This window comes from Apium graveolens, chromosome 2 (assembly GCF_009905375.1).
Source record: "Apium graveolens cultivar Ventura chromosome 2, ASM990537v1, whole genome shotgun sequence".
Taxonomy (NCBI): domain Eukaryota; kingdom Viridiplantae; phylum Streptophyta; class Magnoliopsida; order Apiales; family Apiaceae; genus Apium; species Apium graveolens.
In genome coordinates this window covers 246,055,066-246,127,154 of record NC_133648.1, presented here as the reverse complement: position 1 = coordinate 246,127,154, position 72,089 = coordinate 246,055,066, and the positions used below count along the sequence as shown (strand labels likewise).

The 72,089-nt window shown below is 35.1% G+C and overlaps 2 protein-coding genes, 1 long non-coding RNA gene and 1 other non-coding gene across 20 annotated transcripts; all 4 read left to right on the top strand.

The window, feature by feature from the left end:
* The first annotated feature begins 9,249 nt into the window (after positions 1-9,249).
* Positions 9,250-9,356, top strand: LOC141709563 (small nucleolar RNA R71). The gene has a single exon (XR_012570132.1). It is a non-coding gene; the product is annotated as a small nucleolar RNA R71 (small nucleolar RNA).
* Positions 9,357-33,590: 24,234 nt separating this feature from the next.
* On the top strand, positions 33,591-42,791 carry LOC141708280 (protein DEFECTIVE IN MERISTEM SILENCING 3-like). Of its 16 annotated transcripts, none has more exons than XM_074511818.1 (10): positions 33,591-33,965; positions 34,131-34,189; positions 36,310-36,360; positions 37,797-37,921; positions 38,105-38,219; positions 38,843-39,062; positions 39,525-39,716; positions 39,802-40,122; positions 41,764-41,992; positions 42,495-42,791. In XM_074511818.1, exons 4-10 carry the CDS (start codon positions 37,871-37,873, stop codon positions 42,540-42,542), a joined length of 1,176 nt encoding a protein of 391 aa, XP_074367919.1. In that variant the 5' UTR covers positions 33,591-33,965; positions 34,131-34,189; positions 36,310-36,360; positions 37,797-37,870; the 3' UTR covers positions 42,543-42,791. The 16 variants fall into 16 exon arrangements, with proteins under 16 accessions (XP_074367919.1, XP_074367922.1, XP_074367918.1 ...); XM_074511821.1 differs by having other exon boundaries at positions 37,785-37,921; XM_074511817.1 differs by having other exon boundaries at positions 36,206-36,360.
* Positions 42,792-47,425: 4,634 nt separating this feature from the next.
* Positions 47,426-67,026, top strand: LOC141708279 (uncharacterized). 2 transcript variants are annotated; one of them, XR_012569428.1, is made up of 5 exons: positions 47,426-47,602; positions 49,194-49,267; positions 50,757-50,813; positions 66,510-66,653; positions 66,741-67,026. It is a non-coding gene; the product is annotated as an uncharacterized LOC141708279 (long non-coding RNA). The 2 variants fall into 2 exon arrangements; XR_012569427.1 differs by lacking the exon at positions 50,757-50,813.
* On the top strand, positions 59,556-63,989 carry LOC141708278 (uncharacterized). The gene is made up of 4 exons (XM_074511812.1): positions 59,556-60,644; positions 61,362-63,204; positions 63,282-63,400; positions 63,496-63,989. The coding sequence occupies exons 2-4, from the start codon at positions 61,368-61,370 to the stop codon at positions 63,940-63,942; spliced, it is 2,403 nt and encodes an 800-aa protein (XP_074367913.1). The 5' UTR covers positions 59,556-60,644; positions 61,362-61,367; the 3' UTR covers positions 63,943-63,989.
* Positions 67,027-72,089: the final 5,063 nt, after the last annotated feature.

The following is a 72,089-nucleotide window of genomic DNA, read 5'->3' as shown; positions in this document are numbered from 1 at the left end:
TCCAGTTTTATCTTTTGCTTCCTTTCCAGTAACTACTCTTGCTTCAAAACCACTTGCAGTAGTCTTCAAAGGTTGAGTCTGTTTTGCTTTAGTGAATCCTGGTAGGAGTGTCTTTGGTCTATCTTCTGATATCAAGTTAACTTGAGCTGTGTCAGAGGTTACTTGCTTTTTCGAAATATCAGAACTTACTGTCTCTTGACTCTGAACAACTTGAGCCATGTCAGAGGTTGTTTTAAGAACTTTTCTTGTAGTCAGAGCAAGATCATCCTTATCATCAGTGATTTCTTCATTCTCAGGAGGCATGTTAGGGCGAAAACATGCGCTAATATTCACGCAAGTATACGCGTTCGCAAGTAATATAGAATATTTTCTAGTTCGTTCCCTCAGAGATTCAGACTAAATTATTGTCTAATTAAACTCACTCACCAATGTATGATTACTTCTCAATGTTAAGACACTAACACTTAAAATTGTTGATTAAATATTAACTATAATTAACTACTTAATTAATCACTTAACTAACACTTCAATTTATCAATAATAAACACTCATGAGATCACAACTTCATTATTACTTCCTTCTATAGCCATTGTTATTACCTTTAGCATGTGACATTGATGATATTAATCGAATAACACGAAACTGATAAAAGCCAACTTTCATTGTACTAATACCATTCTACCAAGTATCCACGATTAAGATAGAAGTTGAATATTCATCAATTATGTTGAGTTCCTATATGTCTACAGAAATTGACAACACAACGATTTAAGCACAAATTATTCCTTTTGATTACATAGGGCAAATAAAACTGTTAGAGTTACCCACTAATCATGCACAACGTACATGAACCTATACTAGCATGGCAAGTTCTAAATCTCAAGATCCACCGTCGCTTCACAAGAGATTAACACCCTATCTTATATGTTCGCGACGCACATAAGACGAATACGCACAACCAATACTAGATATCATGCAATCATCACACACTAAAGTATTAAACGATTAACTAAAGAATTCCATAATAAATCCGTTGCAACCCCATGATCACGATTAGCCCATAATAGAACTTATTGTCATCATGGGTTCATATGAAATCATGATAAACAAACACAAGAAAATAATAACTAAACTAATTATATTAAAACAGAGTACGTCACAAGAGTAAATAAGTTCAAAGCAAGAAAACTAGCATCCAACGTTACAACGAAACAAGAATCACAAGAAGATATGCTTCCTCTTCGTTACGGTGTGCTAAATCGGTCTTCTTCCTTATCTCCTTCGCTTCTTGCGTAAAAACACAATCTTCTTTTTTAATCCACACTTGTGAAAACGTCTCAAATCTACTTATATAATAGTCCCATAAAACTCAGATTACATAGAAGTGGAAACCAAACAGAAGTAGAAGTCCTAAAATAATTTGTCTTTTTTCCCGACCCTGCGCGGCCGCTCAGCATAGCTGAGCGGGCGCTCAGCTTGCTTCGCGGCCGCTCAGCAATGCTGAGCGGGCGCTCAGACCTCTACTGGAAAAAATCTGATTTTGCTCCGTTTCTTCGCCGTAATCTGCCCGTTTCTTTCCTCTCGCAATGGTGAACACATGCCAAGGCTTATTCTTGATGATTCCTCCCCCGAAATGCAACTAAAACCCTGAAATGCATAAACACTAGAAAAACGCATCTAATACACAAAATACTTGATTTCAAGACACCAATTTAAGCCATTTTAAGACGTTCTAAGTGGTATAAAATGCCACTTATCACACCCCCAAACTTAAATCGATGCTTGCCCTCAAGCGTCACAGACTCAAAAACAAATAAAAACATGCATGAATGCAATCTATATGAAAATGCAGCGATCCCCCTTACTACAATTAACCAACCCAATTGTCACATCTCAACGAATGCAGTTAGACAACTAAAGATCAATAAACTCATGCAAACAGACATACAGCCAGAAACGTGGTGTGCGCAAATGCTTAACAGATATGCTTCGGAACTAGACCAATTACTATGACTAGACTATCCTCAAGGCAATCCTACGATTATACAAAGAATAAAAAATTCTAGGCACAAAGTGATATACAACACTACAAGAACTCTGGAGCTTATTACGGAATCGTGCTTTTTATTTCCAACTCAAATGCTTATTTGACCGTGCAATGAGTGAGGTCCACAAAAGACTTATACAATGGTATCCATGTAACGAACGTTAGGTTAGCGGATCCCAGACTCTAAAAGCCTTAGGTCACTAGGTACAAAGTCCCCTAAGAACTTAATAACTCGAATACCAAAGAGCACACTCTTGATCAATTATGCATGAACTAAATTTTTTTTTTAATAACTTCTGAGCAAGTGCGTTTCGCTCCATCTTGCTCAACCCTAGACTACTCGCACCATATGCGAGCCGGCTACTAGCCATTTGACGCCTAGCCACAACTAGCAACAACTTCCATATTTTTTCTCCAATTTTTTTTTTCTTTTTCATGCCTTTATCACTAAGAACCTATAATCGAATTCTAAGCATAATAAGTAGATTGACCTTGAAAACAACCAATCATAACAACAATCTAGCCCTTACGCATTCTCTAAGACTTAGTGGACTTACAATTGCTTCTAGCATGCATATCAACCTACACGACTTAATATCACTTTAATGCTATCACTACACTCGCATCAATATCACAATTCAGTCGATAAATCATTACAAAAGGGATCATGGTAAATGTATGAGCTACATGACATTCATAACAAAAAAAACTATATGGCATAAATTATGCAACTATATGAACTAAACTATCATGAATATGCAACTATATGACACACACACAATATTCCTTAACTACCACCCCCAAACTAAAAATCTTCACTGTCCTCAGTGAAAGTAGTAGAAAGGAACACAGGGTATACCTACTCGGAGTCATCATCATCATCACCCTCAGTGGGTGGAGTATCAGGCGGCGGGTATGCAGAGTCCTCACTAAAAACTGGCCACTGGATATCAGCTCCAAGGCCTCGAAAAGCAGTCCCTAACGCAAGGGTGAGCTCCTGAGCAAACCTGCTCTGCGTCTCATACATGGCATCCATCCGCCGTGAAAGCCTCCTATACTGGGCATCAACCATCTCAGCACCCTCCTGAGCTCTCGAAGAACCAGCCTCATCACGCCCTGGCCTAGCCATAGTAGCACCTCGTGCTGGACGCCCTCCTGGAAGACGATAACCCAGCCCATGCTCCTCAGGCTCACCACCGGTCCACTCCTGCATCCCATTCAGAGTGCCAGAATCAATCGGAGCTGCTGGCAACTGCAACTGCTCATGAGCCGGCCAGTTCACTCCCACTGCTCGGCATAGCTTCGTAACCGTAGATGCATAAGGGATGTTCATATGCTTCGCTCCCCTCAAAAACTTCAGAATTCCTTGGTAGATAAACTCACCAAGGTCCATATAGTATTCCTCATTCAGAATTCCCCACAACAACTGTGCTCTCTCAACTGTGACCTCGTGTGCATGCGAAGAAGGCAAAATATTAGCACAAATAAATACATTCCATGCACGGGCATACCTGTTCATGACGATCGCCGGAAAGTGACGATACTCATTAGTGCCGGTCCTGCAGGTCCAAACTGTGCCCGGTCGACAGAGAGTCGCACAAATCAAATCCAAGTCAAAATCCTCAGCAGTCTTTTCATTCCAGTTCTCCTCCTCGGGCTTCCTCTCTCGCTGTCTAATCACACGGCGAATCGCCGCAGGATGATAATCAACCGTCAGCCCACGGACCACAGAAAACCCATTCTTTTCGGCCTTCGCGTTCGCGTAGAACTCGCGAACAACGCTCATCGGTACCGCTTCGGGTGACTCACAAAAAGCTATCCACCCCTTCTCTGCAATCATGGGCAATAACTCACCATCCCTCCCTGATGGTAAAAACCCCCTCTCCTTCAGAATCGGCTTCCCCAACAGCCTAGTGTACTACTCCTCCGCGGCTCTGTCAGTTAACTGAGGCCTTGCAGCAGTACCATTCGATGAATCAGCAGTAGGAACTGTGCTGCTGCTGTCAATAGTGCGTGCTCTCTTGGGTGCCATTGATTCGTGAATAAAAGTGTGTAAGAACTGATTTTTGATGTTTGTGAGAGGGTTTAAGTGTAGGAAGTTTTGTGGGAGATATGTAGGATAGGTGTATGTATATATAGGGTGTGGATTAGATTAGGGTTTGGGAATTAAGGGGTAAAATGATGGGGTAGTGGGAACAAATCGTGGGTTTATGGGCTTAAACTGTTTTTGTGTTTTTTTTTCTGAACTGTAAAAAAAATTATGGTACTCGACCCCTGAGCGGTCGCTCAGCAAAGCTGAGCGGGCGCTCAAGGGGTCACTGGAAAAAAAAATTTCAGCCCCTGTTTTCTGATTTTTTTGTGTTTTTGGATAGGTTATTAACTTCTAAGGGTTCCTGTAACAACAATTCATGGGTTGCCTCCCACGCAGCGCTTCTTTTTCGTCATTAGCTTGACGTTTCGTACCCTTCTCAAGTAGTCAACAAAATGGCACTAACCACTTCTCAGTTTGCCATGTCCCCATAGTAGTGCTTCAACCGCTGACCGTTAACCTTGAATGCTTGGTCCGGATCATTCTCAAAAATTTCCACCGCTCCATGTGGAAACACAGTTTTGACAATAAAAGGTCCAGACCACCTTGATTTCAACTTCCCAGGAAAAAGTCTGAGCCGAGAGTTGAATAAAAGAACTTGTTGCCCTGGCACAAATAACTTAGGATGTAGCTTCCTATCGTGCCACCTCTTCACCTTTTCCTTATACATTTTGTTATTCTCGTACGCTTGAAGTCGAAATTCATCAAGTTCATTAAGCTGAAGCATTCTTTTCTTACCAGCTGCATCTAAATCCAGGTTCAACTTCTTCAATGTCCAGTAGGCCTTATGCTCAAGCTCCGCAGGTAGATGACATCCCTTACCGTACACCAACTGAAACGGTGACATCCCAAGTGGAGTTTTGTATGCTGTTCTGTAAGCCCAAACAGCTTCATCGAGCTTTAAAGACCAATCCTTCCTTGACGGACAAACAACCTTCTCTAGAATGCGCTTTATCTCTCTGTTAGACACTTCCGCTTGACCATTTGTTTGCAGATGATAGGCAGTAGCTACTCGATGATTCACTTTATAACGCCGTATCATAGAAGTGAACTTACGGTTACAAAAATGCGATCCTTCATCACTTATGATTACCCGAGGTGTTCCAAACCTTGTGAAAATTTGCTTATGAAGAAAATTTAGCACTGCCTTTGCATCATTTGTCGGTAAAGCTTTAACTTCGACCCATTTTGAGACATAATCGACTGCCAGCAAGATGTACTGATTATTGCAAGACGAGATAAAAGGCCCCATGAAATCGATTCCCCACACATCAAAGACCTCGACTTCAAGCATCACATTTAATGGCATCTCATCCTTCCTTGATAAATTTCCCACTCTTTGGCAACGATCACACCTTAAAACAAACTGATGAGCATCCTTGAACAAAGTAGGCTAGAAAAAACCTGCTTGCAGAATACGAGCTGCCGTCTTCTCACCACCATAGTGTCCACCATAAACCATGGAATGGCAGTCTCGTAATATCCCCTCCGTCTCACAGAACGGGATACATCTCCTGATGATCTGGTCAGCTCCTTGTCTAAACAAATATGGTTCATCCCACATATACCACTTCACCTCATGCAGAAACTTCTTCTTTTGAGTGGATGTCAAATTAGGAGGCATTATATTGCTGACGAGATAGTTTACAATATCTGCAAACCATGGTTCTTCCTCCTGAATTGCAAACAACTGCTCATCCGGAAAAGATTCATTGATTAACGTCCTATCCTGTGAAGTAGAATCGGGATTCTCCAATCTAGAGAGATGGTCAGCTACTTGATTCTCAGTACCTTTTCTATCTTTGATCTCTAACTCAAATTCCTGAAGTAAAAGCACCCAACGAATGAGTCTCGGCTTCGAATCCTTCTTGGAAACTAGATAGCGAATAGCTGCATGATCAGTGAATACTGTTACTTTCGTACCAAGTAGATACGATCGAAATTTCTCAAAACCAAAGACTATAGCCAAAAGCTCCTTCTCAGTAGTGGTGTAGTTCAATTGGGCACCATTTAAAGTCTTACTCGCATAGTAGACCACATGGAAGAGGTTTTTCTTGCGCTGTCCCAGAACTGTACCTACCGCATAATCACTCACATCACACATCATCTCAAACGGTTCTGTCCAATCTGGTGCTGTAATAACTGGTGCAGTGATCAAACTCTTCTTGAGAGTCTCGAATGCTGCCAAACATTCATCATCAAATTTGAAAGGCATATCTTTCTCAAGCAAATTGCACAACGGCTTAGATATCTTTGAAAAGTCCTTGATGAATCGCCGATAAAAACCCGCATGACCAAGAAAACTACGGATTCCTTTCACAGAATTAGGTGGGGGAAGATTTTCAATGACTCCCACCTTGGCCTTGTCCACCTCCAGACCCTTGCTAGAGACCTTATGCCCAAGGATAATGCCTTCACGCACCATAAAATGACATTTCTCCCAATTGAGCACCAAATTAGTTTCCACGCATCTTTTGAGTACGGCGCGCAGATTATTCAAACATTCATCATATGAGTGTCCAAAGACGGAGAAGTCATCCATGAACACTTCGACGTTATTTCCAATCATGTTAGAGAATATAGCCATCATACATCTCTGAAAAGTGGCCGGGGCGCCACATAACCCAAACAAAACTCTGCGAAAAGCAAACGTGCCAAATGGACAAGTGAAGGTAGTCTTTTCCTGATCCTCTGGTGCAATACAAATCTGATTATACCCGAAATAACCATCCAGAAGACAAAAATACTCATGACCCGCCAATCTGTCAGCATCTGATCAATAAATGGAAGAGGGAAGTGATCCTTCCTTGTGGCTTTGTTCAATTTTCTATAATCCATGCATACTCTCCATCCTGTAACTGTTCGAGTAGGGATGAGCTCATTCTTTTCATTTACAACCACAGTGATACCTCCTTTCTTAGGTACACATTGTACGGGGCTCACCCACGAGCTGTCAGAAATAGGATAAATGATGCCTGCATCCAGCCATTTCAGAATTTCTTTCTTCACCACTTCCTTCATGATGGGATTCAGTCTTCGCTGCTGTTCCACAGTTGGCTTACTACCTTCCTCTAGCAGAATTTTATGCATACAATATGAAGGACTTATCCCCTTGATGTCTGCTATGGTCCATCCTATAGCCGATTTAAATCCTCTCAAAATCCTTAAGAGCTTGTCTTCCTCACTACCTGAAAGGTCAGATGAAATAATAACAGGTAACGTAGATGAATCACCTAAAAAAGCATACCTCAAGTGTTCAGGTAATGGCTTGAGCTCCAAGGTAGGTGCTTCCTCTATTGATGGTTTGAGCTTCCCTTTAGCATTCTTAAGGTCAGAAGTACCAAGAGATTCAAATGGTATGTCCAGCTTTCGCTTCCAGGGAGAAGCGTTCAGATATTGTAATTGCTCGTTGCCATCTTCATCATCACTGTCAAAATCCCCCACTAAGGCCTTTTCCAATGCATCAGACATTAGCATGCGATCGAGTTCCGAAGTAACCGCAGAATCAATCACATCCAATTTTAAGCACTCCTCATCTTCTGTAGGGAATTTCATTGCCTTGAATACGTTGAAGGTCACATCCTGATCTTGGACCCGCATAGTAAGTTCACCTTTTTGCACATCTATCAAGGTACGACCAGTAGCCAAGAAAGGCCTTCCCAAGATTATGGGAATCTTCTTATCTTCCTCAAAATCCAGAATAACAAAATCTGCAGGAAAGAAGAGCTTATCCACCTTGACGAGCACATCCTCAACTATGCCCCTTGGGTAAGTAATGGAACGGTCAGCCAATTGTAGCGACATGTATGTGGGTTTTGGATCAGGCAGGTCCAGCTTTTTAAAGATCGACAACGGCATCAGATTAATGCTTGCTCCCAAATCACAAAGGCACTTGTCAAAAGTCAGATTGCCAATGGTGCAAGGAATGGTGAAGCTTCCTGGATCTTTCAGTTTTGGTGGTAACTTTTGCTGCAAAACAGCGCTGCATTCTTCCGTGAGAGCAACGGTTTCAAGGTCATCCAGTTTCACCTTCCTTGAAAGAATAGTCTTCATAAACTTCGCATAAATAGGCATTTGTTCCAGAGCCTCAGCGAAAGGTATATTGATGTGAAGTTTCTTGAACACCTCCAGAAACTTCCCGAACTGTCTATCCAGCTTTTGTTGCTGCAATCTCTTAGGAAAAGGTGGTGGAGGATAGAGCTGTTTCTCCCCTGTATTAGCCTCAGGTAGAGTGTGTTCAACAGTAGTCTTCCTTGGTTCCGCCGCTTTCTCCTTTTGCTTAGATTCTTCATCTCTAATTTCAGCTTCTACTTCTTTGGCCTTTTCAGCATTAGCCACTTTTCCAGACCTTAAGGTAATAGCCTTGACTTGCTCTTTAGCTTCCTTCCTTCCTGGTACTTCCGTGTCACTGGGAAGAGTGACAGGTTGACGATTGAGCACTGCATTGGCTAATTGACCGATTTGATTTTCCAAGGTCTTAATAGAAACCGCCTAACTCTTGCACAATAGCTTAAGTTCCTCAAAATCAGCACTAGTAGGTGCAGATGTACTTCCCTGTTGAGGATATGATTGCCTTGTAGCATACTGCTGTGGTTGCTGGAATCCAGGTGGGTTAAACTGTTTACTCACTCCTTGCTGATATGGTGGCTGAATAGCATTCTGATTATTCCCCCAGCTGAAATTTGGATGATTTCTGTTGTTAGGATGATAGGTCGCTGGCACAGGCTGCTGTTGTCGCTGATAATTATTCACATACTGAACAGATTCGTTGACAAGAGAACACTGATCCGTAGCATGAGAACCTGCACAAAGCTCACAAACCATAGCTAATTGATTAACTCCATATATAGCCAGAGAATCAACCTTCATTGATAGCGCTTGGAGCTGGGCTGCAATAGCGGTGGCTGCATCAACTTCCAGAATACCTGCTACCTTGTCTGACGTCATCCTCTGAGTTGGGTTTTGATGCTCATTTGCAGCCATCGTCTCTATAAGATTATACGCCTCAGTATAGCTTTTAGCCCATAAGGCGCCTCCAGCTGCTGCATCGAGCATGGGCCGAGATTGGGCCCCCAAACCATTATAGAAACCAGTGATCACCATCCAATCCGGCATTCCATGATGTGGACATTTTCTCAACATTTCCTTGTAGCGTTCCCAAGCCTCGCACATAGATTCTGTAGGTTGCTGCGCAAACTGAGTAAGAGCACTCCTCATAGCAGCAGTCTTTGCCATCGGATAAAACTTCACCAGAAACTTTTGCGCAAGATCTTGCCACGTAGTGATGGACCCAGCTGGTTCAGAATGTAACCAGTCTTTAGCCTTGTCCCTCAGTGAGAATGGGAAAAGCCTCAACTTGATAGCCTCATCAGTCACGCCATTATACTTAAAAGTGCTGCAGATCTCGACAAAATTCCTTATGTGCATGTTGGGGTCTTCAGTTGGCACTCCTCCAAAAGAAACGGAATTCTGCACCATCTGAATAGTGCCCGGCTTGATTTCAAAGGTGTTAGCTTGAATAGCCGGATGAAGGATGCTTGACTGAATGTCATCAATTTTAGGCCGAGAAAAATCCATAAGAGCTGGATCAGCTTGAACAATACGATCTCCCATGTTTACTGGTTCTTTCTGCTCAGTTCCTGAATCCGAATCCTCAAAATCTAACTTCTCCGGAATATCAAGAACTTCGTCTGTCTCCTCAGCTGTATCTAAAGTCCTCTTGCGAGCACGAGAACGAGTTTGCATAAACGCTTGCTAAAGTACCTGAAACACAACCGGAAAAAATAAGTAACTACTACGTCCTAATCACTGAGTCGTAATGACCAATGATGGTAAGTACATAAACTAAATAAATACGCCGAGTCCCCGGCAACAGCGCCAAAAACTTGTTAGGGCGAAAACACGCGCTAATATTCATGCAAGTATACGCGTTCGCAAGTAATATAGAATATTTTCTAGTTCGTTCCCTCAGAGACTCAGACTAAATTATTGTCTAATTAAACTCACTCACCAATGTATGATTACTTCTCAATGTTAAGACACTAACACTTAAAATTGTTGATTAAATATTAACTATAATTAACTACTTAATTAATCACTTAACTAACACTTCAATTTATCAATAATAAACACTCATGAGATCACAACTTCATTATTACTTCCTTCTATAGCCATTGTTATTACCTTTAGCATGTGACATTGATGATATTAATCGAATAACACGAAACTGATAAAAGCCAACTTTCATTGTACTAATACCATTCTACCAAGTATCCACGATTAAGATAGAAGTTGAATATTTATCAATTATGTTGAGTTCCTATATGTCTACAGAAATTGACAACACAACGATTTAAGCACAAATTATTCCTTTTGATTACATAGGGCAAATAAAACTGTTAGAGTTACCCACTAATCATGCACAACGTACATGAACCTATACTAGCATGGCAAGTTCTAAATCTCAAGATCCACCGTCGCTTCACAAGAGATTAACACCCTATCTTATATGTTCGCGACGCACATAAGACGAATACACACAACCAATACTAGATATCATGCAATCATCACACATTAAAGTATTAAACGATTAACTAAAGAATTCCATAATAAATCCGTTGCAACCCCATGATCACGATTAGCCCATAATATAACTTATCGTCATCATGGGTTCATATGAAATCATGATAAACAAACACAAGAAAATAATAACTAAACTAATTATATTAAAACAGAGTACGTCACAAGAGTAAATAAGTTCAAAGCAAGAAAACTAGCATCCAACGTTACAACGAAACAAGAATCACAAGAAGATATGCTTCCTCTTCGTTGCGGTGTGCTAAATCGGTCTTCTTCCTTATCTCCTTCGCTTCTTGCGTAAAAACACAATCTTCTTTTTTAATCCACACTTGTGAAAACGTCTCAAATCTACTTATATAATAGTCCCATAAAACTCAGATTACATAGAAGTGGAAACCAAACAGAAGTAGAAGTCCTAAAATAATTTGTCTTTTTTCCCGACCCTGCGCGGCCGCTCAGCATAGCTGAGCGGGCGCTCAGCTTGCTGCGCGGCCGCTCAGCAATGCTGAGCGGGCGCTCAGACCTCTACTGGAAAAAATCTGATTTTGCTCCGTTTCTTCGCCGTAATCTGCCCGTTTCTTTCCTCTCGCAATGGTGAACACATGCCAAGGCTTATTCTTGATGATTCCTCCCCCGAAATGCAACTAAAACCCTGAAATGCATAAATACTAGAAAAACGCATCAAATACACAAAATACTTGATTTCAAGACACCAATTTAAGCCATTTTAAGACGTTCTAAGTGGTATAAAATGCCACTTATCAAGGCACATAAACCTTGATAGGTTCACCAACCTTTTCTTTACCCTTGGATCTTGGATATATCTGCGGTTGTGATTTAGCCAATGTTGCTTCAGTATTTGTCCTTTCTTTTATCACAATGCCTTTGAGTTTTGGAAGTGTCTTTTTACCAGAAGCTTCAGATTTAGATGTGATTTTCTCTAATTTAAGTCTGGCTTCTTCTTCCATTAAACTCTCCAAGTCCATTCCTGGATTTTCCTGAAGAAATAACTGTCTTGACATTTCTTCATCAAGATCTAAGAGTTCATCAGAACTTATCCTTTTACCAACAGCAGAACTAATTCTTTTCCCAGTATCAGGACTTGTCCTGTGACTTGTGATTTCAGCTTTTCTTGATGAGAAACCTCTACCTTGACTATGACCTCTACCCATTCCAGAGTTTCCTTGATCATCCTTCTCATCATCCTTCCCTTTCAGTGTCTTGTCAGTCTTGCATTTGGACTTAATTACTTTCTCCCCCTTTTTGGCATCAGCAGGTAGTAGAAGAGAGACAAGCAATTCCACTAAGGCTTGGATTTCATGAAGTTGAGATTGCTGAGAAGCTTGATTTTTCAGAATATCATCAATCTGAGCTTGTTGTTTCTCTTGAGTCTTCTCAATATAAGCAATCTTGTCAAAGGTAGGTTGGAAGAACTTTTTCTTGTCAATTTTCTGAATTTGTTCCTGTTTGATGAATTCTTCCTGAATCTTGTGTAGCTCTGCATGAGTAGTTGAATGGAGACCTTGTAGATGTTTAGTACTCAATGCAGTGACTCTATGCTGGGTTTTGAAATCATCAGAATTTAACATTTCATCAGCTTTTGTCAAGTGCTCAGCAAGATGCTTTGCATTTGGAACACAGGTAACTGAGTTCCATTCCTTAGTCCACTCCTGTCCTGCAGGAGTTTCACTCCAAGGCACTGGTGCTTCTCTTGTAACAAACTTCTTAACAAGTTCAGATTTAAGAATAGTTTGTTGAGGATCATGTCCTGAGGGACCTGCTTCATCAGCATCGACATTTGGAGCAACATCACCAGTATCTCCAGCATTTGCAGCATCAGAACTTACAGAATCAGTATCTTCTGATAAAACTACAGTGTGAGTAACAATGGAGGCTTCAGCATCCTCTAATTGCTGATCTGGTTCTAAGTTCTGATCAACAGCCATATCCTGATGCTCACCAATATTCTGATCATCAGCATCTAGATGCAAAGAAGGTGTAGTAGATAATTCTGGAGTTTGAGCAGCATCAGTAACAGGTGTTGTTGATGGATTAGTTGCGGTTGGAGCTTCTAAGAAAATTACTTCAGGCACAACCAAGGTCTGGATATCAATATCAGCACTTGTGCCTGTAATAATAGGAGATACAGACTTTCGAACAGGAGACACAGATGGTGTGATGGCCTTTTCAGAAACAGCTTCCTGAGATGGAGTTGATGGAGAAGTAGTGACTTTAGCAGATTCCTTTTCTTGTGAGATCAGAGATTCCCGATCTCCTTCCTTAGCTGCTGCTTCTTCATCATCTGAAACTGGCCTTTTTGCCCTCTGTTTCTTGTATCTCTTTGTAGATATGGATTCCTTGTGAGTTTCAGGAACAGTCATTCTTCTAAGCCTCTTGAGAAGCCTAGATCCCCCAATTCCAGAATTCTTCTGAGAAGTCACTTTCTCAGCTTCTTTGACAATAGGTTCTGATGTAGAAACCAGTTCCTCACTGTCTGACTCATCTCTCAAAGCAATCCTCCTTCGCTTTTGAGGTGTTTGAGGAACAGTCTTTATCCTCTTAGGCTTAGAAGATGAAGGTTGCACAGTAGGTGTTAGTATATACTGAAAATATTTATTTGAAGTATGTACATTTATTTCTGGCCAGTTTGTTTGAGAATCATTTGAATGTTTATATGTTGTCTAATATTATATATTGTGAAAAATCTAGTATCAAATGGGATACAAAATATTAGATTGTTAAATACGGTTATATAATATAATAAGGTTCACAACACATGTGGTGTTGGACAATCCACTGGTATGGCTGTAGTATTATTTAGATTAGTTTATATTGACTAATAAATAATACCAGTATACTTTATGTATATTGAACATGATCAAATTTAGAATTGTTCCCTTAATACTGATTAAGAAGGAGAACTAAGATTCTATGTTATTATTAATGCTTAGGTTCTTAATCCGGAAATAGTAATTGACACGTGTATATTATTTACATGCTTTGATTTATATATGAAATAATTCTTTTGAATTATATCATTATATTTTGGGTGATGGAATTATATACATGGTGGATATTATTTATTGAAGAAATTCATGTCTTGATAATATTCGGGTTAATGATGTCCCCTTGAAAGCTCAAAAAGATTTAATTATGTGAAACCCTGCAGGAGGAATTTATTCTGGCATAATTAAATAAAGGTTGAGTGGATGATCAAGGATAAAAGATATTAATTAAATAAATTATCAGTAATTTATTTAATTAATGGACATATGATATTTTAAACATAGGGAATTTAATAAGCAAATAATATTGGAACCGAATTAATTAAATTACGGTATTAGGAAAGGTAGTGCAAATATTAATTCTTTAGTGGATTGAATTAATATTTAATTACATTGGGCTAGGCTCAAGATGTAATTAGAAGGCCCAACCTAATTATCCATGGTCCTTATCGTAGCATATATATATATATTTTTTTATTCTCTTCTTGCTTGGCAATTGTGTGAAAACATATTGTAGCCACCAAGGAGCAAGAAGAGAGGATAACTTGAGAAGACGGAGGCCAAACTTCGCTCAAGGGAATTTGGGAATACAATAGAAGAGCGTGGAATCAACCATTAACAAGGTAATCCTCTTTTCGTAATCTTTATCGTAAAACGTAGTAACACCCTAAGTCCGTGGTTCCCAACAATTGGTATCAAGATCCTGGTAATGGGTTCTACGTTTTATGATATAATGTCCATGTCGTAATTATATATGCGTGTATATAGTGTTTTGCTTGTATTGTTTTTTATGCAGGTTGTTAATCCACTATTATGGCCATGTATATTTTAATTATGTGTTTGGATCCCACGTGGTTTAATCGTGGTTAATTTTTGTTTTGGTTTCCACGTGGTTTAATCGTGGTTGTAATTTACACGAGGGTTGATCGTGTTAGAATAGATTTTACAAAATTAGTTTTGTATTATATCTATTTTTTTGTAATTGTTCCGGGTATTTTGTAATAGTTATGTGCGATCAGAAATCAATTCCGGTAGTTTTTTGTTCCGCTGTGCGATTACAAGGGGTTGTTGTTGATGTTTAGATCGAACAAAATCAAAACAAAACTCACAAAAAAGCAACAGGCGCGCGCGCTGCGGCCGCTGCGGCAGCTGGGGCTGCTGGGGCTGCGGCGGCAGCTGGGGCTGCGGCGACAGCTGGGGCTGCTGGGGCTGTTGCGGCAGCTGGGGCTGCTGGGGCTGCGGGGGCTGCGGGGGCTGCTGCGGCAGCTGGGGCTGCTGGGGGCTGCTGGGGGCGTCGGGGCGCGCTTGGGGCAGATTTTTTTTTGAGAGCTGGATTTTTTTTTCAAGGGTCATAATAGTGAAATTTTTTTTTTAATTTTTTCCATTAAATTTTAATTATTGCTTTAATTTATTGATTATGTGTGTCGTTAATTATGTGTGTAATTCTTTTAAAATTGCATGTTTAACTTAATTAGGACGACATGGACATAAATTTTATTTATTGCTTTAATTAAATGTTATATGTTGCTAAAATTATGTGTGTATTTTGAATGCATGATTAGACATAATTATAACAACATAGGGCCCCATTTAATTTTAAAATTTCTCAATTTTAATAAAAAAATTCTAAGTGGGAGAGGGAATTAATATGAAATTAAATCCCATGGTCTCCATTATTGGTTGTAGGTAATTTAAAGTAAAGACGAATATAAATTATATATACGTCACCCATCGTGGCATGTAATTTATGGTGTCTAGAATGTTATAGAAATTACTAGAACAAACTTCTTAAATTAATAAATTTTGAAAGGAATAAATACGGATTTTCTTTATTTCTGATTTGGGGCGATTTTGTCAAAAACGGGTTCATCGAACTTATAAGGCTGTGGGTTTTAAGCGAGACCGATGTGACTCCTCCACTACCTGGAAATCAAACCATTGATGAATATTGAATTGAAGTATTCTATTCAAGGCAAAATTACGAATAATTGGAAGGTATACACGCCACCCATCGTGGCGTACCAAGTTCCATATATTTCAAATAATTTAAGATTTGATGATGGTATACACTTAGCTATGAAAAATAATATAGTCCACCCCAACGTGGCATATTGTTTAGTAATAGGACCGAAGTAACATTTAAACAAAATTAGGTGGTATACATGTCACACATCGTGGCGTATCAGAAGCTTATGGTGTTTATATGTTAGTGCATTAAATTTTAATAATTGTTAGAGGAATCAATAGATCTTAATAATTAATGCACCCTTATTTATGTGATGTTTTTATGCATGATTTTCAGGATAAAATGGGTTTTAATCCACTATTCACCATACTTAAGGATAACAAACTTACCGGACCTAACTATATTGAATGAAAACGAAATTTGGACATTGTGTTGACTGCTGAGGAGTACAAGTTTTGCACTTATGAACCCAAGCCTGAACAACATGTTGTTTATGCTCCTGAAGATGAGAAAGAGTATTATAAACGGTGGATTAAGGCTGATGAAATGTCGCGATGTTACATTCTGGCAGCAATGTCGGGTGTTTTGCAGCATCAGCATCAGTCTATGGCCACTGCTTCAGATATGCTCTTTAATCTCAAGGAACTTTTTGGAGATCATAATAGGGCTGCTAGGCAAGTAGCCATGAAGGCTTTAATGAACACTCAGATGGTTGAAGGCACACCTGTAAGGGATCATGTTCTCAAGATGATGTCTCATCTGAATGATATAGAGATCCTTGGTGCTGAACTTGACGGGGAAATCCAGATTGACATTATCCTTCTGAGCTTGTCCAAGAGTTTTGAGCAGTTCCGCTTGAATTACAACATGAACAAGAGGCAGTATAGTCTCGCGGAACTGCTGACAGAACTTCAGGCAGCTGAAGGATTATTTCGGCAGAGTGTTCAAGTGAATGTGGCTGAGAAAGGTTCTTCCTCTAAGCCGAAAGGTATTAAGAAGAAGAAAAAGGCTCAAACACAGAAAGCTGTGAAGGCAGTGGGAGTTCAAGGTGGTGTGAAAAAGCCTAAGGGAAAGTGCTTCAGATGCAAACAGTCAGGTCACTGGAAACAAGATTGTCCTCTTTCTAAGAAGACAAACAATACTGGTATATCTCTTTCTCTAGTTACAGAAACATTTATAGCGGCTATATCTACGAGCACTTGGTGTGTAGATACAGGATCCACTGATCATGTTTGTAATTCTATGCAGGGGTTCCAACTATCCAGAATGCTTAGAGATGGTGAGATATACGTGTTCATGGGAGATGCTATGAAAGTAGCAGTAGTTGCAGTAGGAGTTATTCATTTATCTTTTGGTTCTGATAGGATTTTGGTTTTGAACAATTGTCTTTATGTACCTTCTTTTAGAAGGAATTTAATTTTGGTTTCTAAACTTGCTTTGGATGGTTATAATGTTTGTTTGGATCGTAATGTTTCTATTATGATGAATAAACGAATTATATGTTCTGGTACATTGCAAGACAATTTGTATATAATTAATCCTAGTCAACCTGCACTGCAACTGCAATTTAGGGAATTGAATAACTCATCTTCTAACTCTACTAAAAGAAAGGAACCTTCTAGTTTGAACCAAACATATCTTTGGCACTTGAGATTAGGTCATATTAACTTGAGGAGGATTCAAAGACTGGTAGTAGACGGGTCTTTAAGCTCATTGGCAGTGGAGCCATTTCCAGTTTGTGAATCCTGCTTGGAAGGTAAAATGACTAATAGGCCTTTCAAGGCAAAGGGGAATAGAGCCAAACAAGTATTAGAATTGGTTCACTCTGATTTATGTGGACCTATGAATATCCAAGCAAGAGGTGGTTATGAATATTTCGTCACTTTCGTTGATGATTATTCTAGATATGGGTACGTTTATTTGTTGCACCGTAAGTCTGAGTGCTTTGATAAGTTCAAATAGTACAAAGCTAAAACGGAGAAGCGACTTAATAAAAGTATCAAGTCACTACGATCAGATGGTGGTGGCGAATACTTGCTTGGAGAATTTAGGGAATATTTATCAGAAAATGGGATAGAATCCCAGTTAACTGCACCAGGCACACCCCAGCAGAACGGTGTAGCAGAGAGAAGGAACCGGACTCTTTTAGAGAGTGTTAGATCGATGATGAGTTATTCGGATTTACCCAAGTCATTTTGGGGACATGCCTTAGAGACAACATCTTATCTTCTGAACTTAGTAACTTCTAAGTCGGTTCCTAAAACCCCCTTAGAATTGTGGACCGGGGATAAACCGAGTATAAGACATATTCGAATATGGGGTTGTCCAGCACATGTGCTGAACAAGAACGCGACTAAGTTAGAATCTCGTACAGAAGTAAGGTTGTTTGTAGGCTACCCCATGGGAACGGAAGGATATTTATTTTATAGTCCGAAGAATCGGGATATCATTGTTAGCACCAATGCAAGATTCTTAGAGGAGGAATATATAATGAATCACAAACCCATGAGTAGTGTCATTTTAGAGGAACTAGTGGGAGGGACAAATAATACCCATGAAGCTGTAGTACAAGTAGAACAACCACAACATAATGTACAACCTGTCACTAATACCGCACCAGTGCCTCGTCGTAGTGGGAGGGTTGTTCAACAGCCTGATAGATTCATGTTTTTGGGGGAGTCTTCAGACTTGGTCCCTGGTGAACATGATGATGATCCCCGTACATACGAAGAGGCAGTACAAGACAAAGATGCAGATCTTTGGCAAAAGGTGATGGAATCTGAGATAGAATCAATGTATTCTAATCAGGTCTGGGAGCTCGTGGAACCACCCAAAGGTATAAAACCTATTGGATGTAAGTGGATCTACAAGAAAAAGAGGGGATTAGATAAAAAGGTGAAAGCCTGGAAAGCAAGACTTGTTGCGAAAGGGTATACTCAGAAAGAAGGTATCGATTATGAGGAAACCTTTTCACCGGTAGTCATGCTTAAGTCAATCCGTATTCTTTTATCTATAGCAGCTCATCTCGATTAAGAGATTTGGCAAATGGATGTCAAGACAGCTTTTCTTAATGGAAGTCTTGAAGAAACCATCTATATACAGCAACCAAAAGGATTCATTAAGGAAGGCCAAGAGCATCTGGTATGTAAGCTTAAGAGGTCTATTTATGGACTTAAACAAGCTTCTAGAGACTGGAATATTCATTTTGATCAGGCAGTCCAGTCAGGAACATTGGAGTGCAGTAAAAACTATACTCAAGTACCTGAGAAGGACTAAGGAGTATATGTTAATTTACAAGGCCTCAGATCTATTTCCTTTGGGATATACTGATTCAGTTTTTCAATCAGATAGGGATAAGAGGAAATCAACCTCGGGATATGTTTTTACTTTGGGAGGTGGAGCCATTATATGGAGGAGTGTAAAGCAGAAATGCATTGCAGACTCCACCATGGAGGCCGAGTACGTGGCGGCCTCTGAGGCTGCCAAGGAGGCTGTATGGTTCAGGAACTTCCTTTTGGACTTAGATGTCGTACCTAATTTGCCTAGGAGCTTGACGGTGTATTGTGATAACACTGGTGTTATGGCAAATTCAAAGGAACCGCGAGACCACAAAGCAGCTAAACATATTGAACGTAAGTATCATCTCATACGAGGAATCGTAAAGCGAGGGGATATAGTTGTGGCTCACATATCATCAGAAGACAACCGAGCAGATCCTTTCACAAAGAGCTTGCCAACCAAGGTTTTTGACAAGCATGTGGAAGCGATAGGAGTCAGATGGATGGACACATAGATTTTTATATAATAGTGGATTAAATAAACACTGATGTACACATAAAATATTTTGAGTATAAGTGGGAGATTGTTAGTATATACTGAAAATATTTATTTGAAGTATGTACATTTATTTCTGGCCAGTTTATTTGAGAATCATTTGAATGTTTACATGTTGTCTAATATTATATATTGTGAACAATCTAGTATCAAATGGGATACAGAATATTAGATTGTTAAATACGGTTATATAATATAATAAGGTTCACAGCACAGGTGGTGTTGGACAATCCACTGGTATGGCTGTAGTATTATTTAGATTAGTTTATATTGACTAATAAATAATACTAGTATACTTTGTGTATATTGAACAGGATCAAATTTAGAATTGTTCCCTTAATACTGATTAAGAAGGAGAACTAAGATTCTATGTTATTATTAATGCTTAGGTTCTTAATCCGGAAATAGTAATTGACACGTGTATATTATTTACATGCTTTGATTTATATATGAAATAATTCTTTTGAATTATATCATTATATTTTGCGTGATGGAATTATATACATGGTGGATATTATTTATTGAAGGAATCCATGTCCTGATAATATTCGGGTTAATGATGTCCCCTTGAAAGCTCAAAAAGATTTAATTATGTGAAACCCTACATGTGGAATTTATTCTGGCATAATTAAATAAAGGTTGAGTGGATGATCAAGGATAAAAGATATTAATTAAATAAATTATCAGTAATTTATTTAATTAATGGACATATGATATTTTAAACATGGGGAATTTAATAAGCAAATAATATTGGAACCGAATTAATTAAATTACGGTATTAGGAAAGGTAGTGCAAATATTAATTCTTTAGTGGATTGAATTAATATTTAATTACATTGGGCTAGTCTCAAGATGTAATTAGAAGGCCCAACCTAATTATCCATGGTCCTTATCGTAGCCTATATATATTCTTATTCTCTTCTTGCTTGGCAATTGTGTGAAAACATATTGTAGCCACCAAGGAGCAAAAAGAGAGGATAACTTGAGAAGACGGAGGCCACACTTCGCTCAAGGGAATTTGGGAATACAATAGAAGAGCGTGGAATCAACCATTAACAAGGTAATCCTCTTTTCGTAATCTTTATCGTAAAACGTAGTAACACCCTAAGTCCGTGGTTCCCAACAGTAGGTGCTGAGGATGAGGGTTGAACTGTCTGTGAAGTAGAGAGATAGGATTGGATATATTGCCTGAGGGTTGGTTGAGTAGTATGAGTGGTATGTTCAGATGGTTGTTGTGGTGTTTGGGAGGTTGTTGTTGGTTGGACATCAGGATAAACAGATCTATAGGAATCAGGATCAGCATTTACTAAGATCTGTTTTACAGACTGAGGAATATGTAAAGGTCTAACCACTTGTTTCTTAGTGTCAGCATTTACCAGGTCATTAAAGTAACGTTTTATAACTTTGAAAGGTGGAGTTAAGGTACTTGTTAGTTGAGGTTCATCAGTAAAAAACGTATATATAAGTTGACAGAATCTAGCAAAGTAGACAACATTCCTATCCTTTGTCATCCTATCCCCAATAAAACCTATTATAGCAGTTGCAAAATCAAAATGAGTTTGGTTTGTAATGGCATACCCGATGTGCTTACTCATTATGGGAATGACATCAAAATTGGAACACTTGTTCCCAAAAGCTTTAGTGATGCAGTCAAAGAAGAAGCTCCATTCCCTTCTGATATGGGCCCGTTTCAACTGCCCAAGCTTTGCCAAACTCTGTTCATACACCAAACTGGCCATGAACTCCTGAAGAGCTGATTCCTCTGGAATTGAAAAAGTACATCCTTCTGGGAGATGTAGAGCCTTGCGTATTGTACCAGGAGTGACTGCATATGGAGAATCACCCACTTCGAAAACAATACCAGGAGTACCATTTTGACCACCATTATCAAAGTTTCCAGTCCTCCAAAGTGTCAGAACTTGTTGGCTTGAGAATACTGAATGTTGGGTCAATGCATACCCGATTTCACTGTGTGCAAGAAGATCTTGCACAAAATGCAAGTCAGATGGAGCTTCAGCATTATCAAGAATTGCAGCATAGTTGTTTGGAACAAATTTAGCTCCATCAATGATTAAATCCTTAGGTGCCATGAAATTAATCGAAATGTATAAGTGCCTGTTAGGTGTTTGATAGAATGTCTATATGAAAAACCAACGTTAGAAGAAGAAAGAGAGTAAAAGCAAATAGAGAGAAAAAGTATGAAAGGAAATAAAAGAAAAAAAATCCTCTCTCTGTCTTACTTATACTTTTGAAAAAAAATGTAACCGTTGGACACCTGTCAGACATGCAGTAAAAACGAATAGTTAATGGGCACGAGAAAACAGTAATCATTACTTACCCACTTGTAGTTTTTCAAGGAAAAACCGTTCCACTTACCCAGTTATTCCAGTAATCAAGGTGAAAGAGTTTTAATTCAAAAATTGAAACTGTTCCCACTTATTTAATTATTTTTCACTGCAATATCAATATTCTGAAAAAAAATTCGAGTGAAAATGACCATAATAAATCAGATGAGCAAGTACTGATAAAATAAAATCAGAACTTAAATTAAAACAGAATTTATATGGTCATCAGAATGTGTATCAGGATTTATCAATGCATTACAAAATATCTCAGAGACAAGATCTTGAAACAAAAACAAATTTCATTAATATATCAAGAGAATACATTCATAAAATTTAAATTACATCAGAACTTTTACAAGATCGTCCTAAGCTGCTAAACCTAACATCAACAGCTAATGTCCTAAGCTAAGAAGCCTGACAAAGCTGATGATGAAGAAGAACAGGAAGAAGAAAATAAATTATTTCGTCTTCCTACTCTCAACAAAGAGAATAGCAAGTCGTATTATTTGCTCCTGCTTTCGAAGGCGACGAAGGTGAAGTTCTCTTCGAACTGCCACCAGATCACGTTTAATGACCTCTGGAAATTGAATCTAGAGATTGTGAGGGATGTTGGCGATAGGGTATGGAGTTGGAATCCCATTCAAAAAGACATGTATAGTCTCATCGCCATAATTGTAGAACCAGCCAAATGCAGCCATTTGTGGTGGTAAATGTAAAACGAGAGTGAGTTTGTGATAAAAGTTTGATGGGAAGGCTGATGTGAAGTGGTTGCTTATATAGGCAAGAGAATGCCAGGAGACGCAAAGAAATTTAATGATGACAGGTAGAATTAATTCTACCTCATCTCCCCAAACTTGGAAAAAGAAAAACATTCATTGGAAAGGGAAAACATGGTTTAATGCGCACAAGAAGCAAGTAAAAGTTGACTGTTCATGTACGAGTACCACTATCCCTAAATATAGTGACTGTTAATCTTCCACTTCAACATATTCTGGTTTAAACTGAGACTGTTGTCAAATTTTATCCACAAATGAGTCAAGTAAAGAATCAGACTTTAATATCAGAACTTAGACTTATATCAGAACTTAACATTCATCATAACATAATTTCTTAACTCGAAAAATGAATGCCTATCTTAGTAAGTCCTCACACAAATTCTGATTTATATTCTTCAGAACTTAATCATCAGAACATGCAATCAGAACTTGTCCTCAGAATTTGTGCAATGTGACACAATGACTGTTCATCTAAAACAACATAGATCACCACAGTGATTTTCATCATTCATATGGAGTGTTTAGTGTGTGCATTAAGCTAAATATCAGACAAGGAGTAAAGTCTGATTCACTTCAGTACATCTTAGAAATAAGGCATAACTAAAACTTTGCTAAAGAGCTGGCATTATTCTGAAGCCTACTGTTGAATGAGTTCATGCTTGAGTCCACCTCAACTAGTTTGTGCTAATTTTGTGCATCTTTTTAAATTTCATTTTACAGTGGCTTCTCAGTGTAAGTGAGTCACGACTGCTTATCAGAATTTATGCCATTATCAGAGTATTTCTCCAGTAATCATAGAGTGTGAAAAGTCACCAAGAAAATATTTTGCTTTTCTAATGCATATTTACTTAATACCAGCCATGCACTTGGGTCGTCCCTTCCACATTTTTACTCTAGATCTCAAAGGAGTACCTGATTTTAATCCTTGATTTTTTTTTCTTTTGATAAGAGAGGTTTATCAGCACTTAGTACATTCAACAGTTTTACTAGCATCAGAACTTAACAGATGAGAAGCAATATTCTAGTTTGTGACTTAGTAATAAGATAGACAAAGTAAATTTAACTAAGCTCAATTATCAGAATTTGCTTGTGTCAATAGATTTCCACAAAAATAATTACTTCTTACATGGGATCCCTTGTTTATTGAAGACTACTAGGTCAGCATCTAGCACAGTTATCCTCATAGGATTGAATAATTACCTAAACAGACATATCACTATCAGAGTTTAGAAACATATATCAAACAACAGTCAGTACTTAAACATACTTTTCAATTAAGCACATAATACACAAAGAGACTAAATTCTGTAAATACTGATCATAAAGTCTGATGCATCAGAACAAAACTAAGCAGATTTAGAGAAAGAACCTGAAACCATTCCAAGTTCATTTACCAATCTTGTAAAAGTAGCTTCACACAATGGTTTTGTGAAGATATCTGCTAGTTGTTGATCTGTTGGAACAAAGTGCAATTCCATTGTACCTTCATCCACATGTTCCCTGATGAAGTGGTACCTGATGCTGATGTGCTTTGTCATAGAGTGTTGAACTGGATTACCTGTCATAGCAATAGCACTTTGATTATCACATTAAATAGGGATTTTGAAATATGTTAACCCATAATCCAGTAACTGATTCTTCATCCAAAGAATCTGTGCACAACAGCTTCCTGCAGTAATATACTCTGCTTCTGCAGTTGATGTGGAAATTGACTTTTGTTTCTTGCTAAACCAAGAAACCAATCTGCCTCCAAGAAATTGGCAGCTTCCACTTGTGCTTTTCCTGTCAATTTTGCAACCTGCAAAATCTGCAGCTGAGTAACCTATTAGTTTAAAATCTGATTCTCTGGGATACCACAATCCCAGATCAGTTGTGCCCTTAAGATACTTGAAAATTCTTTTCACAACTGTTAAGTGAGGTTCTCTTGGATCTGCTTGAAATCTTGTACAAAGACAGGTAGCATACATGATATCAGGTCTACTAGCAGTTAGATAGAGTAGAGAGCCAATCATACCTCTGTAATCAGTAATATCTACTGATTTACCGGTATCCTTATCCAGTTTTGTTGCAGTGGCCATGGGAGTGGATGCACTTGAACAATCTTGCATTCCAAATTTCTTCAGCAAGTTTCTGGTGTACTTAGTTTGACAAATAAAAGTGCTTTCTTCATTCTGCTTGACTTGAAGGCCCAGAAAATAGCTAAGTTCCCCCATCATACTCATCTGATACCTTGACTGCATCAGTTTGGCAAACTTCTTGCAAAGTCTGTCATTTGTAGACCCAAAAATGATATCATCAACATAAATCTGGACCAGAAGAAAGTCCTTTCCATGGTTGAGGTAGAACAGTGTTTTGTCTATAGTTCCTCTGTTAAATCCACTTTCCAGAAGAAACTGAGCTAAAGTCTCATACCATGCTCTAGGAGCTTGCTTAAGTCCATAAAGTGCTTTATCAATCCTGTAGACATAATCCTGATGTTTGGAATCTACAAAGCCTGGAGGTTATTCAACATATACTTCCTCCTCCAATTCTCCATTGAGAAAAGCACTTTTCACATCCATTTGAAAGACAGTAAACTTTTTGTGAGCAGTATAAGCCAAAAATATCCTTATGGCTTCTAACCTAACAACTGGTGCAAATGTTTCATCATAATCAATTCCCTCCTGTTGAGAATATCCTTTTGCAACCAGCCTTGCCTTATTCCTTGTAATTATGCCATCAATATCAGTTTTATTTCTGAATACCCACTTTGTACCAACAACAGATCTGTTCTTTGGTCTTGGCACTAGGGTCCAGACTTTGTTTCTTTCAAATTCATTTAACTCTTCCTGCATTGCTTGCACCCAATCAGCATCTTGAAGAGCTTCTTCCACTTTCTTTGGCTCAGTCTGAGAGAGAAAAGAATTGTAAAGACATTCGTTTGAAGTACTTGTTCTAGTTCTGACACCTGCATCAGGATTTCCAATTATCAAATCAGGTGTATGTGATTTAGTCCACTTCCTTGCAGATGGAAGGTTTTCTCTAGAACTGGTTGCTCCCCCATGATCCATGCTGGCTTCAATTTGATTTTCTGATGCTCCCCCTGAAACTATGCTCTCTGAGTTGGATTCTTCAGAATTTAAATTTTCAGAACTACCAGAACTTGGCTTATCAGAACTTGATAAATCAGAACTTGACGAATCAGAATTTGAAGAGCCAGATGTATGTTCTGATGCTTCTTGAGATGTGGGAAGATCTTGAGTATGCTTCCCCTGCATAGGTGCATCTTCCTTTGGCGTAGTCACCACAGTTTCAATAACATCAGAGTTTAATCCATCAGAGTTTGCAGTATCAGAACTTAGATTGTCAGGATTATCAGTATCAGAATTTGAGTCTTCATTTTCAAATCTCAGCTGATCATGATCAATAAAATCTTCAAGACCAGTAATCTTCTTGTCATGAAAAGAGACATTGATAGATTCCATGACCACTCTTGTTCTCAAATTATAGACTCTGAAGGCTTTTGTGGAAAGTGGATATCCAACAAAGATTCCTTCATCAGCTTTCAGATCAAATTTGGATATCTGTTCAGGATGAGTCTTGAGAATAAAACACTTGCATCCAAATATATGAAAGTACTTCAGATTGGCTTCTTTTTCTTTACCATCTCATATGGTGTTTTTCCTTGCTTGTTAATGAGTGTTGCATTTTGAGTAAAACAAGCAGTCTGCACAGCTTCAGCCCAGAAATAGGTTGGAAGCTTTGCTTCTTCAAGCATTGTACGTGCAACTTCAATGAGAGTTCTATTCTTCCTTTCAACAACTCCATTTTGCTGTGGAGTTCCAGGAGCAGAAAATTCCTGCTTAATTCCATGGTTTTTGCAGAACTCTTCCATTATCAAATTCTTGAACTCAGTGCCATTATCACTCCTTATAGTTTTCACAGAATCTTTGACCAATTTATCCAGATGTTTGACATGATCAATCAAGATAGATGCAGTTTCACTTTTTGTGTGCAAGAAATACACCCATGTGTATCTGGTGAACTCATCCACTATGACCAACGCATATTTCTTCTTTGCAATAGACATGACATTCACTGGACCAAATAGATCAACATGTAGTAGATGATAAGGCTCAAGAATTGATGATTCAGTCTTGCTCTTGAATGAAGATTTTCTTTGTTTGGCCTTCTGACAAGAATCACAAAGGCCATCAGGAGCAAATACTGACTTTGGCAGTCCTCTCACAAGATCTTTCTTGACCAGCTCATTTATATTGTTGAAATTTAAATGAGAGAGTTTCTTGTGCCAGTTCCAGCTTTCTTCAATTGATGCTCTACTCATCAGACAGATTGCAGAACCATCAGTACTTGTTGAAAGCTTAGCTTTATAAATGTTATCACGCCTGTATCCTTTCAGAACAACTTTGCGTTTAGATTTACTCACAACTTCACAGTTTTCTTCAAAGAAATCAACATGATAACCTCTGTCACGGATTTGACTTATACTCAGCAGATTGTATTTAAGTCCTGAGACCAGAGCTACTTCTTTAATGATGACATTCCCAAGATTGATATTGCCATATCCCAATATTTTTCCAATATTGCCATCTCCATAAGAAACACTTAGGCCAGCTTTCTCCACAAAATCTGATAGCAAGGCCTTATTTCCAGTCATATGTCCTGAACATCCACTGTCCAGAACTAGAATATTTTTCCTGTTGCCCTGCAATCACAAAGACCACTAATGATTAGTTTTAAGGACCCAGACTTGCTTGGATCCTTTGGCCTTATCAAGTTTGTTAACATTTGCAGCGGATTTAGCATCAGGGTTTATGTTAACATTTTTCTTATCAGTACTTACACTATCAGACTTTGAATCAGAATTTACACTAGAAGGAACAATAGAAACTTTCTTCAAAGAAGGTTTTATTTGATAATAATCATAGTATAAACTATGATATTCCTTACAAGTATAAATGGAATGCCATAAACTACCACAATGAAAACAAGGATTTTGTGGTTTATATCTAACAGACTGACTCTTAACTCCTGATTTTGAAGGTAAGGAGTTTATGTTCTTATTCTTCCTGCAAAAAGAAGCCAGATGGTTAGAACTTTCACAGTTATGACACGTTTTCCTAGGAGATTCAGGAACAGGCTTATAATTATTGCTTTTATTCACACCTTTCTTTCCATTTCTATTTTTCCTAGGTGATTTTACCTTGTTTGCATTCTTAACATCTTTCAGCTTATGCTTAAGCTGCTTCTTAGTCATTAAGCCTATGTTTACTTTAGTTGTCTTTTCCTGTTTTAGTTTGTCAGAAGTTAATCCCTCTTTAACTTCTGATTGCTCATTATCAGACTTTACAGTTACAAACTTAACAGGTTTTAACTTTGGTTTTTGCTTAACAATAACAGGCTTAATTTCTACAGTTCCTTTATCATTCTTATCCTCTCCATAACCTAAGCCCTCTTTCCAATTTTCACTACTTAGCAAATTTTGAGTTGTTCTGCCAGAGTTAGTCCAAGTCCTGATAATCTCTCTTTCCTTTTCTAACTCAGTTTTTAGAGATTCATTCATTTTTAGCACTTCATCCCTAACATAAAAAACATTATCTCTATCCTTCTGAGTTTGATGGAACATAACTAACTCTTTTTCTAAGAAATCATTTCTTTTCTTAAAAGCAAGATTTTCAGAAGTTAATCTTTCACATGTTAAAGTTTGATCTCTATAACTAACAAACATGGTTTTAAGATATCTTCTCAACTCATTAATATCATCAGTATGAAAAGCATAAGTAGTCTGAGGTACCTTTGTTTCAGCAGCTTCAGAACTGCTCTCAGCACTTTTTTTATCAGCATTTGCCATCAAAGCATAGTTCTCCTCACTTTCAGAGTCTGAGGTATCTGTCCAGCTTTTCTTCTTTGTGACAAGAGCCTTGCCTTTGTCACCCTTCACTTTCTTGCAATCAGGAGATATGTGGCCTTTCTCGCCACAGTTATAGCATTTGACATTGGTATAATCTCCTTTATCAGACTTTCCTCCTCTGCCCTCAGATCTTCTAAAATTCTTCTTGTCAGAACTTGTGCCTTTCCTGGAAAACTTCTTTCCCTTCCTGAACTTCCTGTATGCAATCTTTGTGATCCCTTTCACCATAAGAGCACACAGCTTCATCATCTCCTCATCAGCATCAGTCTCAGGCAAGCTTTCAGAATCTGAGTCATCATTACTTTCAGAACTTGATGACTCAGTATCAGACTTTGTGAAAAGAGCTTTACCCTTGTCTTTCCTTGAGGTAGTTGCCTTAGGGGATTCTTCTTCAGCCTTAAGAGCAACTGTCCTTGACTTTCCTCCTTTCCTCTTGCTTCTTTGTTCCATTTCAAGTTCACGAGTCTTGAGCATTCCATAAATTTTATATAGAGTTGTTTCATCAAGATTATAGTTGTCTCTTATTGTTGTTGCCTTCAAATCCCAGCATTCAGGAAGAGCTAACATGAATTTAAGGTTTGAATCTTCAAGATCATACTCCTTATCAACCAATGACAAATCATTCAAGAGTTTGACAAATCTATCATATAAATCAGTCAATGACTCATTAGCCTTTGAGTCAAAGTGTTCATATTCTTGAGTGAGTATTGTCTTCCTGTTCTTCTTAATTGTATCAGTTCCCTGGCACCTTGTTTCCAGAGCATCCCATATCTCCTTAGCAGTCTTGCAGTTAATTACCCTGTTTGACATTACATTATCAATGGCACTATGCAGTAAGTGTCGTACCTTAGCATCCTTAGCAATTGATGCGATATCTTCAGCAGTATAATCACTCTTCTCCTTTGGTACAGTCTTTGTTACTTCACCTGCAACTACAACAGCGAGCTTGGTTGGTTTATGAGGCCCTTCCTTGATTCTATCAAGATATTCTGGATCTGTTGCTTCCAGGAACATGATCATCCTCACCTTCCATATGGGATATTCAGATGGTCTCAGTATGGGAACTCTGATGGTCTCATACCGACTTTGAATTTGTGTCTTTGGTGGTTCTTCAGTTTTGGTAGGCTTAGTTGGAGTTTCTGTGTCAGACATGATTGTGTTTGGATCTTAAACTGTATGTGCGTTAACAGATCGGCTCTGATACCACTTGTTAGGTCACACACACTGTAGAGGGGGTGAATACAATGTAAAGTACAATCAAATCGAACTTTAATATCTCAAGTAACAGAAAACAAACTTTATTGAAACAATAAACTCTGTTACAGTATAGAACTGTTACCTCTCAGTGATGAACAAATATCACGAGAGCTGCTAGGGTTATAATGAATAATCTTCTCGAATATGATAACACTTTTAGTGTAAACCCTATGTCTGTGTTTATATACTACACAGTTACAAGATAATCGCTAATTGATATGGAATATAATTCTGCTTCCTAAAATATATCAATCAGATATCTTTTCTTCCAAGTATTCTATTCTTCATAGAATTCCTTCTTCATGCATATCTCTTCTTATGTTTATCTTGATCTTCTTTCCTTTAATCAGCTATTGTCCTTATCTGAACGTCCTTCAGCGCTTAAGTTCTGATATCCATCTTCTGATGATTATCTCCTGATAATATAAGTACTGATATCCTTAAGTCCTGACTTCCAGTAATTACTGATTTATCATGTTTAAGTAAGATCTGAAAACTAAACATAAATCATATTAGCCATGACATTATCAAATATATCTAACATGAGGCATATTGGAAGAATAATCCACACCACCCATATATGCAGTGGATAAATATGATGTAGAGTATCTCAGTCTTGAAAAAGTGTTAATGATATAAGGGATTTGAGAAATCCTTCCTAAATTTAATGTTCTTGAGGAAGCATCAGAATATCAAGAACTAATAAAATGGGCTAAGGATGATCGATCGAGTGTAAGAGTAACTCTTCCATTGTCATCTTGGTGAACTTGGTGTATTTGTGTGTTTGGTTCTAATCTTTCTGGTAATATAGGGCGAGCTACCCCTTCTAAAATCCATTCAGTGGTAAGGGAAATGTCATGCCGTTTTATGGATCGAGGAATAACTAGGTTAGACCCTAAAAGGTCAGTTTGAAGAAGGATGGTTTCTTCTTTGACGAAAGCATTTTTATGCCTATCGTCACCCTATGGACATTATTGATTTGTAATGAATTCGAAAGATTAAAGCAACTAAAATTGATCCTTCTAACATTTTATAATTGTGAGTTTTAATTTGGAGTGTCATGCTATGTATAACATTTATGTCTTTAAGCGAAATAGATAAACCTGGATAGCAACTAAAAGAGATGGGTCCATTACATAGACTTGATTTTATGAAACTTAACAGAGTCATTGAACTCAAGGAATCTAGCATCTCTTAAAATAGCTAATATTGAGATGTCTAATCCTTCTTTGGTTAAAGGCTTAATTCCTGTTTGGACTAGACCTATAGGGATATAATTGTATGATTTTGCTAGTTTTTCTAGGGAACTTTTGGTGAGAAGGTGAATTGTTTCAAACGATTTTGATAGGTGTATGTCCCTTTCTTCAATTTTGATGAAAGAACTTGAACTATACCATTTTGTATCGTAAACTTGACTTTTTGGGATGTCCTAACGCTCTATTGTTTTTTGGAGATTTTCGACGTTGATTTCCTCATTATGTGTACTATTTCTTGAGTATGACGTACTGGTGGAAGAGTTTGAAAAGGATGTAGTTCTGTAGAATACAAAATTTATGATCTAGGCTCAAAAAAGACGTAGGCTAAACTTTTTGTTTACAATCCTAGAGTAAATGAGTTTACTGTCTCCTATGAACTTAGGACTGATAATCTAGGTAAAACAATTAGACAAGACTTAGCTACAAAAGTTGTAGGCAACAATATTTACAACTCTTTTATGGCTCCGATATTTTGTAAAAAAAAATTAAATGTTTTTTTTAAATAAAATACCCGTTTTGAGAACCCGATATTCGGATATATATCGAGTTGCAGAAAACATATTATAATTTTGAAACAAATAAAATAAGGACAGATGACTGGTTAACGTATTCCATTTTCAAACACTAAATTTGAGATAATATTTTTGGCATCATCTCTCAAAATTTAGTTTCTTGTGGTAATTTGGCCATGACCCCGCCTCTCGAATAAAGGCCCTGGATGTCATTATTTGATATTAAATGACCCTCAATATCACTTTTGAAAAATGTGGTCCCAATTATCACTCCAAAACGAGGATGAGGTTCTGTTTTTGTTATTAAACAAAAACGTTAATGCGTCTGCCGTTTTGTTTCTTTTTATTTTTATTTTTTTAACCTCTAAAACATGATTTCAATTCATGTTTTTGTTGTAAAAACATGAGTTCATGTTTCGTTTTCAAACAAGAACGTTGTTTCTGTTTACGTTTTTAGTGTTTTTTAATTTATTTATTTTTAGATAATGTTATATCTTCAAGCTCAAAACTTTATTTCAAGAGATATTTTATTCGTATTTTATTTATATTTATAATTATTTTAATATTTTTAAAATCTAAATTAAGAACTCGTAAACCCTAAAATATTAAAACGTGGTCCCTAATTTAACAATTTTTAACATTTTAGGGTTCACCAATCCCCTTTTTGGTTTTAGAAATATTAAAAAATAAATTAATAAAACGTGTACCGATTTAGGGTTTAGGGCCCTAAACCCTAGGAACCGAAACATAATTATTAACTGTTTTTAATATTTTAGGATTTATCAATTCTCAATTTGGATTTTAAAAATATTAAAATATTTATAGATATCAATAAAATATGAACAAAACAATTCTTGAAATAACGTGTTAAGCTAAAAAAATATAACATTGTCTATTACTTTTGGCAAAAAAAATAAAAAAAAATAAAAAAATAATGCAAAACAGAACTTGAAATCAAGTTTTCCAACAAAACCATTTTCTCAACATGCATTTTAGCACTAAAAAAACAGTGAAAAACGCTGCCCGAATGTACGTTTTACATGTAAAAAAAATGAAAAATGAAATGCGAAATCGCGTTTTTGATTTATATAAAAACGGATCCCAAGACCCCGTTTTGAAGTGACATTTGGGACATCTTTCCTAAAGTGATATTGATTGCCATTTTCCCCAAAAAGTGACATCTGGGTCAGCCGTAGGGATGACAATCGGGTCGGATCGGATCGGATATTGCAAAATCCATATCCAAACCCGAAAATTTTATCCATACCCGAACCCGATCCGAACCCGAAAAATACCCGAAAATGAATACCCGAACCCGATCCATCGGATTTCGGATCAGATTCGGGTATACCCGAAACCCGAAATTTTTTGAATTGGATATTCATACCCGAAACCCGAACTCGAATCTGAAATCTAAAAAATTGTATACTTATTGATATTGCAAGTGTTTGGGATCGAACACGCGACTTGTAGAGAAAGATTTTTAACGTGTCATCTTCAACCACTACACCACATCATTAATTGTGTTATTATTTATATGTTAACCTTATAAACCTTATCACCCGTTTAAATGATTGAATAATTATATTTAATTAAACTTTATAATTAGTTATTTTTTAACATAAATATAAAAATATATGTTCTAAAAATTATATAATAATATGTATAATGTATATTATTAATATATATATATATATATTATAATATTATAATGTGTAATATATAAAATTCTAATATTATATATATATAATTAATATATATATATATATAATAATTCGAATTTTTTCGGATCGGGTTTCGGATCGGTATACCTAATATCCAAATTCAAATCCAAAAATTTTCGGGTTTAAAAATTAAATCCATATCCAAATCCAACAGATCGGGTTCGGTAAATTCAAAATTTCGGGTTTCAGATCGGATATCCGTCGGATCGAATTATTTTGCCATTCTAGTCGGCCGTGCCTCTCTCTCTTTTTAATTTCCCAATTTAATCTATTTCATGAATAATTTTAGTTGAAAGTCCCCAAAATATGAACAATGGCTGCTGCGCTTAGAGCAAAATCATCAAGAACAACATCATATTTCACTCCAGTTGAGATTCTTTATACTCGACCACATACACACTGTCCGTACAGCCAATTTTCAAACTAAACGGGATGATTATCATAGTCCTGTTTCAGTTAAAGACAATTAGGGCTATGCTAATTTTAAGTTTATGCAGAGTTTTAATATGAGGATTAATATTTCCAGTGCTTATGATGATCCTGGTGATCGGATTGTGGTTAGGCCTGGTGTCAAATTGTGCAAGTGCCTGATAAAGATGGTGGCAGTTCCGGTGGTTCGAGTGGCGGGTTTGGGGGAAAGGATGAGTCTTTACTCTAATGGAAGGCAAGCAAGCAACAGCTGCGCGCTAGTCCTTTCTGTATGCGAAAATTAATCCTATTTATATGATTGATGTTACCTTTGTTATTGTTGCAAAAAGAACTAGGAGAAATCAGATTAGGTTAATGGATTAGTTTATCATCGACACTCAAGTAATTTGCATGGTTGCAGGCACTAGCTGCTGCGATTTATAACCACTATAAGAGAATATCCAGTGACTCGATGGACAAGTATGTAGCTTTCCACCTTCTCTAGTTTATTTTCTTTTTAAAATTTTTGTATGTGTTGTGCTTCAGTTTCGTCTTGGATTATATTACTGGTAAAAATTGTCAAACTGCTGCTTGGTTAGATCGGAGTACGTTGCTTTGATGAGGCTTTTCCTTTATTTTACTTGCATATGAATATTCTTCTCTTTTTATGATTTTATTTCAAAGCTCAATATCACTCAAAAGATGCTCGACAATTACCTTTGAAGTATGCCGTTGAATAATAGAAATTCCCATCCACCCTTTAATTGGGTGAGAATTAATAAAACATGAGTATCACGTTGTTGTAGTGTGAAACATATCAATTATTACGTCCTTGTAACATCGGACCTCTATCCTCTTAACAAAAAATCTAACAATTTACTTAAGTAACTCTCTTTTGTATATAAATAGATGTATATATGTACAAGAAAAGGTGTGTAAGTTGTGTAATAATGTGCACACTATAGGCATACCGTTGACATATTCAAATATTTATTTATGAAGTGTGTTCGATGGATACGTTAATTAGTCATGTGTATTCGTTAATTTTGTATTTGTTGTGGAAATAGAAGTCTCATTTCGCGAAAACTGTTTTAAGTTATATATTATTAGATATTAGCTTTCTAAAAATAAAAAATTTGTTCCACTCGTTTCGGTCACCGAATAAAATTAATCAATATAAAAATTGAATGTAATAAATATTGATATTTATATAAATTTTATAGCAGAGCCTCGATAAATGAATGTTCGATTAATAAGTAATCTTATCAAATTCATAACTTTTTTAGTCCCGACAAGGGCAAATAGGCTCAACGAATAATCTCGGGGGAAATTTCTTTCCATTTTTTGACTTTTCCAAGTGCTGCCATTACGTGTTTATCACTTATGGTCGCTACCCTTGTATGTTAAGTTTTTATATATATCATACCATTCTGTTACCCGAACATTAGTCAAATGTTAAAATAAGTAGAAGTAAAAAAAGTAATGATATTTGTTGAAAAAGTTAATAGAACAATGGTATTTTGAAGAAAATTCTTTTGAATACTTTCCGAAATTCCAACTATATTTCGTTCACGTATTAACGATTTTTTTTTTGTATAGGCCCTACGTAAATATAAATGAATAGTTACTATATTTCAAAAAATATATTTATATTTATATAATACATGAAAATATTTGATCTGATAGGTAGTTTTTATACATATTAATAAGCCATATCCTCTTGAAAACTGCTTCTAAAGTTGTTTGTTTTTCCCTCCACCCACCAAAATGCACCCGATCCTTAATTTTGTGTAATGAATGCGCAACTTCTGGAATTTTATATACACAATAGTCGAGTACATGGTATTGTCTCAAAAACTTACTATCACTATCCATTCCATGCATGCTTGTATTGCTGATATAGAATATAAATAAAATAAATGTAATTTAACATTCCAATAAATTGTTACCATGGTAAATTGTAGGTACATCATAAAGTTGTTTACATATGTAGGGATAAAAAACCCTTAAGAAAAAGAAATAAAATGAAATCCGAATTAAAAACAATGTATGTTTTAATTTAAAGTAGTTTTGCAATGTTTTATGCAATATTTTATGTGCACAACATATATGCTCTTTAAGGTCTCCAATGAAATAGTGGTCTCTTCAAATAACTTAACTCTTTAAGTGTATATATATTTTAGATATGAACTTTTTTTTGTAGCTTGAACTCTTATAAGAATATGTATCATCACATTGATCTTTGACCAAACACTAACTTGTATATAATTATCATAAAAATAAAGTTTAAACAAACATGAAGCTCTATGAAATTAATAAATAAATCTTAAATTAAATCTCATATTATGTTTAAGCTCTACTCATATTTTGAAATATGTAAAATATTATTAATTGAAAGAAAATTAAATTTGCGATACAAGTAAAAGAAAGTACATCTTAAATATATTTTCTTAGAAATATATATGTTTATTATTTTAATTGGGCTTTTATTTATAGAGTTTAGATTAGCCGGAAGCCCACAGTCTAAGCCCATACACTGTTAATCCCCTACATTATAAGTAGTGCTTTGGAGTACTTTCACAAAAGGGTTTTATATTCAGAGAAACAACTGGGCAGCATAAATTGGACTACGGCGTCGCCCTCTCGACGAGGTATCCACCATATGATCTCATTTACCCTTTTCTCGCACCCATTTTGTAAAAATTACTTGTTTTAGACTATCTTTTATATCTGCAGTCATATAATTGATTGCTAAATTTCAAAGATGCTTGTTTCATATACATTTATGCTAATTAGATTTAGTTTTAAAGAATTTGTATTTGGCATGTCATTCTTTCTCATTTTACATTTAGAACTATCTTTGAGTTTTCGAGTTTTGTCATTATTATTATTGAGTTTGTACAAGTGATTTCTTGGTTGTATATATATCTGTTTTTGCCTCTTTGGTATATACATGTGTAGTTTATCTTCAATTGAAGTGGGTTTATGGAATTGAGAGAATTAGTATCGTACTCGATAACTTGGTCTTCATTTGATGTTTCGTAGATTTATATGGTATGAAATCTAGTAATCGAAAAGAGCCAAATATCAAATCACTCTTGTGTATGGCAAATGAAGTATATGGAAATGTGTAGTATGATTTGATGTTAAATCATGTTTTAATATCTTCTTTCGCCTGACTAGATTTTTACCCCATTTGGCCTTGGCCACCACCCCTAGATCTAAAGTAAGGCTTGTTTGTGAGAAAAATGGAAGATAAATTCAGAAACTTGTTAGAACATTGGACCAATTACCATTGTGACAATGAATTAATTAATGAGCCAGCTGCAGTGAGATTAAATAAAACTGAATGAAGTGGAAGAAGCTCAAGGAAATTTTGAAAGAGGAGTTTGTAACATAATGGTGATAACATCCCACATCATCGATTAGTTAGTCAAGTGTAAACTCCTTATAAACAGATTTCTATAGTTGTTGTTCACCAAATTAGCTAGCAAATATGAAATCTAATTGACTTCTGTATTTTGATTTACAAAGCACAAAGTTAAATTTTCTTGTTTTAATCTTAGATAAAGACCAATAACTTGGGATGGGAGAATCATTTGATTTTTACACAATGCACTATTGGCCACTGACCAGAACGTATCTGGTATCCATAGAAGATTTAACACTTAGCTTAGAAAATTTAGTAATAACTCAAATTCATCTATTGTACCTGGTAGCATCTTTCCTGTCAATTCGTATATGTTAATTTCATTGTTTATTTAATTCAAAATTATCTACATGACAATGACATGTATGATGTCTAAAAAATATTTTCACACTCGTTCTTTTGGGATTCTCCTTTAAGTGTTGGACCAATTATCATTTTTTTGTTTTTTTTGCTTACATTTAACAGATGCTTACAGTTTGTAGTACTAATGCCAATAGGATACAGTTTTGACCACTATACATTGCATCGAATTTGGGCTTGCTACCCTTCCAACATTCATTCATAACTTGGCACAACATGCAGAGCTGTGTAACAGATGTTTATGTAATTGATGATATGTAGAAGCATTTGTGATATTCTTTTCAGTTTTCCATTCAGGTAAAGGTGTTACCGGTCTGAAATTCATTGCCAGAAAGGTCTCTCTGTGTATAGTCGCTACTCCAAAGTCTGAAATGGAACCACCACCTTCACAGGCAGAAGCAGGTGCCGGTAGTACAAAGGTTGTCGTGGATAGCAAAGATGCATATATTATGTTCTTGAATATTGTTATAATGTAAAAATGTCTTTTCAATAACAAGATCTGAGTCGATCCTTCTTTAAAATTTTGTTATATATGCATTACCAGCTGTAACTCGTTTCCAAAATTATTTATTTAATCTTGTGATGTTTGTATCTTATTATTGCAGAACTATCAGGAAGAGCTCCAGAAGTTAGGTCTGAAAATTGAGCAACATGTAGACCACATGCGGTTTTTGACAACTCAGGAAAACATACTAAAAGAATCCATTCTAGACATCGAAGGTATGCAGTATCAGTGTTGGAACAAAATATTATATACTCTCAAAGTAGCATTTTATCTTCATATATCTTTATCATTAGTTTTTTTTTAAATGATTTATTACCAGCTAGCGAGCTGAGGTCATATGAAATCCATCATGATTTTAATATTTAAGTATCTAGATGTCGCTGGTTCTGTGTTTTCAATAGTCACTCTTCTGATTTTTTTATATGACACCTCTCATCTAATATCTTAACGACAATTAAACTTTCTGCAAATATTCTAAGCATCACTTCTTCACTTAGTGCTGTCTAATTTACAGCTAAAGGCAATTGTTATCACTTCATGACGTATACTTATTGTTTTAAACATCATTTCTTGACTTTCTCGGCAACTCCAAGAACTCTAGGCTTCAAGTAGGTATTATGGGCCCTGTGATTCACCTTGGGAATTTCATTTTTTTCATACTCTAAAGATGTAAGACCTTGATATTGAAAATTTGGAGGCAGAAGGGGATTCAATTTGACATTTTATTTTGGTTTCAAGTTTACCTTAAAATATAGTAGATTTTTTACTCTGCAGGAACAACATTTTTATCAATTCATCGTCTCATGTTCAGCATATTTTCGTTTCATGTATCGGTCAGGTACTATTCGTAAGTATCACACATTGACCAAATCTGTGACTGATAAAGTGGACATTGACAAAGGAACATCTAAATATTTAAATCAGGGGAAATCTTCTGCCGGACTAATATGCCAGCTAAAAGCTCATCCTGAAATTCAGGTCTCTGATAGTCCAGTACTGAAGGATATACTTGGCATTGTTGCAACACTTGGCAAAGTAGATTATGGAAACCTTGGCAGGTCAGTGTTATGTTTATTGTTCATTTTCAGAAATTCAGCTTGTATAGTCGTAGACTCGCAGTGTTTTGAAAAGGTTGTGCCTTCTGAGATGATTCTACCTCTCCTATCTATATGATTCAAAGCACATTAAAGATACACAAAAATAATGAAATAAATGTCGTATGAAACATGAAAAGTTTATTGCATATCACCTCAATATTTTTATTTAAGATGATGTCAATGGCTCATCTCCCAGTTATAATTACATCGGATCAGCAATAGGTTGTAATTTTGTAATCGAATTTTTGATGTTGGCAGTGGTATATTTTGATTATTTTCATTAGTCACGGTAGTTGTTGTTCGGCAAATAAAAAAAGTTGTGCTGCTACAAGTATTCTATGTTTTCCCAAAACAAAATTGTTTTGATTGATCTGTTGATATTACTATAATATTATGTGATGAATTATACTATTATTGAGCTAGGCTTCTTGCTGAGTACTTGGGGAAAGAGGCCATGATGGCACTTGTTTGCAAGACCTTTGATGGGGTTAAAGCTTTGGAGTCTTATGATGAGGAGGGCATCATAGATAGAAATTCTGGTCTTCATGGGATTAGAGCTTCTGTTGGGCGTTCTTTAGAAGGGCGATTTCGTGTCATATGTCTCAATGGTTTAATGTATGTTACAATATGTCTGAAGTTGTTACCCGTCACCAGGTTTTCCTTCTCAAGCTTATAATCTCTCCCCTTGTTATGCATGCAGACCATATGTTGGCGAGTTTGTAGAAGATGACCCTCAAAGGAGGCTTAATCTTTCAAATCCAAAATTGCCAAGTGGAGAAATCCCACATGGCTTCGTTGGATATGCTGTGAATCTTGTCCATATTGATAACCAGTACTTGTTCTGTGTCACGTCGTCCGGCCATGGTCTTAGAGAGACTCTTTTCTATAATTTATTTTCGCACCTGCAAGTTTACCGAACCGAGGAAGACATGCAGCAGGCCCTACCCTGCATAAACAATGGAGCTGTATCTTTGGATGGTGGAATGATGAGGAGTCCTGGTGTTTTTGACTTTGGCACTAGGTAAGAACTTAATTTCGGCAATCTCTATATCTTGGGTTTATGTTGCAAAATCTCGATTGATAATCTCCTTTTAGCGGCATATACATTGCGGACTTTGATTATATGTTTACATTTGCAGAGTCAGGATTGAAACTATTCTCTTAGCAGCATATATATCATGACAACTTTAATATACCTTTCACATTTTTTCTTCTTGCTAAATATTCATTTTCTAGGATTGTGTTTTATGATTTGTGAAGTATTCTTTGATTAATGAAGAGTACAGGAAGTGGTAGTTTGTACATGTATACATTTCTTTTACTGTTACTATATGACTTGAGTGAATGTTAGGGAAGGTTTTTGATGCCTTAGAAGTGAGGTCGTCAAATCTGTAGGTCCTTATAAGGGTATATATATATAAAAACACTAGTCTATATCCTGTATGATGCACGCTTTATTTTTTAAAATATTTTTTGATTTATATCTGTTTTTATCATAGAGACCTGTTTAAATTAGGATAGGAATGTTTAGTCTAAATTAAAATAGTTTTTTTTATAAAATAATTAGTCCTGTTAAAATAGAATTTTAAAAGTAGTAGCTAGATATGGGTTAAAATTTTGAAGTAGTTAAATGTGTTTAATGAGTTCTAATGTTGAAATCAGAATTGTTAAATAGAGATGTAATAGAATAGTTAATTTTGTTTTAGTTAGAATAGGTTTTCAAAATAATTAGTTATGTTAAAATAGGATTTTAAAATCATTAGGCCCGTAGACCGGCATAAATACCAAATGTAGATAGGCAGACATCACTTTTAATGTTGTATAAATTAAATATACAATTACCGACCAACTACCAAATTTTTTATGTTTTGGTTTTCATAATATAGCACAGGTTATAGTAGGTCCTGAATATGGTTTCATATCAATGCAATATGATACTAATTATGTCATCACTCGTTAGCAGGCCCAACAGTCGACCTGAACTAATAGACATAGATTTTTCCTCGTAGAATGTCATGGTTTCCTTGTTTTTAGTGTTTTAATAGATGCTTTTGGTGTTTTCGGTATTATAAGTGCTGAAATGAGAGATTAACTAGTATAGAAGAAGATAACAGAGATCGGAGAGATATTAGAGAGAACGAGAGAGGGGGGGGGACACATAATGAGAAGTACAGGACACTAACAAGTAATTATAGACCTTGACTGATATGTAAGTAACTCTAATGAAAAGACAGAATTACCCTTTCTATGCTATTTAGTACACACTACACAGCAATACTATCAGAGTAAAACATGACCATCCTAACACAGTACGTAGTAATAGAGTACTAATTCTGAAGGATCAACCATACTAACACAGTAAGTAGTAAAACAGTACAGTACTAATTCTGACATAGGATTGACCATACTAACACAGTAAGTAGTAATATAGTACTTATTCCGACATAGGATTGATCATACTAACATAGTAAGTAGTAATAGTAATACAGTACTAGTTCTGACATAGGATCACATTTATTTATCCTTTAATTAATTCATAATATATATGTCTTATTTGTATTGCTAATGTTGACTATATAACTGCTAAATGTACAGTTATTTTATATTCAATTATTATCTTTACATGGCGTCAGCCTTATTTTTCAAACTTTCATGATTTAAGGGAAGAAGTACAGGTGAAGTTCCCAACGATCTCTGGAAAATCGAGTTTACCTGAGCATGAATTCGAGATTGAAAACGTTTTAAAGAGCAAAAAGTGGAATCGGGAAAGATTGCTCGATGAAATGCGTGTGGAGCAATCATTATTGGACCAGGCCAAGTTCAAGTTGGAAATCAAGAAGAACGAGTTTGTTCGCTTCTTGGCAGAGAGTTCACAGAATGCTCCTGCTCAGGTATTTTTTTGATTTAATTTTGTTCATTAATTATTTACGGGATAGTTGATTCTTTACTGCATAACACTAATCATTAGCTCTCAAGAATTTTCAAAAATATATTTTGGATTGATTTCTTTGCACATATTTACAGCATTATAAATTATACCTACCACTACCGGTCATGTCAGTATTGATTACATAGAGCTCGAGTAACGATTGTTGTTAGATAGTTAAGAAGGCTGTAGGTAGATCTACATGTGTTTTCCCTTCATGAATATGCGGCAAAATGGCTTTTCTAGTTTAGATGATTTTCTTTATCTATATGCTTTCCTCTTGCCCCAACCAATATGTTGTGTTTGTTCATGGGGAGTCCCAAACAAGCAATTTTGGTTGTTCATGAAAAGTAGTAGGACGCTATGTTTTACACATGAATATGTGGTACATACCACACCTACAGTATCAAGAAATTAATGAGATACATATTCAACATCTAAGTTATGTTTCTGTTTTTAATGTGCAGCCTTCGCAGCAGAGTTCAGCTGGTCTAGAGAGATTGAGCCCCAGATGAAACAGCTTCTCGAATCATTATCATGTGGGTCATCTATGATTATTGTCTATAGATGGAGGTCGACTTCTTAAGTGGTGAAAGTGGTCATCATTTTCAAGTGCTGGTTCAGTTGTATAATAGTAGATGTTTTCTGAAGTACCAAGTGATTTGCAACTTGTTATGTTATTTACAGATTATGCTAGTAGCAATTATGCTGGTGGTTTCTGTGATAAAAAATGTTTCATTTAAAGATAGAAATACTGTTTCATATATGGGAGTTTGAATTTTAAAACTAATGTCTAATGCATTTGTATACTTTTGAGGTGAAACAGTGGCAGTGTAAATGGTTTATGCGATAATATTGTTTTTACTGCCAATTTTCAAACCAGTTCAAGAACTGAAGTGGATGATTTTATAAGTTGTACTAGTTATCATTGGCTTGTTTCAATAGAAGACCATTATGTTCATAAGGATTATGATAATTTTGAGTATATTAAGGGTTTTAATAGGAGGATTAATGTTTCTAGTGCTTATGGTGACCCTCCTGAGATTTGGCAGCCTTCAGATGATGGGATTGTAGATAGGCCTAGTGTGAAATTTGTGCAAGTGCCGATCAAGATGGTAAGGGTTATAGTTCGAGTGGAGGGTTTGGGGGAAAGGATGAGTCTTGGGTAGGATCTTATATGTGTAATACTTCTGTGACTCCAGAAGAGATTTGTATAGGGCTTGATAAATTTGTTATTGTGCAGGGAAGATCCAAAAATTTTAGTAGCTTAAATTTAGTTGCTATTGTTGTTATCATCTCTATGTTATTAATTCCTTATTTGCTAAAAGAATGCACATTTTTATAATAATCAACTACTGTGAGATTACACCCCTGATGGATGGAAGCAAACAACAGTTGCGCCACAAGCGCTTCCTTTAAAGAAATATCAATCGTACTGATTAATCCTAGTTAAGTTGGTATGAAGTTCTATGTAATTGCTGTTGCTTTTGTTATTACTGCAACAAAAAATATAAAGAAGAAATCAGATCAAGTCAAGAATTAGTTTATCATGCAATTACATTTGTGTTGCCATGAACATTCAAGTAATTTCCATGGTTGCAGGTACTAGTTGTTGCAGTTTATAACAACTATTAGAGATATCTAGTGACACTCTGGGTATGTAGCTTTGCACCTTCTTCTCCAGTTTATTTTCTTTCAGATATTTTTATTTTGGTAATTGTTGTGCTTTATTTTTCATTTTGTATTATATTTCAAGCAATAACTGTCAAAATGGTAATTGGTAAGATTGGAGTACGTTGTTTTGAACAAGGCTTTCTCTTTCTTTGTGATATTATTTGGAAGCTGAATATCACTCGAAACACAATCTGAATATCCATTCGACTTGTTTAGTCATCGAATTATGATTAATCAATTTAAAAATTGAATTGGCTAAAATTATAATTCTTATATAAATAAATAATATATATTCTCCTCCTAATAAAATAATTAATATAAGCTCACAGTGGTAAGCCTATACATTGTTAATCCCGTTCATTGTAAGCAGCCCCATTAATTTTTTTTTACATAAATGGGGGTAATATGTTTGAGATTTTGTCTAATGTGTAGTTACACCCAAAGTAAGTGCTAAACCTATTCATATTCCCAAAGGGCGGTGATATATTTACCTGTACAGTCTCCATTATCATGTATAATAACTTTAGTTTTATTGTGTTATTTATGTATCAAGTAAGTTTGTGTTATTGCAATCGGTCTACCCATCATTCTTTGTGTTTGTAATCTTTCCTAGATGGTATGTCGCTGTTGTAATTGTCATGTTTCATTTCTTTAAATGCACTTAATATATTTTTGTTTTTTATGATTTTCGAGTGCAATTCTGACTTTTAAAATTTTAATTTTTCATTAGATGAGAAAATGCAAGAGTGGGTGGAAATTATTCTTGAGGGGAAGACTCCTAAAAAAGTTTCTTGCCATGTATGTTCCTTTGTTCGAGGATTTAAAATCCCCCTAGTATTCAGTTCTCATTCAACGTAGGTATTTTCAAATTGCCTTGTCAGAAATGTTATTAGTTGGAACTTTTGCCTGTTCGAATATTGACAAATGAGATGCGTGATGAGAATTTTTGTATTTTGGAGTTTGGACCATTCTGCTGACCATTAAGAGTTGCATGCTATTGCATTTGTTAAGTATATGTTGAAACTTTATTTTTCAATATTATGTATATTTTTCGATGGGATACCAAGGTAATAATTCTACTACCCAGTGTCCCAGTATATCAATCCTCTAGGATTAAAATATTAAGAGTGTAAGATTCTCTTTGTCCCTGTAACAGAGTTTGTATCCTCTAGGATTAAAATATTGTCATTTGAACAGACTGCAGATGTATGCATTGCCAACCTTCCTTGCCTATCCTGATCTTTTAATATAGTTTTTTTTTTTGTTTTTACCTATTTGTATCGTATTCCATACTTCGCCTACGATGTTAAGAAGTAGGGAGGGCAGTAGTTCTCCTGTCTCAGGCCTCCGAGTGGTTTAAAATTTATCTGTAAGCGAGCCATTGATTAAGATCGAACTTTTGAAACTGCTAAAAATCCTTGTAACCACATGATCCATTTTAATTCAGGTAGTATAGCTGTAGGTCAGTCAAGGGGGGACAATCGCTCGATTTTGTAAAAGGCATTCTCAATGTCCATTTGAGGATGATACCAGCGTTTTATTTGTTATGTTGAAGGCTGCTGATGATTTCTGAATTTGATTAATATAGTTCTGAAAATGTCTTCCCTCTGATGAAACCAGTCTCTTATTCAAAGATCAGACTATCCATAATCCTATTAGACAGGATATTTAGTAGGAGTTCAATTGTTCAATTGATAAGTTAATAGGCCTAAAATAGGGATATAATTTCCATAACCGAATTATTCCTCCTTTTGACAACAATGTGATGTAACATTCTAATACTCACCCCTGCCAAAACAGAGGTCCATAAATCTTTGGTTTGTGCCTCGGCGAGCTGAATTATTGGTCATAGAGTTTGTATTGTTTCTTGAATCTGTGGAATATATTCAAGGCTGTTGTTTAGTATCTAATTTCCATAACCGATTTATTCATCCTTTTGAGGACAACTTGATGAAACATTTTGATACTCCCCCCCACCCCTCCTTCCTCAAACAGAGATCCATATATCTATATGGTTTTTGGTCATGGAGTTTGTATTGTTTTTTGAAACTGTGGATTATATTTAAGGCTGTTGTCTAGTTTATTAGTCTCTGCAAGGTTTGCTTTTGCCTGCTAGATTTGGATCTGGATGTCTATGTTCTCAAATACATTAATATTCCAGTCTTTAATAGTCTGTCTGGCTATCTTAGAAGTTATGTTATGAACTCTGAAGTCTACGAGATACCAATACAGGCCTAGTGCAGAAAGGGCAAGTGAATATGGAAGATGGCTCCTCACTCGATATGCAGTATTGTATACCTACATGCCAACGTAATGGAAATAGAGTTTTCCGATATACTAGCGGAATCTTGTAACCGTTCAAACAATGACTGAAAGAAAAGCACCAGTTGACTAATAACGTTTTATGGTGAACCAATATCATGTAATGCATGTATCGCTGTGCACTTTAAAGATTAACTAGGCTATACTAGAATCTCACCTTCTCAATGTTTTTTTGAATGGCATACTTGCAGGAACACTGGAAAATTTCAGTTATATCTGCACCACTAAAACCAACAGTATAACATGGAATGGAAGTACTAGACGGTAAACATCCTGGGAGACGGGGCACTTCCGCAGGCATGCTCTGAAAATCTGAAGGCGAGAAGCATCATCATCTGGAAGCGGGATATATATTAACTGCTCCAGTCTTCCTGGCCTGAGCAGTGCTGGATGAATAATGTCTGGTCTGTTTGTTGCACCTATGATGAAAACAGTGTCAGAGCAGTACCACCAACATGTTACATTGTTGACAACTCAGGCACTTTGACCCTTATAAGTTGGCCTGAAATTCATTAACACTAGCCTTGGTAAGTAATGTTTTACCACAGCCAGAAGCCCCATAAGAAAGAACTCCTTTACAAGGTGACATGCCAAAATTTTCAAACTTCTGAGGATGCTCTATTGAGTATTGAGCAGTCTGCCCACCTTGAATCCATCAAAACTTCTCTTAAAATTTGTTTATTGCACAGTTTATATTTACTGGCTTATATTTTTAAATTTTTGTTTATATCTGTTATGTTATATTGTTATACATCCTACCGTTTATGTGCCCACTCACTGATTTTAGTAGAATGCTTCTAAATCTCACAAAGAAATTTTGGACTTCAAAGCATATAAAAACATAAGCAAATTTATAGAAGTCCATCAATCTATACAAAAAATCCATAAGTTTTGAATATACTATGAAATTTTGAAAGATTATTTTAAATTTTGAAACACTCCCGTATTTTAAAATTATGTTTAAAATCATGATTGAATATTCTTATATTTTTTAGGGCTTTCTAAAAGTTTAAATTCAATACCATCAAATTTTAATAAATTATTTAGAATCTAATATAAATTGGTTGAGTACAACTAGAGTTCATGGTTGAGTTCACCAAGAGTTCATCAAAAATCTAATTTTAATAAGAAATTAGTAAAACTCATTATTTTCTAAATCCTTCGAACTTACTAAGTTTTAAATACCACCGTAATTTAATAAATTTTTTATTTATTATCTCTGAATTTTAAAAAATTATTTAGAAGTTTTAAAACCTGATGCACCTATATTTTAGTCATTTCTAAAATTCAAATCGATTTTTCTCAAAATTTCTAAATTAAAAAGGCCTAATAAAAAATCTAAATTAAAAAGTGGATTAAATTGGAACAGTCCAACAAACAATACAAACATGACCCACATTGGGTCAGGGTTCAGTAAAAGCCCAAAATCAACCCTGCTTTCCTCATAGTCTTCGTATACGATATCGTATATATAGTCGTATCCCTCCGGTTCGCCCCATCTTCACGGCCACACTTTCCGGAATTCTATCGTCTCAGGTCTTGTTTCCGGCGCTTATACAACTAAAGTCATGCATAATTGGTACGATGCACACACTTTTACTTATATATAAAGATTTCATGCATTTACGTATGTTATCAATTATTTGTTTTACGTGTATATGGTGAAATGTGTATGTTAAATTGTTTTGTTTATCGACAAACGATGAATGTACAGTTAAAACGGTTTCTGAGTTCTGGTTGCATTAGTTATGAAATACGAATTTCAAATTTAAGCATGTTAAGTGGATTATGGAAATTGGACTATATTTTAATTAAAGTGGAACAATTTAGTTATGAACTATCATACTTCAGTTAATTGACAGCCTTGATTTAGGTGTTGCGGTACTGATTTGGGTAGTTAGTGACTCCACTACATCTTCTACTATTGTTTACTTCTTGGTTAAAATTGATCTTAACTAACAATAAATTATTAATTTTGGCCCCCTCGTTAAGTCATCCTGAGTCCGTCCCTGAGTCCATCCCTGATAACATGGTAATTAGGTTTGATTGTTATTAGTTGAAACCTTACCACCGGGAAAACTCGTAAAGCCTTCCTCCTCTTTTCTATTGTTCTTTCTCAAGTTGTTCTTTCTCAAGTTAATCGAGGGGTTTTCTCCGGTGGAAAGCCCCAACCCCTTCATTTTTTTTCCCGTTAATTTCCTTTCAATAAAATCCAATATTTTGGATGTTTGTGTGTCCTCTTGGAGTGTGTGTTTTTTCTCTCCTTTTAGAGCGTTTTGTTATCTTTTTGTTTAATTATGGTTGGGTTTATTTAATGTTGAATTTGTTGAAAACGAGTTTATTGATATTTTTGGTGATTAGAAAGCCTACATCGAATCTGAGGCGGTGGTAATTATTGCAAGAGCTCACCTTTCATAATCAAATATCGCGGGTTTACATTTTCGGCATGTTTATAGCTGGTATCCGGCCTGTAGGTAGCTACGAGGTCTTCAGCATGTTTATAGCTGGTATCCGGCATGTAGATAGATGGGGTGCCACTTCTCCAATTCCAGTCTATGCGATTGGTGTTTCTGTTTCTGAACATTGGGCTAACAATGATTTTTATGGGATTTGGTCAATTTTGATGTTGCTGTTTTCAGAGATGTTGGTGTAGTTTAGATCGCTTGGGATGTCTTTGATTTTGTTTTTAGTTTCAAGAATTTTTAAATTCTGTGTGTTAAACGATCAAAAAACAAATCATCTAATTATTTTAGTATGTTATTTGTTTACAACCTGGTTGTATTGACAGTTGAGGGTTTGTTCCAACTGTATTATTTTCAAATTAATGAAAACTATTTTTCGTTTCTATTGGAAGTCGGTCATGAAAACTATGCCTTTTTAAGATGCCTCGTTAAATTTCATGGATTTATAGTTTATAGCTAATTAATATTTTATAAACACCATGATGAATTCTTAAAGCGATATTAAGTTTGCAATGACTCTGATTGCAATTTGATAATGCTCTTTTAATTATTAGTGATAATTTTCTTATATCGCACAAAATATATGAAAATGCGATAATTTTAAATGTAAATAGTGGTAGAGTATTTATGACAAAAATAAAATAGTATCTTGATCTAGTGAACTATATTTATGTCTGATATCTATTAATTCCTATATATATTTACCAGGTATAGTACGGGAAAAGGAACCGCTCCGTTAAAAGTTAAGATATCCAGATGTGCGAGTATTGCTCCTATTTAAGGTTAGATGTTAATGTTGTACCATATGTGCAATATCTTTTCCTTTAGCATATGTTCTAGTGTTGTATTTTGTTGTATTCATAAAAAATTTCTTATCATGTTTTACTTAAATTTTATGCTCATAAGAAATTAAATTTTTTTACATTGTGGGTCATGCGAGTATTGCTGTTGTGATATACCCAAAATATCGTTCACATGAAGAGTCAATAATTTAAACACTAATAATCAAATGTAAATTATGTGATAGTAATTGTTCTCACGTATAATGAGTCAGAATTAATAAGATCGTAAGTATTGTTCATTTCAAAATTAGGAAACAAAAATCACAATCTTTATGTGGGGCTGGAGCGTGTAGTACTCGCTGACTAACCCGAATAATAATGAAAGTTTTGTATGTTTTATGGATATGATCAGGATAATGACATATGTAAAGATATATTTTCATATCCCAAATCCAAATTTTTCACCTCTTTGTCTGCTTTCAAGGTGGTGTAATTATGTTTATGGCAAATTTCTTCAATAATTAGTATCAGCTCGATCCATATCATTTATTAGCTACCGTGTATAACTAACTCTGTTCAAATCATATGATATAGTTTATATTTTTTTGTCACGTGGTTAGGTCAAAACGTTATAGTTCTCATCTCTAGCTTCCTGATTTAACTAGAAGGAATCTTTTCTTTGCAAATTATTGTGATTCGAATAGTTTTTATCATTGACTAGCTTTTTTGTCTTTCCATTTACGACGGAACAGAAAGATGATTCTTATATAATTCCCTCTCTTTGAGGAAAGTTGATGGTTGGCTGTCATTGTCTTGACTAGTAAGAAGTTTGGTAATATATGTTGGAATGACAGGAGTCCCGTTTCATAGAACAAAATATATATACAAAATTGGATAAACAGTAAGGTTCTTAGTTACTCATGCAAAGGTTTGTAGTGTCTTCTCTGATAGATATGCATGCCGCAGAAGGAAGTAAAGCTTACGCTTAAAGTTACTCATATAACTATTATTATAATATTCATTCATATATATCGAACATGGCAGCTAAAAATAGGTAATCAGAACTTCTGAGCGTTATTCTAAAATCGCAGAACAACCCTAAAATTTCCTATACCTATAATTTTAAACCCGTCTTCTGGTTGTGCCATTATCCATTATTTCCCGTGGCCCTCGACCATCTTTCTCAACAACATTATAAGACTAACAGAGGCCTTAGGCTGTTAGGCACGAAACTACTAAACACCTGTCTGCGAAACGCCTCCACATCCCCGAGTGCAAAAGGAAGCTACACAGTAGACGAAATTCATGTCTTTCACCATTTCCAGACCAGGTGAATTTGTTGTTGGAACGGTTACTTTATAACATGGTCATGTACTAAACCAGGAAATATATGTATCTTCTTGTAGAATTTTTTTAGGGTGGCCTAATGTTAGTTGTTTATTTCTTTTGTCCTGACATTGACCTAATATATTCAATCTGGCCAATGCAGTCGTATATTTCCGCTGTTCCTAAGGAAAAAAAAGTATACAAGATGGAAGCCATATAAGTATGTCCTCTATCTGCCGCTTTCTCAGAATTTCAAAATTAGCCTTTACATGTTCATAAATTTTCTATGTTCTTCATTGTGATTTGTTGTAGCCTGGGATTATTTAAGTTAATTCATACTCTAGATCAACAGTTCAGTCTAGAAATTTAAGTAGTGCACAAGAAAAGGTCACAAGTTTACTTTGGAGACTCAAGAAATTATCTAGTTTTAAGTACTGTCTAAGTTGAACTACATTGAAAATCCTCACGGTTGTTGCGCAGCTTATGAGCAAACTTACATTGATTATTGTTTCTTAGACTTACTGTTAGGGAAATTGATGTCTTCTCATTTAAATCGTTGTTTTGAGTGGCTTGAAGAATAAACAGTCGGAACAAAATTGATTGATTTCAGCCATTTTATACACGACTCTATTGACTTGGTAGGCAAGTCTTCACGGTTGGAAAGTATGGAAATATATTTAGATATATATATATGTGTGTGTAGGTTGTGTATGTGTGGGTTGAAATAAATTGTTTACTGTTGTTGAGCACTCATTTAGCTGGTACAATTGGTACCACTCGCTAGAGACTCTTAGTTGGCTAACTTGTAAATAGAAGAGGCTACTCAGAGTTGGGAATGACATCTGAAATTTCTCTTAGCACTTATTTTTACGATCATGATATAAAATGATATAAAGGAATATAAGACCCTTTAATATGCAATAGAAAAATCTATTTTAATAACTTAAAAATCTGATAAGAATGTTAATATGACCTATGTCAATCCAAATTTTACAATTTAATGTGTCTAGAAAACTTGTTCATGTATCCAAAGATAAGGCCTACAAAAAACCTAGACTCAACTAGCACAATTATGTATGGGTACATATATACTTGTGGATTATTATGTATGAGTACATATATAGTAAACTATTAACCCATATAAAGTAAGTAAATACACAATTTCTCTACTATACTACATATAAAAAAAAATTACCAATACAAATAAAAAATTCCTTTTATCTTCATTTCCGTCGTTCTTCCCTTGTCGAAAAAAACTTTATCCCAAGCTTTATAAAAGTCAAAAGCCACACAAACATGATACCAAGAGAAGTTTTAAACTTTAGAAACGATAACTCATGTGCAAATAACTTTGAGAATTTGCTTCTAAAATAAAGGTTGTTTTTGAAGATAAGAAGGCCAAATTGAAGTGGCAACGCTATGAAAAGGACGTCAAACTAGAGAAGGAGTTTGATGAAGAGTTGGCTCATCTGATGGAGATCGCACAGTCGTATCGGTTTAGTAGAATAGCGCCAAATGTGACATGAGGAAGATACCAGCAACACAACTAGATCTAAAATCTAAATTAACTAAAAAGTAATGAAAACTGATAAACATTTGATAAAACTTGTAGTAGAACGCATTAGGATTTAAATCACAAGTGTTTAGCATATACTTGATATGAAATCTATAAACAAGTGATTATAGAAGGCATGTTTCAATTTGCTTTTTGTGTGTCTTTGTGATGAAGGTTTTTCATGTGGTTTTTTCTAAAAGACCGTCCTTGCGATGAATGTTTTTTTAAATGGTTTTTTAGACATTATTGACATGACATGAATGTCTGATACGTGTCCAACAAATGTAATATGAGTAAAAGATAATTTTAATTAATTGGTAAAATACAAAATAAAAAATATTGAAGCTAAGAGAGGATAAAAAGGTGAATATTTGCTTTTTGTAAAGTTATTGATACGAAGAATTTTCATTCAGTACCAAATATTTCATATTATTTTTTGATAATATTTATTTTATTGGATACATATCAGACATTCATATCATGGCAATCTTGTCTAAGAAATCATGATGCAATATAGAGAAATGGGGTGTTTTAAAGAAAACAATTCTAGAAAAGTTTTTATCACAAAGACGGGTTTTCAAAAAAAAACACCTAAAAAACCTTCATCACAAAGACCCACAAAAAACAAATTGAAACTTGCCTTTTTGGAATCACTTAATTCTAGGTTTCATCTAAGTGTATGCTAAACAATTATGATTTACAACCTAAAGCGATCATATCACGAGTTTCATTAAAAGTTTATAAGTTTTCATAATTCTTGAATGCATTTAGCTTTTAGATCTTGTTATGCTGTTGCACGCTTCCGAGCTTCTCTTTTCATAACACATCCGACCCTCTTTTTCTTAACCGATACAGCTGTACTTCTCTATCAGATGTGCCAACTCTTCGTCAAACTCCTTTTCTAGCTTGATCCTTTTCATAGCACTGCCGCTTTAACTCCGCCTTTGTAACTTCAAGATCTCTTAGAAGTTTTTCCCTTTCTTCAGCAAAGTTATCCATGTCTTTTTGCTGAGATAATATGAATGTAGTACCCTGCTTAATCCTATTTCACGAATCCAAAAGGAATAAGAGTTGTAAACATAATGAACGTAGTTAATTATGACTACAAATCTGGATAATAAGAAAACAAATAAATCTTACAAGCTGTAGTCTAGCTAGAAATTGGAACCAACCTCAATCAACTTTGTATTGTTGGAAATAATCATGGTAAAAAACATTGGTGTCACAGTTACTAATCTAGAAATTGGCCCAAAAATTACGTTATCATCCATCATAGCTAATGTTGCAGCATAAGAGCAAGAGAAAAATATTCCTGACATGTAGAAAAATCGTACAAAAGATATCAAAGTGAGATCGTCAAAAAAATTAGTAAACCGAGTTGTGGCGCCGGAAAACCATTCAAACCCACCAAGAAATCTTTATGGACTGCATAATATGCCCCACCCATTTGAAGAATAAAAATCCCTAGTGGGATTTCAAACGGATGCAATAGTTGAGATTTTTTTTAAATATTACCTTGCAAGCGTAAGAATGTGACGTATGTAGTTGACAAATCGGACGATTGCTTAAACTTTATCTTTTAAAGGTAAACACTGGTATATAAAATGATGGCTAATATGTGAATAAGTTTGTGAACTGAACCTCTTTATAATTGTATTTGATGTGCTCGATTAGGAAAAACTAAAAAATATACATAAAAGCAAATAAAGAAACATTTATTATTTTTTGAACAATATTTTGTTGAATTGTTTATTCAAATAGGATAGTACAAGCAACACCTCCATAACTTAGTACTCCATAAATTAATAATTTCTCTAAAATAATAATTTTCTTCATCACCGACTTGGCTTAGTTCAAAAATTGATCAATTTCAATAAAAATAATAAGATAATAATTTTTAGAAAATTCCTGTATAGATATATAGACTCAATAACTTTGAGTTTAATTCCATGGTTTCTATTATTTACGGATATGAATTTTTTATTTTCTCTAAATATATCCTAAATTTCGAGTTTTTTGTCTTCTCCAATGGTTTCACCATTTTGTTATAAAGTTTATATAAATGTATCCGTAAAGCCTTAATATCTAATTATAACAATGAATCTCATTATATTTTTTGGTAGCTCCTATGCATTATACCCATTACAAAAATTTAACAAAGTTGATTTTCTTGATGAACCGTGTTACAAAACCAAGCTAATATATCATAAAAAACTCAAAAAATAAATTATTGTACAACATGGAGAGAAAGAGAAATTGATGATATTGAAAAATACCATTTAAAATTGATGCAAATTATATTTGGGAACACAAAATTCTCATACAGAGTTTTTCCGAACTTCAGATAAAAAATCATCAAACTAAAATGTTTAAAATTTTTTATTTCCAAACAAAGAAAACAACCAAAAATAATATATTATAAATATTTTCTCGATTGATCAAAGTAAATAAATAGCAATTGATGCTCTCCTTCTAGCTAGAATCCTGGAATTACCACCAATGAACGTTGTATCGTTAGAAAAATAAAGATCGTCAAAACCACAAATGTCATGGTAACCAAGTTAGAAACCGATCAATCAATTGCGGCGCCATCCATCGTAGCAATTGTTGCAGCATAGGAGCAAGAAACAGATGTCTCTGACATACTAAAAAAATCTTGAAAAAGACATTAAATTAAGTCTTATCGAAAATTTTTACTGGAACATCTTGTCGCCTTGGGCATATCAACCTCGGAAGCCAGCCAAACCCACTAAGAACAATTACGGAAATCTTTGTGGATTGCACGAAAGGCCCCCTCTCATTTCATGATATCAATCCTGAGTGGGATTTCAAGGACAGATTGCAAAGAGGATGAGTGTCCAAAACCCATCTTTCGAGGGTAAACGTTTTTGTACAAGATGATGGCTAGTATGTGATTAAGGTTGTGGAATTGTAGCTCTTTTGTAATTCTAATTATTGTGTTCGATTAGGAAAACAAAAAAAAATATAAACAAAAGCGATTTTTTTTTTATATTAGGAATATTCAAGTGGATCATTAATTTAAATAACAATAATAAAAATAAATATGAGGATAACCAACTATAGTTTGGATTTTATATATATTATATGAATATACCATTCAAAAATTTGTTTTGCAACTGAAATTTCAAATTTAAGAATAAAAACATAATCGTCCATTATTTAAAATCTCATAAATGTCATATAATATTGGGAACTATATTTTTTGGATATAGATATGCTAGTCAACTAAATCGCTCTTTGCGACGATCATATCCAAATAATGGAGACTGTATCCAATTAATGGAGATTATGATAGATTTGGTGATGAGTGAAGGATGATTGATATTATAATAATATTGTTCTCCACACTATGTTGAATAGACAAAAAGATGGGATGAATATCGGTGAGTCGACCAATATATCAATTTTCGAAAATTTTCATTACCAACCTTATTTGACTTTTATGAGGTTTCAAGTAAATGGGGGTTATGTTTTTATTCTTAAAATTTATAGTCCGTTTAAAAAACAAAATCTCGAATGGTATATTCTTATAATCTTTACAAAATCCAAATTAAAAATTGGTTATCATCATAATTGCTTTCATTATTTGTTATTTGAATTAATGATTCACGTAAATATTCCAGAATTTGAAAAATAATTTCTTGTTTTGATTTTGTTTATGTTTTTCTTTTTCTAGAAGAGCACATCAATTACAACTATAAAAAGGGATACAATTCCACAACCTTAATCACATACTAGCCATTATTTTAAACATCAACGTTTTCCTTTGAAAGATGAATTTTGGGCTTTCATCCTCTTTGCAATCTACTGTTATTGAAATCCCACCCGGGATTGATATAATCAAATGGGTGGGTCATTTCGCTCAATCCAGACATGTTTCTGTAACTGTTCTTAGTGGGGTTGGCTGTATTTCTGAGGTGGCTATATGCACAAGGCCACAAGATTGTCCTGTAAAATTTTCTGAGAGACTTAATTTGATGTCTCTTGCAGGATTTTTTAATGTGTCAGGGACATATGTTGCTTGCTCGTTTGTTGCAACAATCTCTAGAATGGATGGCACCGTAATTGGGGGGTTTGTTTCTAGCTTGGTTACCATGACACCTGTGGTTTTGACGATGGTTTATTCCAACAATACAAAGTTCATTGGTGGTAATTCCAGGATTCAAGCTAGACTCTAGATCGAATCATAAAGATTGTAGATGATAACATCAATCGTTAATTTTTTACTTGATCTATCGAGAGAACTATTTATAATAAGTGATGTTTGGGTTGTTACTTCTGTTCAGAATTTAAATGTTAAATCTAATATAGTTTCATAATTTATATTTTTGTTCGGTTATTTCCCATCTCAAGTTTGGAAAAACTATGTAGGAGAATTTGTGACCCCAAATATAATTTGTATCAATTATATGTGGTGTTTATCAGTATCACGCATTTCTTTTTCTCCGTGTGGTGTACATTAATTTATTTTAAGTGTTTTTATGATACAGTAACTTGCATCTGTAACACACTTCATTCCGAAAATCAACTTTGTTAATTTCAGAAATGGACATAATAGGTAGGAGATACTAATAAATATAATTATATTTATTGTTACCAAATGGATATTTAAGTTTTATGGATACATTCATATAAATTTTGTAAGAAAATATTGAAACCGTTAGATAAGACACAAAAAATATGAAAATTTAGGATATATTTAGAGAAAATTGGAAGTTTATATCCATACATAATAAAAACCTTGCAACTATCATCATATAATGTGAAATGTATGCTTTAATGAATTCTCGTACACTTTCCACTGTATCCTGCTATTTTTCCGATGAACTTGCATCGAAATGTTTTTTTTAATATTTTTGATACTGTGTATTTTTTCGGAGTGTGTGTACTCTCGCTTCCTAAATTGCTATTTTCTAGTTTTTTGATTTCATTTACATGGCTCACTAGTCAGGTAAGTTTTTTAAAATTGAATTTTTCTGTTGCATTTAATTAGATGTATTTTTTAATAAAGAAAAGGATGGAAACGAGTATTACGATATTGATGTTCATTTATTCTGTTTTGTGTTATATAAATCAGTTTTTGAAGAAAGAAAATCTAGCGGGGGTTGATCTTTTCGAAGAAGTGTGAAAGGTTACTTCTAGTATAATATTGCCTATATGTAGTTCTAATTTTACAATTTTCATGGTCGAGTATTCCCCATTCCCCAACAAGCCGAGAATGACATGAAATGAAAAGTATAATGAGAGCTTTTTAATTTTATTCGTAAATTGTTTAGTTAAATTTAGTGGATAAATTAGTACAGGGATCAGTTTACCAAATAGTTAGTATTTTACTTATAGTAAGGCCAATTGTTAGTGAGGTTATATCAATAAGATTTATCCGATTTGCAAACCATGTGTTTAATATAAGATAGTTTTCTTTCTCTCGGTGTGTTAGGACCCGTCCAGTCCTTATATTTGTATATATATATATAAAGAAACGAATTCTTTTATTGATAAACACACACACAAGTAGGTGGTATTCGAGAGACCACCCACTCTCCACAAACACACATAAGTCAATCTTATTTCTTCCTTTCTCAAACATATAAATGGCTTCCCTATTTATAACCCCAATCTCAACTCACAATCCCTAAATTAAAGCTAAAATATTATTATTCCCACCAAATCCTCCCTTTGAAATCCATAACTGATGCACACACTAATTATTCAGATTCGTAACTGACTTAATATTTATTCTATTTATTATGTTTCCTAACATTACCCACCGCCCAAACTTGAACCTTGTCCTCAAGGTTCAAATGAGAAAATTGTCTCATTCTTTCTTTTTCCTTTTCTTTCTAATCCAGAACCCCTGCCTCTCCGCCAATAATTTTCTAAATTCCTCCCAGTTACAAGAAGGCCGCTGATATTCCCCGCAATAGTCCAAGAACAAAAGATCATTTCTCAAGTATACTACAGCCGACCATACCTTCTTAGTTGGTGTTGAGAGGTTTACTAATTCAAAATAGCTGTCAAAATAACTTTCAGCCTTCAACGACCCACCTTCAAGTTTTAAGCCTTCGAATATTTCAAGTCTTTGTGATAAAGAGTACATGGATGAGCTTGGAGGCGATGAGACATCAAACAAACAAGTCTCTTGTTCTTTGTTGTTGCCACTATTAGAATTTAATGGAGTCTGCCCTAAAACCTCCAATACTGGTGGTTGCTGATGAGACCTTTCATCTTCTTGAAGTTTTCCAAAATCAATTTTTTGAAAATCTGATTTAAGTTCTCTATCATTCGCTTTTACTCCCTTCAGCTTCTCCTCAGTTTCGTGGACCGACTTCTGGGCATGTTCCAAGCCTTGCGAATCCTCACGAGCAGACGAAAATGGTCCAGTAGTCTTGCGACTATAGTTGTCCATTTTTGCAAGTATAGCAACCATACCTTCTTTGAGGAAAGAAATGTCATTTTGAAACTTTTCAATATCCAACTTCAAAAATTTTGCTTGCATCTTTACAAAAAAAATTCTCTGGAAGTCGTCGATTCGATTTTCAACTTATTTTGCAGTTGTCGTTGCCCCAAGAACAGAGGTGCTCTGATACCACTGTTAGGACCCGTCCAGTCCTTATATTTGTATATATATATATAAAGAAACGAATTCTTTTATTGATAAACACACACACAAGTAGGTGGTATTCGAGAGACCACCCACTCTCCACAAACACACATAAGTCAATCTTATTTCTTCCTTTCTCAAACATATAAATGGCTTCCCTATTTATAACCCCAATCTCAACTCACAATCCCTAAATTAAAGCTAAAATATTATTATTCCCACCAAATCCTCCCTTTGAAATCCATAACTGATGCACACACTAATTATTCAGATTCGTAACTGACTTAATATTTATTCTATTTATTATGTTTCCTAACACGGTGTTACTATATAGATATTTAAAAGGGTTAATTATCAAGTAGGTCATTTAATGCGTCCAAATGTATCAAGTGAGTCACTGATTATAAAACAGACTTAAATGAGTCACTCATTTGAAAATTTGTATAAAAAATATCACTTTATCGTTAGTCGAAATTCTAAAAGTATTATATATTGAGTTTCACACATTTTTTATGAATGATATTACATCCAAATAAATAAAAGATTATGAGTTATAGTATTTTAGATAATAATTTTAGATTTTTAAAAATTTATCTACTATTTATTTTTATTTAAATCAGATAAAAAAATAAAAAAATAAAAAATAAATAGTTTATAAAATTTTAAAAATCTAACAATATTATCTAAAATAGTAGAATTCAGAACCTTTCATTTGGATGTAATATCATTTATAAAAAATGTGTGAAACTCAATATATAATACTTTTAAAAATTCCGACTAACGATAGAGTGATATTTTTTATACAGATTTTCAAATGAGTGACTCATTTGAGTCCGTTTTATAATCAGTGACTCACTTGATACATTTGGACGCATTAAGTGACCTACTTGATAATTAACCCATATTTAAAATATTTTATGTTATATTTATATATTTGTAACACACTTCAACATGAAATTGAATGTTGTTTTTTTTTAAATTGCACATTGCATAGGAGGCTGACACACTATGGAATATAATGAAATTTATCTCTTTGTAAGTTGGTTATAAAGTTGTTTGAGTGCGTTCACATAAACATCACCATAAATGTCAAAATCATTAAAGAAAAGGACTTCTAAAAAAGTATTTTCCCATGTTCTTTTCTATCCAAGGATTAAAGATATCCGTAGTATTTAATTTACATTCAATGTATGTATTATTAAATTGCCTTCTGTTAGTCCCTCAAGCAAAGCTTGTATCCTCTAGGATTAAGATATTGGCATCTGCAAACAAACTGCAAACATACGCGTTCCGAACCTTCCTTGCCTATCCTGATCCCTTTATATAGGTTTTTATTTTTCCTATTTGTATCACATTTAATACTTGGCCTATGATGTTAAGAAGCAGGCGTGGGGAGGGGAAGGGGAGGCGGACAACATTCCCCTTGTCTTAGGCTTCTCAGTGGTTTAAAATTTATATGTAGGTGACCCATTGATTAAGATAGAATTTTATGCATTTCTAATTTTTTATTGTGTCCACATGATCCATTTTGATTGAGGTAGCATCACTGTTGTTACGTCGACGACTAGTCGTCGACTAGTCGGCGACTAGTCGACAAGTCGACAGGTGGGAAAAAGTCGAGGCTCGACTTGTGAGTTTGAAGTTCATGGGCTTTACCCGGATCCGACCCGTATCCGACCCGGAACCCGGCCCGAAACCCGACCAAAAACCCGGTTTATTACTGACCCGACTTGGAAAAAAAAGGGTTTGTTGGAATTTAACTTACGTTTTGTTTGTCTCAAACACAAAGAAAGAAAGGGCACAACACGACTTAAATCCTCTCTCTTCTCCGGCGGCGGCTCGTCTCCGGCGGCGGCTCGTCTCCATTTTCTCCGGTAAGTCTTTCTTCTCTTCGTCTCTTCTTCTCCAATCTTCTATCTCTTCTTCTCTGTGTTTCTGCTTCTTCCCTCTTCATCTTTTTAACTTCTTATCTCCATCTTTTTTAATTTTTTTAACGTCGTGTGCGTATGTATATACTGTATATACATACAGGTATATATATTAAACTTTCTTTTTAAAAATTTAATATAATTTCTTTTTACTTTCTTTTAAAAAAAATTAAACTTTCTTTTTAAAATTTCGATTTTGATTTTTACTTTAATTATCAAAAATTGTTTTCATTATTTTCATTTTAATTTTGTTCACTGGTTTTTTCATTACTTTTATTTTTTTAATTATTCTTATTTCACATAATATTATTGTTATTCTTTCAAAATAATTTTAATATTTACTGTAAAAAACAAAGTCCCCTTATTTTTTAATTACATCTGAATTTTAATTTATCAATTTTTCAAAAGCAAGTTTTCAATTTTATTTATATTTCACAATCAAACAAACTGTGTGTACATTTACACATCGTCATCAAATTACAGTGGGTCTTTCTTCTTTAACTATTTCTTCTGTTGCAAAAAAAAGAGCAGAATCAAAAAATGATCTTCTGCTCCCACTCTGCTTAACTTCACTCTGCTTCACTTCACTCTGCTTCATTACAGTACACCCACTGCTTGCACCTGTATAACATTATAACATTAATTTCAACATGCTTTCTGCAGAAAAAAATGGATATCGAAACTGAAAGTACGCGGAGGGAATTGGCTAAAGATCCTAAAAGAAAAGCTAGTCGATCAAATGATCCCGGATGGAAGTATGCTTTTTATCCTATGTCGGAAGTTAACAAAGATGTTGTTAAGTGTATTCTTTGCGGGAATTCAAATCATGGGGGAATTAATCGGTTTAAACAACACTTGATTGGTGGTTATCCGGATATTGTTAAATGTCCCAAAACAACCAAAGATATTACAAAAGAAATAAACGACTTTGTTCAAAATAAGAAGAAGAGGAGTAAGAAAAATGTGCAGAATTTTGAAGAGGACAGCGACGATGATGATGTTCAGGAAATTCCATCAACCGCAGCATCAAATACCTTACCAAGTTCAAAATCTACTGCTGGAAGTAAAGGGAAGGCTGCTGCCCAGCCATCTAACTCCAAAAAGCCGCCGTTAGGGAGCAGCAAGTCAGTAGCTTCTATGTTAATGAAGACCCCAGAACAGGTTGTGGAAGATAGGCATAGAAAAGGGGCAAGTCAAACCACTTTGGAGAACCGCCTAAGAACTCCGGAAGAGAAAGAAAGGGTCCATATGCATATTGCAAATTTTTTCTATGAATGTGGGATTCCTTTCAATGCGGCGAACTCTAGGAGTTATGAGGTGATGGTTGAGTCCATAGGCCAATATGGCCCGGGTTTAAAGCCTCCAACATATCATGAATTGAGGGTTCCTCTACTTAAAAAGGCGAAGGACGAAACTGAAAAATTGAAAGAAAAGCATGAAAAGGCTTGGAAGAGGTATGGTTGTACTCTTATGTCCGATGGGTGGACCGATAGGCGAGGAAGAAGTCTCATAAACTTCCTTGCGAATAGTCCCGAAGGTACTTTCTTTTTGGGTTCGGTTAATGCTTCAAGTGAATCACATGATGCACAAATGTTGGCAAACTTGCTTGAAAGTAAGATAAAGGAAATTGGTGAGAAAAATGTTGTGCAAGTTGTGACGGACAATGGGGCGAACTACAAGCTAGCCGGTCAGATCTTGGAAATAAGGATGCCTACTTTATTTTGGACTCCATGTGCTGCACATTGTGTTGATTTGATGTTGGAGGACATTGGCAAAATTCCAGCATTTAAGAAGACAATCAACCAGGCAAGAAGATGCACTACATTTATCTATAGGCATGGGCGTGTTCTTGATGCTATGAGGGAGAAGACTAATGGGAGGGACCTAATCAGGACTGGAGCTACGAGGTTTGCCACTGCTTTTCTTACATTGGATAGTTTGCAAAAAAAACAGGAACCATTGCGTTTCTTGTTTTGTGGGTCGGATTGGACCATGTCAAAGTTATCAAAATCAGAAAATGGAAGGAAAGTTTGTGACACTGTTCTCTCGTCCGTCTTTTGGAGTAATGTTGGAGATTGTGTAGATGCATCATTGCCACTTCTTCAAGTGTTGCGCATTGCGGATGGTGATGAAAGGCCTGCTTTGGCTGAAATTGCAGCTGCTATTGATTATGCAAAAGCCGAAGTCAAGAAGAAATTTGGAGGTGGAAAAATGGCAATCAGGAACAAAGTGGTGAAAATCATTGATGATCGTTGGAATATTCAAATGGGAAAACCATTACATGGAGCTTCTTTGTTTCTTAATCCCGGGAGATACTTTGATCTTCTTGAAAACGATCCCGACTATGCCTCACGACTTAGAGAAGATTTCAACGATGTGCTTGAGAAGATGGTCAAGGATAGGGATACAAGGAACAAAATAAGTGATTATGCGGATGCCTACAAAAATACTCGGGAAGGCTTTACAAGGGAAATGGCAATTGAGCATAGAAAGTCAAAAAGTCCTCGTAAGTTCATTTCAAAACTTTGTAAATTTCATAAAAAAAAGAATGCTTATTTTGTGTTATTCTTGTTTATATATTAGTTGATTGGTGGGATGCATATGGAGGCCGTGCGATTGAGCTTCAAGCATTTGCTAGGCGTATTGTTGGTTTATGTGCATCATCTTCCGGTTGTGAACGTAATTGGAGTACATTTGAGTTTGTAAGTGCCTCGTCTTTTTTAAAGTGTTTATTACTTTATTGCCAATTTGCAACTATTTCTCCTATTGTTGGTCTAATTACATTTAATTAATTTAGATACATACAAAGAAGATGAATAGGTTGGAACATCAACGTTTGAATGACTTGGTGTATGTCCAATACAACCGGAAGATTGATTCAAGATTCAAAAAGAGACGTGAGCTAGGAAGGAAATTTGATCCACTTGTATTTGAGGACTTGGAATGGGCTAATGAGTGGGTTGGCATTGAGGATAGGTTTTGGGAAGCGGTGGATATAGCTTCGGGTGCATCTGAATCACTTGAGGGACGTAATTTTCCGAGGAGAGCTAGAGGTGGTTCCACTCTAACCTATACTCGACGGAACACTAGTTCGACACAAGATCGGATTGATGAAGAAGATGAAGATGAAGATAATATTCCTTTCGATGATGAGGAAGTGGAAGATGATTATGGTGTCCCACCCGAGGAGAATACCCAAGGAGGAGATGGAGATGATTCTGAGATGGATGATTATGATGCATGATTGTGTTTGTTTAGTTGATTTGACTCTCTAGTTATGTTTTTATTTTATTATAGATGTTTGACTTTGGATATTTGAACTTATTATCTATTAGTTTTTACTTCAACTATTATTTTGAAGTTTGTTTACTTATATTATATATTATAATTACTCTAAATAGGATATTGTCGACTATTTACGACTTTTTACGACTAGTCGGGCGACTTGTCGACTAGTCAATTCCACGGTACTCGGGCTCGACTTGTCGACTTGTCGACTTAACAACCATGGGTAGCATATCAGTAAGTGTGTAAAAGGGGAATCCCCACTCGATTTTGTAAAAGATCTTCTCAGGGTCCATTTGAGGATGATACCAATGTTTCATTTGGAATGTTTAAGGTCGTTGATGGTTTCTGAATTGATTAATATAGTTCTGAAAATGTCTTCCCTTTAATGAAACTAGTCTATTCTTCAAAGATAAGACTGTCCATAATCAAATTAGACATGGTATTTTTCTGGAGTTTAATTGTGCAATTGATAAGGGTAATATGTCTAAAACATGTTGGTTTGAAGGGATCCTGTTTTGGAGGTAAATGTGGCAAAGGAGGAATACAGCTATTTTAGTTTGACAAGTCTCCAACTTGCCAGCTCCTCTAGTTGACTTAGAAATCAGAGGAGGTTTTTTTTGGTGGATCCCCTTTAAGAAAACCTGCATTAGAATGATCGGTTTTCTCGTCTGTAAGGCTGAGTTGACCTGTTTCATATGAATAGGCATAGGGATCTAATTTCTATTCCCGAATTATTCTTCCTATTAATGACAACTTGATGAAATATTCTGGTACTGCTTCCCCCACCCCAAAAAAAAAAAAACAGAATGCCATAAAATTATGGTTTGTGCATCGGCGTGCTAAATTTTTGGTTATAGATTTTGTATTGTTTCTTGAAGCTGGGCATCCAATGCTGTTGTCTAGTTCAGTAGCCTTCACAAGGTTTGCTTCAGCCTTCTAGATTTGGATCTAGATGTCTATTTTCTTAAACACGTTGCCTGTAATTGTCTGTCTGTTTATCTTAGAAGCTTGGTGTTGTGAATATGGGAGAAAAGTGAAGTTTCCATGTTATAAACTCTGAAATCTGAAGGTTCTAGGACCCCTGTTCATTACAGTAGCTGTGAGTAATATGATATTGCCTATGATCTTCAATGAGTGCCCTATCAGAGTACAATGCCCCGGAATTTCTCTGTTAATTGTAGTAATTGCCAATGATCATTAACAAGTGCCCTGTCAAGTAAACTTCTTTTTCTATATGGTCAAGACCAAGTTAACCATGCTATCGAGATCAAACTTCTGTCAGACCATCCTCTAGCCCTCTACAAGAATCTTATGTGCAACTTTGTACATTGCAATTTTTCTATTTGTTTGAGTGGGCTGACCCAATGCTTAGTTGCTCTAAGCGTGTACCTCATCGTAGCATTCTTCACTAAAAGTGATTTCAATTGATTATTTATATATTAAAATGAAAGGCAGTTGTACGTGATTTGGTATTTTTATCTGTAGAATATGTTAACATTTTGTATTTGGGCCAATTGTGGTAGTTGGTAAGTGCTGTTGGGTGAAGTTCCACCTCATGAACTTGACCAGATGAGTACTGAGTAGTACCATCTCTTTACAATCAGATTTTGTCATAAGCCACCAGAAATCAAATTGTGTCCTGTTTCACCTGAACCTAAATTTGGAAACAAACTGCGTCCTTGTCCATATTAACATATATTCGAAAGCAGTGGTTCATCTGAACATCTATTTGGAAGCACCGGTTCATCTGAACATCTATTTGAAAATCATTTCGAAAGCACTGGTTCAGCTGAAAATCTTCTCGAATACAATTGTCTCCTAGCTTACCTAAAATTATATTGTATCCTGGTTTACCTGATCAACATAAAGATGAGGTGAGGTAATCATTGATCCTTTTTGACAAATTGTGAAAACTGTCATAGAAGCATGTATAAATATATGTTGTGTGGACTTGTATAAGTATATGTTTGTGGACAATTACTTCATTCAGTGTCTCCTACTGGTAGTGTAACTTTTTTACAAAAATGGGGTAAATATGTTTGAGATTTTATCTAATGTGTAGTTAAACCCAAAGTATGTGCTAAACCTATTCAAATTTCCGAAGGGGTGATAAATTTACATGTAATTTAGTCTCTATTATCATGTATAATAACTTTAATTTTGTTGCATCATTTATGTCAATTAAGTTTTTGTGTGATTGCTATTGTTTTACACATCATTCTTTGTGTTTGTAATCTTTCCTAGATGGTATGTGTTGTCATCTTCCTTTCTTTAAATGCATTTAAAATATTATTTTTTTATGATATTTCAGTGCAATTTTGGCTATAAAATTTTAATTTTCCATTAGGTTACGTATAACCAATTCGGCTTGTACACCCTCAATAAGGAAGAGGCATCCCTTTAAACATCTAACAGTTTTATCCTGACTCAGGGGCCTTCACTTAATACACAAACTAAACCAAACATTGCCAAAAATACCACTATTGTATTCTGCATACTAATTGTTCATCAAATTTATTTCAGAGCAAATGCAAACTGCTACCTGTTCATCATATTAATTTCAGATCAAAGGCAAACAACTAGTTGTTCAATGTTCATCATATCTATTTTGAGGCAGAGGAAAGCAGGATTTACTAGCATTAGGAGAGACATCCTGATCAATTACCTGTATGAAGATATCTTCAGCAATATTAATTATGTTTAATGGTTCATATGCAGCTGGTTTTTTCTTTGACTTCCGAGTTTCCTGTGCAGGTGATTTTACAAAATGCTGATACACGTCAAATTCCTTATGTGAAGAAATGCTTACCCTTTGCTGATTCTGTAATTTATTTTTGGGATAAAAGTCATGCACTCTCTTACTCGTAAAATTGTTTTTTTATAAGATTTTAGTTCTTTTTGAACTACTCATACTATTATCAGTTTTTAATTAGTTTGGCGGTTTACTGCATGATTTTTGATGTGATCTTTACGGCTGTAATGCTTTATCACATGAATTTTTGCAGCAATTCAATGCATATATGACATGACTACTTTCTTACATCAGTGCTTAATCATTCATCTTTTTTTCGTGAATATACTGTTGGATATTCAAAGATTTCTGAAGTTTTTGTTTTGGGTATAGTTGAGTTCAAGCTCTACTATAAAGTTGAGCTCAGGCTGGTTATATCGTGGACCCAATTGGTCTGTCATTTGATGATCAAGTTAAGAAATGCATGAAGGATGAAATATGGTTCAGTGAATATGAGTCTAAGTATCCCAGTCCAAACAAGCTTGCTTTCTATCCGGTTGTTGCAGGGCTCAAACACAAATGCAAAAGTTATCTAGCAGTTATACGAGTCCGAACTGTGAAGAGGTTGATGGTCTTTGACCTTGGCACTAGGTAAGAACCTAATTTTAGCAATCTCTATATCTTGGGTTTTATGTTGCAAAATCTCAGTTGATAATCTCCTTTTAGCAGCATATACATTGCAAACTTTCATTGTACATTCATATTTGCATATTCTGGATAAAATTATACTTTTAGCAGCATACATATCGTGACATCTTTGATGTACCTTTCACATTTTTGCTTGTTAAATATTCAATTTCTAGGAACACGTTTTATGATTTGTGAAGTTCTCTTTGATGATAAAAAGTATAGTAAGTGATGGTTGGTACATGTTTTCTTTTACTGTTAATATATGACTTGAGTGAATGTTAAGGGAAGGTTTTTGATGCCTTAGGAGTGAGGTAGTCAAATCTGTAAGGTCCTTATAAGGTTTGATATATATAAACACAAGTTTCTATCCCGTATGATGCACGCTTTAATTTTTAAAATATTTTTAATTTTGTTTTTTATTTGTATTTGTTTTGTCATAGAGACCTGTTTAAATTAGGATAGGAACGTTTATTTTAATTAAAATAGGTTTTTAAAAGAATTAGTCCCTTTACAATAGAATTTTAAAATAAGTAGTCTCCAGAGATGTGTTAAATTTTAAAATAGTTACATGTGTTTTCATGATATTTACTGTTTAAATTAGAATTGTTAAATAAAAATGTTAAGAATTAGAATAGTTAAATTTGTTTTAGTTAGAATAGCTGTTCAAAATAATTAGTTATATTAAATTAGGATTACTATTCTCATAGCAGCATATACATTGGGACAACTTTGATGTACCCTTCACATATTTTCTTGATGTAACTATTCATTTTCTAGGAACAAGTTTTTATGATTTGCGAAGTATTCTTTGACCAATGAAGAGTATATTAAGTGGTGGTTGATACTGATAGGGCTGTTCACTAACCGAGTCGAGTTTTGACATAAACGAGCCGAGCTTTTATTTTTTCTCTGACGAATCGAGTCGAGCCGAGTTTTTTTCCCAAATAAAAAAACGTGTTCGAGTTCGAGCTCATTAATTAACGAGCCGAACTCGAGTTTGTTCATGAACACATACGAGCCGAGTCGAGGAGCTCGTTAACAAATAAGTAATGAAACAACTTGTTGGCCAAATCTAACCAATTCAAGCCTGCATATTTTTTAAAAAACAGTTAAAGCCCAACCCAATTATGTACTTATTCAATCTAAGCCCAATTGACTGTCATCTAAAAACCAAAACGTGTATTACCAATTCTTGTGTACTCTGTTCTGTTTTGTGCTCTCCTTCTTCTTCGCGCCTAGATCTTAAGGGTGTTGGTCCCAAATATCATTTTTTGGGGTGCAATGGCCCTCAATGTCACTTTAAAAAAATTTGGTCTCAGATGTCACTTCAAAACGGAGTCTCGGGGTCTGATTTTATTTTTTTTATATTTGAATATACAAAACGTGATTTCGTCTTACGTTTTTCAATTTTTTTTTGTCTTATGCTAAACGTGGTTTGGTAAACCGTTTTTAGCAAAACACACTTCCAATTCACCTTTTTCTATACAAAAACAGTAACTCGGCTTGCGTTTTTGAACAAAAAAAAAACAAAACGAGAGACGCATCTCCGTTTTTGTTTTATATGAAAAACAGTACCGAATCTCCGTTTTGGAGTGACATTTGGGGCCATCTTTTTTAAAAGTGACATTCAGGGCCATTATACCCCAAATAGTGACATTTGAGGTCTTTTTTCGATCTTAATTACGCCTAATATTATTTAAACACAATACACAGAATCATGTTAATAAAGCGCGGATTTATATCAGTTTTTTATCAACAATATGCGGCTTTAGATTTGGGATTTTATCAAGAATCGAAGGATATGTAAGTGGGTATTTGGAGACAATTGTTGGATTTGGTTGTGTTCCTGATTTAGTTTTGATTTGCTTATCTGTGTGTAATTGGGTATCCAATGATATGTAAGTGTATCATCATCTCTCTTTTGTCTCTCTGTGTAGATCCGTGTATGTAGATGAACTAAGTGGTGTAAACATAATTAAAAATATTCAGAAATTATTTATTTTTTTGAGTTTTGACGAGTCGAGTTCGAGTCGAACGAGTTCGAGCCGAGCCGAACATACCAAAACTCGGCTCGAGCTCGTTTGGCTTAACGAACACATTTTTGTGTTCGAGTTCGAGTTCATAAACGAGTCGAGCCGAACGAGTCGTTAACGAGCCGAGTTCGAGCTTGTTCGCGAACAGTTCGGTGTTCGGTTCGTGAACATCTCTTTCTTTGATTGTTACGGACTTACTGTATGACTTGAGTGAATGTTAAGGGATGGTTTTAAATGCCTTGGGAGTTGGGTGGTCAAGTCTGTAAGGTCGTTATTATTTTATTTTTATCGACCCTTTAATTTAATTTATAAGATATATGTCTTATTTTTATCGGTCTTTCTAATGTGTGCCCGAGGATATACAATAAACACTAAATTTTATGAATTTGATGCATTTTTATTGGTGGAGTTGTTGTAAATGCAGGAGGTCTATCAATATTTATGATCAGAGGACCAATCAAAATGCACCAAACTCATAAGAGTTAGTGCTTATTGTGTGCCATTAGGCACACATTAGAAAACCGGTATTTTTATTGCTAATGTTAACTATATAACTGCTAAATTTACTGTTTTCTATATGCAATTATAATCTTTAATGGTGTCAGCCTTATTTCTCAAAATTCCATGATTTTGGGAAATAAGGCTGACACCATTAAAGATTTCAAATCAAACGCTTGTAAACAAATGAATTTATATTGGGTATTGGTTCATGTAAATGTAGTTGCACTCGGGGGAGTATTGGTTCATACATCTTACATGATGCGCGACTAATTCTGATAACATTTAGAGCATCATCCTTCAACTGAACGGCCTCAACCAATTGAAAATCATATACAGCTCATGTTGCCTCTATCGTTGAGTAAAGAGAAAATCACCATTTTAATTATATTTTAATGACTCACGCCCTAATATACGAAAAATCGGGATTACGGTCCAAATTATCCGCGAGTCGGACAAAATACTGAAAAGACTAATTTCTTTATCTAATAACTGATATTATTTACTCTAAACTTCAAATAACTCATCCCCTGTGTCAGTCTTCCTTCTGTGATTACATTCAATACGTAACATACATACATAAGTTAGGTTTGTATGAACAATATATTTCGTATTTTCTATTTGTGGTAGTTTATATAAAGAAAAGAGTAGTGATAGTGTACTGAATTGTGTACAAAAAATTTGTATAGTGTGAAATATTTTAATTGAGCTTGTTAACGTAGTAAATACAGAAGACTTATTTAAATTAAAACCTATCATGTGTCATATTTTATAAAATTTTGTACACAATTTTATGTATCAAATATTTTCCTGAAGAAAAAAATCATAGGCTATACAGTCTTTAGATGACACTCCTGATCAATTAGGCAACAAAATGTACTTTGCCTTTTTATTCGAATCCAGCACGAGTTCGGTGAATGCTCGATGACCGGGATTTTGTCTCTGAAAGGCGTCTCAAGCCTATCTTGAGTCCTGATTAGATAGAGCGAATATAAAAATTATTCAGATATTGATACTCCATCATCTATCTGCACTAACGCGTTAAAATGATACTCCACTCCTGATAGCGTGTCTAACCGATTCTCCTTCACAGTTTTAACGACACCCTCTCACTAGTAGCGTGTCTTTGCCATACTCCATCTTCAAGTGTCACATAGGTATTTTGAACCGCGGTTTCATCCCATGGGTATACGGTATTTAATTTACTAAAAATGATTATGTAGGCTTTTAAGGGGCCTTGAGTAAACACCTTCTTCAAATTTATTTATACTATATTATTATAAGCGAAATATCGTTTCGTTTGATCGGTTGGTTAACACACCTTCCTAAAAAATATGTTAACACCTTTAAAAAAAAGTTTAAATAAATATTATTTAATTAAAATAAATAAATCACGTATCTAATATAACTACAAACTCTATGAATTATAATCCAACTTGATATCTAAGTGCACTCAACTTCTTTTTTAGTAGGAAATCAAACACTTCCAAAATTAATTTTATTAATTCAAATCTTTGGATATCACTCCCACATTCTATAGGTTGTAGAAGAAGAAAATACTTTTTTTTTTTAATTTTAACTATTGAAATTTTGAATCTTTCAATAATATAATACATACAAAATAATACGCAAGTATTTTAACTTCATTAATCTCAATAATGTATAGCCATTATTTTTATAATTTAGTTTTACGAAATAATAAAATTATAAATATTATAATCAGTCCGTGCATCGCTGGGTTGGTTTAGGGTTTAGTGTTTACAGACTAGTATAAATTATATCCTTTAACCAGTTTCGTAAAACCCAAGTGTCATATTTTTATTCGACTTACACGATACGAAACGCCACGAAAATTTAGTATTTGTGTTTGCAATTTTAGTACACGACACGAAAGTACACAAACACGAAAGTATACAGTCAAGATTTAGTATCGGTTTTGTGTTTGACCTTCGAGTACACGGCACGACATGAAGTATACGATATAAATAAATATTATAATTAAAGTTTAATATTTTTTATAAATATATAGAATTATAATAAATGTATGCATATTTATTTTTAAAATATTATTTGATTTCATTATTTTATGTAGAATTGAGATCTGAATATATATTTTTCATATATTTTATAAATTTTTTTACCTAAAAATCT

Excerpts from the sequence above, each read along its gene's own strand:
- LOC141708280 (XM_074511822.1), top strand. The coding sequence starts at position 37,871 with ATGGAACCACCACCTTCACAGGCAGAAGCAGGTGCCGGTAGTACAAAG. Across the intron at positions 37,922-38,104 it reads GTGCCGGTAGTACAAAGGTT|AACTATCAGGAAGAGCTCCA; the intron begins GTCGTGGATAGC and ends TTATTATTGCAG. Across the intron at positions 41,993-42,494 it reads CACAGAATGCTCCTGCTCAG|CCTTCGCAGCAGAGTTCAGC; the intron begins GTATTTTTTTGA and ends TTTAATGTGCAG.
- LOC141708278 (XM_074511812.1), top strand. The coding sequence starts at position 61,368 with ATGGATATCGAAACTGAAAGTACGCGGAGGGAATTGGCTAAAGATCCT. Across the intron at positions 63,205-63,281 it reads TAGAAAGTCAAAAAGTCCTC|TTGATTGGTGGGATGCATAT; the intron begins GTAAGTTCATTT and ends TTTATATATTAG. Across the intron at positions 63,401-63,495 it reads ATTGGAGTACATTTGAGTTT|ATACATACAAAGAAGATGAA; the intron begins GTAAGTGCCTCG and ends TAATTAATTTAG.